General features: G+C 40.9%; 4 protein-coding genes, 1 long non-coding RNA gene and 1 pseudogene across 10 annotated transcripts; 4 read left to right on the top strand and 2 right to left on the bottom strand.

Annotated features, from left to right (window-relative positions):
* Positions 1-12,214: 12,214 nt before the first annotated feature.
* On the bottom strand, positions 12,215-15,188 carry LOC116916148. The gene is given in 7 exon segments (XM_032921352.2): positions 12,215-12,762; positions 12,836-13,218; positions 13,296-13,686; positions 13,688-13,874; positions 13,938-14,204; positions 14,292-14,583; positions 14,782-15,188. Coding segments are annotated over 6 exon segments (1,416 nt in total). The 5' UTR covers positions 14,785-15,188; the 3' UTR covers positions 12,215-12,762; positions 12,836-12,942.
* An 11,859-nt stretch (positions 15,189-27,047) lies between these two features.
* Positions 27,048-29,655, top strand: LOC116915836 (cyclin-dependent kinase 5 activator 1). The gene is made up of 3 exons (XM_032920971.2): positions 27,048-27,208; positions 27,311-28,240; positions 28,308-29,655. The coding sequence occupies exons 2-3, from the start codon at positions 27,467-27,469 to the stop codon at positions 28,632-28,634; spliced, it is 1,101 nt and encodes a 366-aa protein (XP_032776862.1). The 5' UTR covers positions 27,048-27,208; positions 27,311-27,466; the 3' UTR covers positions 28,635-29,655.
* Positions 29,656-30,658: 1,003 nt separating this feature from the next.
* LOC116917895 (leucine-rich repeat flightless-interacting protein 2) lies at positions 30,659-34,810 on the bottom strand. 5 transcript variants are annotated; one of them, XM_032923499.2, is made up of 12 exons: positions 34,650-34,764; positions 34,527-34,551; positions 34,211-34,380; positions 34,022-34,154; positions 33,789-33,955; positions 33,570-33,716; positions 33,388-33,504; positions 33,192-33,330; positions 32,754-32,927; positions 32,602-32,684; positions 32,425-32,529; positions 30,659-31,178 (listed from the first exon to the last, which is right to left on the bottom strand). In XM_032923499.2, the coding sequence occupies exons 3-12, from the start codon at positions 34,301-34,303 to the stop codon at positions 31,068-31,070; spliced, it is 1,269 nt and encodes a 422-aa protein (XP_032779390.2). In that variant the 5' UTR covers positions 34,304-34,380; positions 34,527-34,551; positions 34,650-34,764; the 3' UTR covers positions 30,659-31,067. The 5 variants fall into 5 exon arrangements, 4 of the variants coding, with proteins under 4 accessions (XP_032779390.2, XP_032779389.2, XP_032779392.2 ...); XR_006642878.1 differs by lacking the exon at positions 34,527-34,551 and adding an exon at positions 32,161-32,353 and having other exon boundaries at positions 30,975-31,178; positions 34,650-34,810; XM_032923498.2 differs by lacking the exon at positions 34,527-34,551 and having other exon boundaries at positions 34,650-34,810.
* Positions 34,811-35,059: 249 nt separating this feature from the next.
* On the top strand, positions 35,060-37,566 carry LOC116935705. 2 transcript variants are annotated; one of them, XM_045168714.1, is made up of 8 exons: positions 35,060-35,174; positions 35,397-35,580; positions 35,649-35,758; positions 35,817-35,940; positions 36,017-36,156; positions 36,244-36,443; positions 36,504-36,612; positions 36,689-37,566. In XM_045168714.1, the coding sequence occupies exons 3-8, from the start codon at positions 35,750-35,752 to the stop codon at positions 36,773-36,775; spliced, it is 669 nt and encodes a 222-aa protein (XP_045024649.1). In that variant the 5' UTR covers positions 35,060-35,174; positions 35,397-35,580; positions 35,649-35,749; the 3' UTR covers positions 36,776-37,566. The 2 variants fall into 2 exon arrangements, with proteins under 2 accessions (XP_045024649.1, XP_045024650.1); XM_045168715.1 differs by lacking the exon at positions 35,060-35,174 and having other exon boundaries at positions 35,354-35,580; positions 36,521-36,612; positions 36,689-36,739.
* On the top strand, positions 37,054-39,453 carry LOC123469610 (annotated as a pseudogene).
* Positions 39,454-44,725: 5,272 nt separating this feature from the next.
* On the top strand, positions 44,726-51,212 carry LOC123469780. Its single transcript, XR_006643134.1, has 6 exons — positions 44,726-44,816; positions 44,882-45,039; positions 45,110-45,242; positions 46,971-47,092; positions 47,201-47,375; positions 51,100-51,212. It is a non-coding gene; the product is annotated as an uncharacterized LOC123469780 (long non-coding RNA).
* Positions 51,213-60,502: the final 9,290 nt, after the last annotated feature.

Raw genomic sequence — 60,502 nt, 5'->3', positions numbered from 1 at the left:
ATATTGATATACATTTTGAACTACTCGGCCTTAGCAAGAAAATGAATATACCTTCCACATCGCTTTCACCCACATAACAATTTAATGCAGGAACTCATCCTATATCTGCCTTACTAGGACGTACAGTACTGGACCGCCAAAGGACATTATAAGGACGCGCTTAAGCCCCGGCCCCTTTAAAAAATAAATCACGTCCCTCTGAAGACGTCTTATTATGATCCATTTCTTTAAAAGTCACGTTTCCACAATTAACAGCGTAGCGTTGGAATTCAATTTTGTAAGAATTACGTACACCACATCAAAAAATAATCCAGAATTTCTTTTTCAATACGTAGTGATTGGTTAATAAGAAGAAGCTCAGTCTATGATGCGGGAGTCCAATGATCGAAACTCATAATAGTTATGTTTGTCTTCTGGTATTTTGGTTAAAGAGCGCGAAGTGTCGATTTATTAAATGCTAAATTTTATTCCAAAATTCATTTCTTAATCATGGAAGCCAAAATTATTTCACTGTATAATTTGTCAGTCTAAAAGTATCTTTAACATAAATGAATGTTGCATATATGGTTAGTTTTTAGGGGTGTTTTCAAGGGGGAAAAACTTGTATGAGAGGGGTGCTTATAAAATATATTAAAATAAGGCTACATGAACTAAAAGATGTTTAAAAAAGAAACTAGATTAAAATAAAATAAAAATCATCTATCCGTGTGGGTGGTGGGCACACACTATTTCAATTGATCCCTTGATTGCCGCTATTCGGGCCTTGAATCGAAATGCACCCCAGGACCGTCCATCGATACCAAGTATCGAACGAATATCATCGTTCCTGGGGTCCCATGATCCAAGATAACCAGGGGAAGAATCCTACCAATCGAAGAACATTATTCAATCTTTCGCTGGTAGGCAATGTCCATGCTCCCTGGTTGGTCATAGCAGACCACGACGTCAACCATCACCCGGGCACCAAATAAAAGAAATTCCAACATCTGGTCTTAAACGTTGCTCCGGGATGGCTTTGTTGACAGTGACGTTGTGGCCTTGCTTGACTAGCAGCGTTTCCAGGAGATCTTGGGCGGTGACTCTTGGTGGCTAACTGGAGACCTTCTTCACAGTGGTTAAGAACGTGATACCCAGTCTCATTTTCCTTCCCACATCGTCGGCAACTCGTATCCTGCTGCTGAGAGCAAAACCATGAGTGCCCCCGAAGAGGAAGGATGTCGAGCCGGGCTCTGTGAAGGTATCTTCAGTCGTGGAAGGAGAGGGGTGCTCGGCAGGATACCAGGCGAGCCATGTCTTTTGATGTTCCTTCCAGGGAGAGGCAATTGGTAACGACTCCCTGGTGGCTCTTGTCAGTGAGCAGGTTCCTGGTATGGCGCTGGCGTGCTACTTTCCGAAGTCCGCGGACTGCCTTAAATGGGCTTACGGAGACCTCATCGGCGACAATTCTTAAATTTTCGTCACCGGATACATCAATCCGTACTCCCAGCCGTTTGGAAGCTTGATATGCAAGAATCCAAAGGTTAGAACCTGTCTCCGCGTACAGTATCCTGCACAAAAAGGTGACGCCGATTTATTTTGAAAAAGCTATCTGTAGGTAGAAAATATTAATAGTTTACCTTTAAAAAGGTATAAAACCGCCATAGGTATAAAACATTTAAAAATTCTAAAACCGCCTCTCCTTAAAAGGAGAGGTAGGGCGGTTTTAGCGCAAAATCATCATATTGGGGGTTGGGTAATGTAAGTCCAGACACTTTTTTTGCCCTAGGTATTAAATGTCTGGAAAAAAGTGTAGACTGTATTATCGGTGGACTCCCCAACCCTAACTAGAACAATTTTTAAAATACAAAATAGAGTCTTTCCCCTACTCGTTATTGTCATTATCGGGTCGGGTAATCGGGTAGCATACGGAAACACCAAATTATTTTTATCAGTATACTAGCTGTCTATTAGTAAATTGTTAGTGGCTTATTGGATACATTTCCGTCGGCGACGCGGGAGATCGCTCGCTTGGGAGATCGCATCGCTCTGGCGTTGGTCCAGATGTCAGCATCATCAGTGAGGTAGGTAAGAAGAAGGAGTATAAAATAGGGACAGTTTGTGATATCTTCCAACAATTAGGAATCCCTAGCTTCCAAACCATTTTACAAACTGTTTGCAGCAGAATGCAAATGGGGTCGATGGCTCTAAGATGACGGTATTCTAGGCCATCAACCCCTGCTGATGTGTTAGCAGCCCGGCGAAGCTTAGCGTCAAGCTCTTGTTGGGTTGGCGCACGATTATAGAAGTTCATCTGGTCCTCTGATGGCTGGGACAAGCCGCAGGTGTCGTAGAGTTCCCTTGCACTTTGGCACTGCTGCGGAGATGATCTCAATCGGTTATAAGTCCTCTTGAAATATTCATCGGCAGCTTGTACAGTACCATTGTAGGAGGGTGAACGGTCTTCGAGCACCTCTCGAACGGCTCTTCTTGGGTATATGTTGAAGAGCCGCTGAATCATCCTCGCCTCGTACGCCTTTTGCTTGATCTGTCAACGGGCTATCTGCATCTGCCGGTTTTGGTTTCTTTTTCTTTTTTCAGGGTATCCTTGGGGTTGTTCAAGGCTGGGATCTTGTAAAATATGTGCTTTAGGGAGCCAGTCAGCTGTGCAACGTTCGAGGACGTCGTCTAGGTCATGTAGAGTCTCACAGATCAAGAAGGTAGGAACCCAGAGACTAGCAAAATCGTCGTCTTTTTGGCTCTGCTCTTCTGAGCTGTTGTGACTACGTCCTCGATTGCTTTGCTGACTGGGGACAAAGGTTAAGGTTTCAGGGCTAGTGAAGGGTCTAAAATCTCTTGTGATAAAATTTTGGGGTCAGTATTTTCTTGTGGAGGGAGTTCGTAAAGCCAACTAAAATTGTTTGAATTAAAAGAGGTGGTGAACTCCCATCTAAGATCTAAAATAGGGCTAGCGGTAAAATTTGCTGGAGATGGGACATTACCAGAGGATTCCTCGATTGCTGGAATTTCCAACACGGATAGCTCACCACGCTCGTCTTTTAATGCTGCGACCTCCTCTAGAGAGATCACTGCCGCAGAAGAGGCTCGGTTGGAGCTATCCATATTGGACATCCTCGAAAATTGGATTGTGGGTGATGAATGGGGATTGGAATGTATCTTTTGGTAATGTCCTTCTAGTGTAGGGCAATTTCCAGCTAATCCACACACTGCGCATTCCCTATATTTAACTAGTCGGAGTGTGTGGGCTGTCTCTAGGTGTCTTTGAATACTACCCATGGCTCTGGTGTTAGTTTCCAAGGTAATCCATTCACACCTAGGACATTTCGTAGTTTTCCCAGTGTATTTAAAAATTATATTGTCTATTCTGGAAGGGGAAAATGTAGAGAGAGAAGAGTGAGCGAAATCGACTACTAAACTGTCGAGCGGGAGACCCGTGTTCGAATCCAATGGCAGAATCATGTTTTTAGCGTTTTTTTTATAAAGCAAAAAGTCGTCCCAGTGAACGCCAGAATGAAAGCTTTGGTGACCATCAAAACCCGTGTATTAGAGCAGCTTTTGCCGGTCATCAAAGCCTGCTAAAATCATATTTAAGTCGTCATTGAAGAATTTCAGGACAGAATAAAGAAATCCTAGTAGTGCCGTTAGGATGAATAAATATCCTTTAAAAGACGTCAGTGTGCTGTGTGGGTTAGCTGTATCACCAAAACATCTCCTGTTAATGAGAGAACTCAAAAAGATTGCGGAAACGTTGAAATTGATCGATTAGAGACTAACTAACATCCAGGGTAAATTGGTCCGCAATGAATTGCAGCCACTAGACTCGGAAATTCCAATTTCGTTGGAGTGTTTCCCGTTTAAAAATTTTTATGAGTTTCTTGCTTTTCATGCCGAAATGAAGTCAAACAAAACAAGGCACTTTTCATTGGTAAGATTTTATGATTTTGTCAAGTACTCCAGAAGGAGTATGAAAACATGGTTCCTATCTGATTATCCTTTTTTTCTGATATCACTATGTTAGAAACTGATTTTGATTCTGATTCTTGCATTAGACCCACTAAATCGTTTAGGATATTCAACTGCTCCATTTCCATTGTTTCATGCGCTGGATGGCTCTTCAAACTGTAATCGAAATCGTTCAAGTGTAGCTCTTGAAACTCCGTGATAAGGTCCAAGTTTGACATGTGGATGTTTGCTTTTTGTTTTACCCAATACCCGTCTGTTGAATTATGTTCCCAGGTGTGATGGAATCCGTTTAAATTTACCAAATGAGTTTTTCAAAAACAATCTGAATAGGTATAGATAGACCGCCCGTCTACTCCGATTGTACAGTTTTTATCTTCATATGTAAAGAATGGTTGAAATCCACATTTGGATTTTTTTGCGGAGATTAAAATTCATTTTGCTTTGCATTTTTGGAGTGTCATCGTTTGTCCGAAGCATTGCAGTCTCGTACAAATGGGTAACCCAAGCGCTGAAGCAGCAAGAATGCCGTTACTTTGAGCCAAAATCTAGGCTTGAGTTCTCTAAATCATCAAAAGTTGGCAATATGCATCGCGTATTTCTTTAGCAAGTTTGTTTTCGTGTTCCGTTTCTATACTTATTTGATATTGCTCGTGCATTTTTTAAATTTCGAATTTGATCTTGTCATTGAATTCATCTATATTTTCGGGTTGGCCGCTTTCTGATGTTTCTCCTTTTATTGGTACCTCCGGTAACTGTTCTAGTGTTAAAGATGCTGCCTCGGGTATTTCTTACTGAGCTGTTTGTTCAGTGTCATCAATAATTTCCATTACTGCGTCTTCCGTGTTGGTGTGATCTTTCATGGCTGGGAGACCTTTAGTTGTTATATTTGCGGTTGTTGTATGATGTGTTGTTGATTGATTTATTGATTCAGTTGTTGTTTTTGCCTTAGTTGTCGTTGATGATATTGTAGTGGACGTTGTTTTAGTTGTAGTCGAGGGCACTGTAGGTTCAGTATTTGTAGTTGTAGGCTTAGTAGTAGTAGTTGTAGGCTTAGTAGTTATAGGCTTAGTTGTTGTAGTCGTAGGTTTTGTAGTTGTGGTTGTAGGCTTAGTAGTTGTAGTCGTAGGCTTTCTAGTTATAGTTGTAGGCTTAGTGGTTGTAGTTGTAGGCTTAGTTGTTGTAGTTGTAGGTTTAGTTGTTGTAGTTGCAGGATTAGTTGTTTTAGTCGTAGGCTTTGTAGTTGTTGTAAGCCTAGCGGTCGGTGGTGTGCTTTTAACGGTTGTTTTTATGGTCGTTGTTGCTATTGTTGTTTGAATTATTGTTGTGCTTAATTTTGTAGTCGGTTTTGTTGTCGTCGTGGTGCTTGAAGTAGACAAAATAGATTTTTGTGTGATGGGCGTGGTCAAGTTTTCGTTGTTTACTTTCCTTTCTCTTTTCAGAAGAGGTGGTATAGGTGGGAGTTGTTTTCCGTCCAATGGTTGTTGAGTGTGAATCGCTATAATGGCTGCTGCTAAAAGCGTCCGTATTTGGTGCGGGTTCCGATATTCGAAGCTGAAATGCGGTTTTCTACTTGAGCCATGACCAATGGCCTAAACTCAGACGTTCTACTTTCAGTGTGAGACACTTTCTGTCTGACGCCGGTGAATGTAGGTCCGTTCTGTCTGTTGCCATGAGCTGTCCTGTGTGTTCGAAAGTGCCTCAAATTGAACTGGTGTTGGCGCATTCCTGTAGAATAAGCATCGTTGTGTTTGCTTTGATGCAAGTGTTAGTGTTGAACCGTCTTATGGTGAAATCAGACGTATATTCGAAGGCTTGACCCTTATTGGTTACTTTGCTGCAGTTTCCTGACGGATACTTGTGATTACACAAGCACTAGGGAATCGTTGCTTGTGATAAATGTTTTCAGTTCATCTTGACATTTTGTCCAATCTACGTCACAATCCTCCATGTTTAGTTGTTCGTTAATTCCGTGATGTATGACACATTTTTCATTTGGATATTGTCCATTTTTCAACAATCCCCAGGCGATGTCCCTGATGATATTTCCACTGTCATGATTTGTTTTAAGGATAACTCCAAATATGGGTGAGTTGATTGTGGTTGTAACTGCTTTTCGTTGTTCTAATCGAAGCTCTTGTATGTTTTCCAGTGTTGCGTCAGGGAAATTTTCTACTATATCCGGGTTAGTGTTAATTGTTTGAAAAATCCATTGCTGATTTTCTGTCTCCGTGATGCAGATGTTGCTATTCTGTATACGTACCGTCTGGTCGAGGATGTATTCGAATTCTGACCTTGATGGCAGAAGATCATCTTTTAAAAGTTGGTTGTGGGTTATTATTGAGTTGCTGTTTGCAGGTTCGTAAGCAATATAGATGATTAAATTCTTTTATATAGTTCCCCAGGCATAGGAGATGATGTATAGTCGGGTCCCAAGTTGTTCATCTTCTAATAGACTGTTGAATAGAAATTAAACATCTTGAAGAATCCCACGTCTTGTCCTAGACTGATACAATTCTCTGTAATATTTGCATACTGAAGTATCCATGTTGGTATTTTGAAGGTATGTGGCTAGCTTGGTTTTGAACATCTCATATAAAATTTTTGTTGTTTTTGCAGGAAACGCCAAGTATGTCAGGGGGTTTCCAACCACTTTGTGTCCTCTTGGTACGATGTCCTTATCTGTTTTATTAAGAAACGATATTTCCATCTGTCGGCGAGACGGCTGGAGTTATCTTACTCCGGTATTCGGGGAATTTCCAGGTATCCTTTTCCTATTGGTAATGTTTGGGTGTACTGTAGACTTTTTCATCGAATTTTCACCCACCCTTCCCATTAAAATAAAATTCTGGAAAAAATTAGGGACGTTTTCACTATTTATGAGAACGTACACACAAAAAATAGTACCATTTGGGTGAAAATTGTAGCACTGAGAGAACCGCAAAAACGGCGTTTTTGCATAAGGTTGTTTCAGGCTTCCAAAGACTTCTGGTAGGTACTGTATGTTGTATTTAGTTATTTTCGTAGTTACGTCGTAATCTTTTTTCTGTCTTGTTTGGGATTGGAAGAGATGTTCTCTTGCCAGTTTTTGAGATTTTTCCCACTCTTGTGAATAAATCCTACTGGTATCCTCGTAGGTCTCGTATCTTCTGTCAATCTTCCGTCAATCTGATATCGTTGGACATTATTGGTTATCGCCCGAAAAATTGAAAGAATGGTGTTTCTTAAGTTGAGGCTGGTTTTGCTGTGTTGTAGGCAAAAGTAAAGAATGGAAGGTATTTGTTCCAGTTAGCAGGTTGGTCTGAGACATAACAAGCTAGCATGTCACAGAAAGTTCGATTGAACTTCTCCACCAATCCATCGATTTGTTGATGATAGGCCGTAGTCCTTATTTCTTTGATTTTGAACAGTTTACACACCTCTTGTATCAGGCTGGATAGGAAGTTAGTACCTTGATGTGTTAGAACTACTTCCGTAGATCCATATTTAGTAAATATGTTATTAACTAAAACTTTTGCAATTGTTTGGGTAGTTTGATTTCTCATTGGAACTGTAAAAACAAACCGACTGGCATAATCTGAAGAAACTAATATATACCTGTACCCCTTAGCGCTTTCTTCAACTGGGCCCACTACATTCATTGCAATCCTTTCCCATACTCCTTCACCTAAAGGCAAAGGGTGCCATGGTGCTTTACTACACCCTGCCACTTTTCTTTTATTACACATCAAACAACTTTTAACTCATTCTATTACGGCGGCACGAATGCATGGCCATGTATACTGTCTTTGAAGTCTAGCTAACGTTTTTCCTACTCCTAAATGTCCTGCCAATATATGATCGTGATTTTCTTTTAAAATTTTTAGCACCAGTCTCACTAACGTTACGGTTCGTCCAATTAAATTCGTTAAATTAATTTCTTACGTCCTCACTTGGATTGGTCTTTGCCATTTCTTGAGATATTGTTCGGTAATATTTGTCTTTTTGTTGGAGTTCGATCCACTTTTCCGTGTCCTTAAATTTATCGTTTTCTTCTTCGAAAATTACTTGTTTCGTTCTAGTTTCTCTGGTTTCTAATTTCTCGTTTTTAACTTCTGATTTCTCTTTTGTACCTGTTGACTTTGTTTCTACTTTCGCTAATGGCATTATTGGTGTGCGACTAAGAGTGTCAGCACTTTCGTGTGATTTTCCTGTCCGGTACCCAATAATGGTATCAAATTCTTGGATTTTAAGAGGCCATCGAGGTAATCTTCCTGCTGGTTCTGTCTTACTCATTAGCAATTCTAAAGGTCTATGATCTGTAAATACGGTAAACTTACGCCCGTAAAGGTACGTCCTAAACACGTCGATGGCGAGGATTATTGCGTAGGCCTCTTTCTCTGTGGTTGACCACTTGGCCTCGTGGTCGTTCAGATGTTTAGAGGTATAGGCTATGATGACTTCTACGCCGTCTGATTCACGGAGGTCCTGTCCGTCGGACTCCGCTGAAACCGCTGATTGAGGTGCAGTTTGTATTTGTGCCAAGACTGCTGCTATTCCATATCCTGAAGCATCCGTGTAGATGATCAATTCTCGAGAAAAATCTGGACTACCTAGGACAGGTCTAGTGATGAGACAGTTCTTAATACAATCAAAGGCATCCCTTTGTTCTTTCCCCTATTTCTATTCCACTGTTTTTCTAGTGAGCTCAGTTAGTGGGTGAGCTTTATCAGCAAAAGCCCGTATAAATTTTCTGTAGTAGCTAGCTAGACCTAAAAATGAGCTCAATTCTTTTACGTTTTTGGGAGCGGGATATCTGATAATCACGTCTAACTTCTTCGTACTTGGTTTTATTCCTTTCCAGGATACTATGTACCCCAAATAATCTAGTTCTTCTTTTAAAAATTCACATTTCTTCCTTTTCAACTTTAAATTCTGCTTCTTTAAGAAGTTTAAAAATTGCTTCCAAGTGTGTCACATGGTCAGTAATTGAATTACTTAACACTAAGATGTCAGCTAGGTAGACCAATGCGAATTTGTACAATTCCGTTTTCAAGATGTTATTCATTGCTCTTTGAAAAGATCTGGGCGCATTTGTTAATACAAATGGCATCCGATTAAATTCGCCTTGGCCAAATTCACAAATGAATGCTGTTTTGTGTTTGTCACTTTCCTCGATTTCTATCTGCCAGTAGCCGGTTAGTAAGTCCAATGTCGAAAAATAAACAGATCCGCACAACGCGTTGATTGTGTCATCTATCCTAGGTAGAGGGTACTTATCTTTAACAGTTATTTTATTCAAAGCTCTGTAATCGATGCACATACGCATCTCTCCATCTTTTTTAGGTACCATTACTATGGCTGCAGCAAAAGGACTGTGACTTTTTCTTATTATTTTGTTACTTAGCATTACCTCTATCTTAGTCTTAACAACAAGTTTTAGGGCTTCGGGTGTTCTTCGTAGTCTTTGATTAATGGGAGCGTGATCGTGGTTTGTATAACATTAGGGATTTTTTTTATTGCCATACGTTATATAGTTTACGAGTTATTGAATTACGAAAAATAGGGGTAAAATTTTTGTTGAGGGAAAATGTAGGGGTAAAACTGGACAGAAGGTGTCCCATACTGGACACGGTTAATTGCACTAAAAGTTTCTAGTTATTAATGTTAAAAAAAATTATAGAACATCTATTTTAGCGTACAATAAATTTCAGAAAAATAAATTAACATGAAGAAAATTAACGAATGAAGTTGGGGGGGGGGAGGACTGGACAATTTTGATACCAGATGGAGAAGTGGGAGGGGCATCTTAGATATTGCGTGATCGATTCTTGATCAATTGTTAGTGAAACAAATTTTTTGAAGCAGACAACACTTTTGGACCATGACTGGACCAACTTAGGCTCTGCCCATAATAAATCGATTTCATCCGATTGTACCCCCAAAACCGTGTCCAGTATCACCTCCAATGAGGGTCTATTTTTAATTCATTAACAACTCTTAAACCGTAATCCACAAAAAAAATTTTATACCGGCTATGTGTAAGTAAATGAATTAACTAGCTTCTTTAACTATTATATTAATTTTTGACGAGTCATAGCGTGGGCAATACCAAAAAATGTGCTGTAAATAAAAATAAAAAGGCAGCGTTCTTTTTTTGTTTCCTCTATAACTCGAGTATTTTTAAGAATTTCACCATGATTTTTTGTCACATATAGAAATTGACATTGACAACATCCCAGTATTTTTTCCCTCCCAGTTCATCATCACCAAGACCCGTAACTGCTACTGTCCTGTTTGGTACGTGTCCTTTATGAACCCGCCCACCCGCTCTCCCCTATCTAATATTTTACTGGATACTAAACTAGTGGCGGCAGCAGTGTCCACTAAGGCTATAATTTCCTTATTAAAAATTTTAATGGAACTTCGTGTCAGTTTAGGGATTTCTACTTCTACATCTGATCCTAAATTAAATGTCAATGGGGAATTACGTATTGGTTTTATGGTGTTTATCGGGGACCAGGATTGTTGGTATGTGCCATATTTGTCCAACATTCTCTTGCTATATGTCCTCTTCGGTTACACTTGTAGCAGGTTACTTCTCGATTTTCAGTGGTTCGAGGATTGTTGCCAGGGTTATGTTGTTGCTGTAGATATTGGTTGTTGATATAACGCACTTAATGTCTGTAGTTGTTATTTGATGGGAAATTGGGTCCGTTATAATTTCCTTGTCTACCGTTGAATCCGTTCCTGTATGGTGGGCGTTGATAAGTTGGATGTCTGGATGGCCTACATCCTGAAGAATTATGGTTTCTCTGCCTGACTGTTGAAGTAGGGAATCGGGATCAGCAACTCCTTCTGCTAGTTGGGAAAACCCACTTACACCCAAGAGGAGTGGAGACACTACTGTCAAAGTGCTGGGTGTAATCGGGCTCGCCTGCTCTCTGTGTTCTGATATCTTTTCATGGTAACATTGTAATTTTCCCTGCTCCCTTAAATATAACTACTGAAAACCTATTGCAATACTTGTCAATGTCTGTATATAAATATATAGATATAGTATCATACTTCATCAGGTTATGGGCCCAGTATGCTTATATAAGTTTAAGATTGACAGAACTAACTAATCAAACTTTCTTCATGTCTATATTTCATTACTATAGAATTTAGAAATCATGGCAGTTACACTACAAAACGCATTCAGAGACTTCAACCACGTGGTAAAATTTAATGGAGAAAACTATAATGAGTATAAGTACGAACTACTTAGCATGTTGGAACAACTTGGACTCAAGAACATGCATGAACCAGTTAACGGGATACTCAACACATGCCCATTCCCTGTAAGTATACAAGTGTGTCAATTTTCCCTATTACTAAGAAAATTAACACAACCTTAGCAGTGCATTCAAACTGTACCACAATCGTGCATTTTTTCTTTCTTCTTTGTATTCTCAAATACAACAGCCATAGGCCTATGTGTGACAAGCCTATGAAGACCAAAGTGAACCAACACTAAAGCTTTATTTTTTCTATATCTTTTCAAAGATACCAGCTCCAATTGTCATCCAACCAATTGATGAACAAGCCGAGAATAACCCAATTATTCCCCAAATACTGGGACCAGCGAACCAACGGAAAATCGATGCCTGGCAATTACCAGATGATTCAATTGACTGAATTGATGAATTAAAAAATTCAGACACAACAAAATGGACCCTAGAAATGGGTATACGACACGAAACCAGCTGTGTGTATACACCGGAACAAAATGGCACGGCAGAAAGGGCTAATCGGACTATTATGGAGGTGGCCAGATGTATGCTGTATTCCAGCAAAGCGCCACTCTGGCTCTGGGCAGAAGCTGCTTCTTATGCAGTTTATATCCGAAACAGGATTCTACCAAACCAGAGTAAAATGTCGCCCTTCGAGATCATGTACAAGCAGAAACCCGATTTGACGCCTATCCAGATTTTTGGATCAAAATCATCCGCCTTAGTACCCGACGCCAAAAGAAAGAAATTAGAAAGCAAATGTGAGGAAGGTTTTCTCGTCAGTTATGACGACTGCTCAAAAGTATACCGTGAATTTATTCCTCTCACGGGGAAGGTGATTGTAACTCGTGACATAATTATCGATGAGACAAGAGTTGGATTTCAACCAGACCTGATCCACAAAACAGCGACGACTTCTTTCCTAGAGTCTACATGTGACCCGTTCACAACCCTAGAGCCCCCGGATGACAAAGCCGCACAAAGAGAAGATAATAGGATTGAGATGAATCTACAAGTCCATGATTTATTGAATGAGGAGATTGAAGCTCATCACAATGAGATTGCACAAGCACCCATAATAGAACCAATACTTATGGAACAGAACAACAATGCCCGAGATGAAGTATTTGATTTCTTAATGGAGAATGCAATTGAGCAAGAAGCCCAGGCTATTATTCCCCAGAATTGATGGGCGGACATCGATAACCGAGAAGGAGAAGTGATTAGGGCAGTCAATCCGGAGCCAAATGCGGAACAACATATCAATGCTGAGATTGATATGGAACAGGCACCAGTAATTAATGACATGCCGATCATACCTCAACCTTTAGAAGAACAGCCCACTAGAAGATCAAAACGTCAACTACCCTACGTAAACTACAAGGAAGACACATCAGATGGATCCGAAATAGAAGAAGGTGCGAGGGCAGTCCTTGAGACAATGGTGTTAGAACATGATCCATCAACACCGTATAGCCCAGTTAGTGCTCTTCTCCTGGAACCATACATCCCAATCAGCTTTAATGATGCAATGTCCTGCCCAGAATCTAAACTTTGGAAAGAGGCCATTCAAGAGGAGTATAAATCACTCATGGAAAACAAAACCTGTGATATTGTTCCATTACCACAAGGTAGAAAAGCAATAAAAAGTCGTGTGGTCCGGTTCCCAAGTTTAAGCATTCGACGAGTCTCATAGTAAACATTCTTTGGATGTTGCGATGATCTCCATGTCCTAGTCTTTGGTGCCATGTTGTAAGAGATATCGATTTTTGAGCTGCGTTGGCAAAATCTTCCACATTTTGGATCTTATATTCAGGTAATACATGGTTTTGGCAGCTCTTTCTCCCGTTAGTATCCGTTGTTTGTTGTCGTAAAAATTGCATTTGTTTCCAAAGAAAATGCATTCAATTCCTGCTTCAGTAGCGGCTCCGATGGAGAAGAGATAATTTCCGATACCAGGGACATGTAGGACATTTTTAAAAATGTAATCACTTTTTTTCCCTTTTATCTGTACAAAGAAAAGGAAAGGAGAGAAATTCTTTACTTTTGAATCCATTGATTATTTGTTTATATACGTGTTTTTACCTCTGTAATAATTGGAACGTTTCCTCTGCCATGGACGGACAAGTTCGTTCCTCCGATGCGAGATACTGACCAACTTCCTGGTTTGATAGTTTCATAATCCATTAGGAGTTGACGTTGATCGGTCATACTTGCTGTCGCGCCCGAATCAGCGAACCAGTCAAAAACACTTCTGACGGCAAAGCATTGGGAGGCAGCAAAACCTTCGTCCATCTTATCTTCTTGATACTCATCCTGTTCCTCCCTGTCTTTTGCATTAGAGGCAGCATACGCCGACGAGGATTTCTTTCTCCTAAAGTGTTGATTGGCTAATTCTCTGGCTTCGACGAGTCTCATTGTAAACATTCTTTGGATGTTGCGATGATCTACATGTCTACAGTCTTTCGTTTCGTGTGTCAACTTCACAATAGATGCATTTCCATATTTTCGTGTTGTTATTAGTATTTGCGCCGGAGTAGGAACGTGAGGATTGGTGTCCTCTTTGGTCACTGACTCTTCCATTCTTCACACCTCTTAAGCCCTGATCCCCTGCACCACTGTGCCCAGGTTTTTTTTGGTCGTTGTGAAATTGATTTTTGTGGTCTGGAGGAGTAAAGAGAGTTGCAGGTAATTTTGTTTATACATAATGGATTATCTTTGTCTGACCTGAAGCATTGAATACATTGTTGTTACTGGTTGTAGGTTGATAACATGAAATTATTTCTTCATCTCCAATTAACCGCATAGTCATGTTGTCTATAGTTTTCTCCATTATCGGGACGTCCCTCCATCTCGCTCGAAATTCCTTGTAAGATTCTGGTAAAGAGCATATGATCTTGTTGATAAGTAGATTAGAAGGCAGGGGACTTCCCATTTCTCGTAACTTATTTGCAACATTACAGAATCTGTTAATGTGGTATCTTATGTCCTTTCCTGATGTGTAGGAAAAATAGAATAGAATATGTGTGTCAGCTTTTGTAAACTTGTTTAGTTTATAATATTCAGTTTAACAAGGTTTACCAGAATCATGCTTGATGTCGCAGAGTTGTTGGTGATAGGTATGTTCCAAATCGTCAGCTCTTTCAACGTATTGTGTCTGCATTTTCCTCCACATCTCTTTTGCAGTTAGGCATCCATACAAAGATTGTTTTTGCATTGGTTTATTTGTGGCTAAGATATAGTTGCGGCATGTTACATCCTTTAGGTGCCAGGCATCGATTTCCAGTTGGTTCGCTGGTGCCAGTATTTGGGGAATAATTGGGTTATTCTCGGCTTGTTCATCAATTGGTTGGATGACAATTGGAGCTGGTATCTTTGAAAAGATATAGAAAAAATAAAGCTTTAGTGTTGGTTCACTTTGGTCTTCATAGGCTTGTCACTCATAGGACTTTGGCTGTGGTATTTGAGAATACAAGGAAGAAAGAAAAAATGCATGATTGTGGTACAGTTTGAATGCACTGCTGGGGTTGTGCATTAATTTTCTTAGTAATAGGGAATATTACAATGTTACCATGAAAAGATATCAGAACACAGAGAGCAGGCGAGCCTGATTACACCCAGCACTTTGACAGTAGTGTCTCCACTCCTCTTAGGCGTAAGTGGGTTTTCCCAATTAGCAGAAGGAGTTGCTGAACCCGATTCCTACTTCAACACCTGGTCTAACTCCATATGTTTGCGGGAAAACTAAACAAATAATAATGGTTTTAACATTTTTTTTTGGGAAGCCAGGTCTTGAAAAACAGTTACTATTTACTACGGGTACTATTTACTTGCCAGTTATGTGTGAGAATGATACCAGAGTAATTGAATACTGGTGTAGCCACGGCCATGTTAACTCCCCCTCTCGGATTTTTTCCCAAAAGTTGTTGCCAATTTCACGTATCGATTGTGAGAAAATGAGGCAAGATATCGATTTAAGTGTCCCATAACCGTAACTGCCACCTATGAATTGAGTTTTAAGGGTTGTTATTGTTATAACAACCCATATGTTTATACATACATTTTTTCACACTAATTAATTAAGCCACTTTTTGTTTACTTTCTGAAGTACAGACGACGAAAATGAGCGAAAACATAGCGAAAACGTAATACATCACAAGTTCACAACACAGCCGCTGTGGCGCTTTCGTTATGGGACAGAAAAACTTTCAGGCCAAAAAGGCAATGGGAGGGCCCGCCATAAGCGTGGCTACATCAGTATTCTATTACTCTGATGATACCTACCTATTCTTTAATATCTCGAATTTCCATCATCCGTTGTAGACGTTGAAACCTTTTCTTTGCAATGGGCTTGGTGAAAATATCCGCGACCTGATCTTTAGTGGGAGCTTTTACCATTTTAAGTGTTCCGATTTCTTGATGATCTCGGATTAAGAAATATTTGATGTTAATATGTTTGACTCGTTGGTGTTCTTCGGGATCCATTATTATGCTTATCGCACAATTGCTGTCACAGTACATGGGAATGGTTCCCGTGTTGATACCTAATTACGCCAAAATTGACTTGAACCAGATGGCATCTCTTGCTCCCTCCGAAGCAGCATAGAATTCTGCGTCGGTAGTGGAAATGGCGGTTGCTCTTTGACGCTTGCTCCCCCAAGAGACTGCACCTCCATAAAATTGGAATATGAAGCCCGTCGTCGACTTACGCTTTTCCATGTCTGATGCAAAGTCAGCATCTGTAAAATCCGCGAGGGGTGTCTCAGAATTTTAAATTTCACCTCCAAAGCAGATTCCATGATTTTTGATGCCAGCTAGAAACGCAAGAACTCTTTTGATCGCCTCCCAGTGTCCACTTCCAGGGTTTGATACGAAAGCCGATATTTGGTTAACCGCGTATGAAATATCTGGTTTTGCCATCTTTGCAAGGTACATTAGGGATCCAATCGCTTCTCTAACGGAACGTTTTTCCATATCTCGTTTGTCTTCTTCTGTTGTTGGGGACATTTTGTGGTTCACTTTGTTGCTGGAAGCGGCTGGGATCGACTTATAATTAAAATCTTCCATATTGTACCTCTTCAATATTCTTCGGACAAAATCCGGTTGGTTGATGGAGAGAGATATTTCTTCTCTATTTCTAGAAATGTCCAAACCAACAAATCGATTCGGGGGCAATGTCCTAACTTGGTATTTGCTGCGCAAGTGTTGGAGAATGGCTTCAAAGACTTTGGGTCGGTTGCTACAAGCTAAACCGTCGTCCACGTATATAATGAGGATGGTATATTCCCCATCCGGACGAATTCTTAGATATAAACACCGGTCATGCTGTGAGCGTTTAAAGCCGAATCTGATAAAGTCACTATCAAATTCCTTGTTCCAACAATTAGATGATTGTTTAAGGCCATAAGTTGGTATCTTCAGATCACACACTTCTTTTTCCCTTCCAGGTATTACATACCCCTCAGGTTGGCGCATGTAGATTGTCTCTTCTAATTTCTCTTATAGGAACGCAGTTTTAATTTTAATGGCAACATTTCCAGATTGAACACTGGGACGATCGCCAGGACCAGTCGAGTAGAATAGTGTTTGACAAAGGGGGAGTAAGTCACTAGGTAGTGGAAGCCATATAACTGATCATATCCGCAGGCTACAAGCCATTCCTTGTATCTCGCGTTGACTCCTTTATGGCCAGGTTTATAATCAAGTATCCATTTGCTTTTAATATCTTTTCTACCTTGTGGTAATGGAACAATATCCCAGGTTTTGTTTTCCATGAGTGATTTATACTCCTCTTGAATGGCCTCTTTCCAAAGTTTAGATTCTGGGCAGGACATTGCATCATTAAAGCTGATTGGGATGTATGGTTCCAGGAGAAGAGCACTAACTGGGCTATACGGTGTTGATGGATCATGTTCTAACACCATTGTCTCAAGGACTGCCCTCGCACCTTCTTCTATTTCGGATCCATCTGATGTGTCTTCCTTGTAGTTTACGTAGGGTAGTTGACGTTTTGATCTTCTAGTGGGCTGTTCTTCTAAAGGTTGAGGTATGATCGGCATGTCATTAATTACTGGTGCCTGTTCCATATCAATCTCAGCATTGATATGTTGTTCCGCATTTGGCTCCGGATTTACTGCCCTAATCACTTCTCCTTCTCGGTTATCGATGTCCGCCCATCTATTCTGGGGAATAATAGCCTGGGCTTCTTGCTTAATTGCATTCTCCATTAAGAAATCAAATACTTCATCTCGGGCATTGTTGTTCTGTTCCATAAGCATTGGTTCTATTATGGGTGCTTGTGCAATCTCATTGTGATGAGCTTCAATCTCCTCATTCAATAAATCATGGACTTGTAGATTCATCTCAATCCTATTATCTTCTCTTTGTGCGGCTTTGTCATCCGGGGGCTCTAGGGTTGTGAACGGGTCACATGTAGACTCTAGGAAAGAAGTCGTCGCTGTTTTGTGGATCAGGTCTGGTTGAAATCCAACTCTTGTCTCATCGATAATTATGTCACGAGTTACAATCACCTTCCCCGTGAGAGGAATAAATACACGGTATACTTTTGAGCAGTCGTCATAACCGACGAGAAAACCTTCCTCACATTTGCTTTCTAATTTCTTTCTTTTGGCGTCGGGTACTAAGGCGGATGATTTTGATCCAAAAATCTGGATAGGCGTCAAATCGGGTTTCTGCTTGTACATGATCTCGAAGGGTGACATTTTACTCGGGTTTGGTAGAATCCTGTTTCGGATATAAACTGCATAATAAGCAGCTTCTGCCCAGAGCCAGAGTGGCGCTTTGCTGGAATACAGCATACATCTGGCCATCTCCATAATAGTCCGATTAGCCCTTTCTGCCGTGCTATTTTGTTCCGGTGTATACACACAGCTGGGTTCGTGTCGTATACCCATTTCTAGGGTCAATTTTGTTGTGTCTGAATTTTTGAATTCAGTCCCATTGTCAGTTTTTAAATCTGAATGGAATAGCCAGTTTGGTTCTTGATGAATTTGATGAATGATAATCACCTACGTGATAAGGACAGTTGTCTCTGCTCCGACTGAGACTTCTATCCCTATTCTATTCTCCGCTGGTATGTCTATCTGTGAATCGTACCCTTGAATCTCGTGATCTTGAATAACGTTCACCTGATACTGGTTTTCTTTTTTCGTACTGGCCAGCGGCCGCCATGGTTACGTCGTTCTCCGGTGAGGATGCACGCTTTTTAATAGTACATTCTAGTTCTGACAGGGCTTCTGACAGTTTCTGGTCTAGTAATAGGATTTTATCGTCTTGCTGTTTTTCATGATGCGTTATCCCTGCAATGACAGCTGACATCTGTAGCTTCTTTTGTGGGTATATTTTTTTCCAGAAATGAATAGTTGTCTGCATAAAACGTCAGAGTCTTCAGTGTTTTCTGGCATTCGTAGGTAAAGTTCTGCTTTATATTTCGGTAGTAATCTTTGTAGTGTGCTTTTTCTGTGGTCCCTCATCTTTTTCACTTTGTTTAGTAATTGGCCTTGGATAATAGTTTGGTTATGATCGGCCCTTTCTTTTTTACCAGCGATGGTATCGTAGAGATTGTTTTTCCTTGATACGAAATCTCTTAAGTTTTCTTCCGGTTTTTGAGTTAGTTTTAAAATTTTATTCTCCAGCGTGGCTTAGTCATAAGTGTCTTGAAATCTTGTTACGATGGCTTTTTTCCAATCCTGGTAATTAAGATCATCGCCTTCCTCCTCAGCGTAGTTTCCATGCCATTCAAAGGCTTCGCCTTTCAACCGATCAGAGAAGAAACGTATTTTTTTATTGTTATCCCTTCGTTGTTTCGTGCCATATTCTCGGCACCTCGTAGCCACTCTCATATTAATTTGTCAGTGCTTTTTTCTTTGAAGATTAGGATTGCCTTTTTGTCTTCTCTGGATTATAGTTCTCCTAGGGCCTTCACTATTGGTTGAGTTAAGTACCTGTTCACTTTCTTTGCGTTTTCATCGTCCTCCTCAGTTGCTGGAATATCGTAATCCTTGGAATTTTTATTGGAGGTCTTCGCGAATGTCTTCTCCGTTTTGTTTTTAGAAGTGTCCTCGTTCCCGTGTATTACGCCCACGTCGACCTTCCTTTTTTTTTTTTTTTTCTTGCTCCAAATAGATGATAGTCTTGTTTAGGTGTTCTATTTGGGTTTTAAGGTTTTCTATTGTTTGTTCGAAGTCGTTCGTTGGTTCTATTTCCAGCTCGTAGTGGAGTGACTTGTCTCCATTGTCTGTCGGCAAGGTCAGCTCGTTTATATCACCCAATACTTTGGTTATTTCTCCTGGTTCGTCCTCGTCTAACCTTGAGTCGTTGGAGTCTTCAGTCTCGATGAATTTAACTTGAAGTTTTTTGTATTCTTTCACGCGCCATTCTAGAAATGTTATTTGATTTTCTTGTGCTCGTACCCGAGTTTGGAGTTCTTGAATTTCTTCTTCAAGGTTCTTGTTCTTTGAAGTTAAATCTTTCAAGCTTTTCTTTAAATTAATTTTTATTCTGCTGTAGCCTTATCGAGTCTGCCTGCTAAAACATTTGTTTCTTTTTGGAGCTGTTCCTCATATAACAATTTAATGCAGGAACTCATCCTCATCCTCATCCTCAGCCTCTTGTGTAATGAATACATAACCTTCCTGCGGAGAACTCTCTTTCAGATTGAGTACTCCTGGCAGGAATGGAAAGGTAATTAAGTGCCATTGCTGACGAGCTAGGGAATATCTCTTTTTTCATTTGCCAATAGAGAAGTGGGCCTTTTTTTTCTCCAATCACATCCTCTTGAAAATAGCGTTTTGTTTCCGCAACAATACTTGGCATCTATTTTTTAATTTTCGTAAATTCAATGTTAACTAGGAAAATATCAGTTTAAAGACGGACCTTTTTTTCTTATAAATAGGTGATGTCCAGCAATCTTCCTCGTCCTTCTCAACAGTCGCTTCTTCAAATGATTTCTATAAAATCATCAAAATTTTTCTTAATCAATTTATAACCTAGTTTGTCATTCTTGGCAAATGAGTTTTAAATTCTGGGATCAAGAAAATTGGCGTAATGATACACCAATGTCTCTTTAGCCTTCGTTAAATAAGAATTCAATTTCCCTAAAATTTTTTTTATGGGCGCCTCCAAATCCACGACATATGAAGTAGATTTTTTTACAAACTACAAATTTTTAATTTACATCACTGCAAATAACCCACATAACAATTTAATGCAGGAACTCATCCTATATCTGTCTTTCTTCGACGTGCAGTACTGGACCGCCAAAGGACGTTATAAGGACGCGCTTAAGCCACGGTCCTTATAAAAAATAAATCACATCCCTCTGAAGACGTCTTATTTTGATCCCTTTCCTTTAAAGCCATGTTTCCACAATTAACAGTGTAGCATTGGGCTTCAATTTTGTAAGAATTACGTACACTACATGAAATAAAAATCCAGAATTTATTTTTCAATACGTAGTGATTGGTTAACAAGAAGAAGCTCAGTCTACGATGCGGGAGTCCAATGATCGAAACTCATAATAGTTATGTTTCTCTTCTGGTATTTTGGTCAAAGAGCGCAAGGTGTAGATTTATTAAATGCTTAAGTTTATTCAAAAATTCATTTCTTTATGATGGAAGCCAAAACTATTTCACTGTAAGATGTGTCAGTCTAAAAATATCAAAATATCAATGAATGTTGCGTATATGGTAGACTACTCGACTGTCATGCGGAAAACCCTTGTTAGAATCCTACGGTAGAAAACTTTTTGAATTTTTTTTTATAGAGCAAAAAGTTGTCCCAGTGAACGCCAAAATGAGAGCTTTGTCGACTATAAAAATACGTGTATTAGAGCAGTTTTTGCTGGTCATCAACACCTGCTAAAATCGTCTTTAAGTCGTCATTCTAGGATTTCAGGACAGAATAAAGAAATCCTAGTAGTGCCGTTAGGATGAATAAATATCTTTTAAAAGACTTCAGTGTGCTGTTTGGGTCTGCTGTTTTTTCAGACTTCTTTTATCTGGTTTCCTACAGGTTGAGTTTCTGGATCACTTTGGTCTTCCCACCTTCAAGTTTGTTGATTATTTCTTGCCCTTCCGTCTCGACAGTTGCGTTGTTTTCCTCTTTTCTTTTGAGAAGGTTCTGCAATTGGTTCTCAGTTGCTAAGGTGGTTTCAAGGCTTTGTTCTAGGTCAGTGATTCAGGAGTTGGCTTTCTCGAGGTAGTTCTTCAGAGCATCGTTGTTTTCTTGAAGTTGCTGTTATGAACTGCTTTTAGCGTATTCGGAACTTTTTGCCTTCTTTTTGTTACTCTCCAATTGTTTTTGCACGTTAGAAAGTTCAAATTTTAGGGTAGATATTTGCTTTTTATCTTCAAATAGTGCAAGTACTGACTCTTTCTGCAATACACTAATGGTACCGAACAAAATTTCTTTTTCTTTTCCATGCAATGTGTGTGGTTGTTGGAATAAACTAAGGAGTGTTCTGGTGTTTCCACCTTGTGAGATTATGTCGTCTTTGAGTGTTTTAGTAGCATTTGCAATGGTTTCAGCTGTTACACCATCTGTTACTTTTAAACTTTGTTCTAGAAGGTAGTAAGTATAAAAATGCAGTGAATTTTGCGTCGCTTGACTTGCTTCTTGTTTCTGTGTTTGTAACTGTTGGATATTTTAAGTTGTTGAGATTGTCCGGTATGATTTACTTCTTTCTAAGTCTTGATTAAATTCTAAGTCTATTAAGGTCTTCCAATGGTCCAAAAATTGTTCTCGGCGATGACTTAGGTTTGGGTCTTGGTCGGTTAAATCAGATTATTGTAGTACGGGGTATAAAGGTAGTAGTGTGTTCTCGTTGAGAGCAGTCTTTTGTACGGGAGAATCAAACGGCATTTGCTTACCTCTGTGGTGCTCCGATATTAGTTGCTTGAAGACTCGTTCTTGTAGAGCACTTGCGGCTGGCACTTGCACGGGTCAGACACTTTTCTTCCAATAACGAATGTTAGTCTCGTTGGGACCTCCAAATGTAAAGTTTCACTGGCCGTGTATTTATGCCAGATTGAGTCTTCTCAGTACTCTGAGACGACTAGACAACTCCGATTATGATGTTACAATCATGCGATTTTATATGAAAAATTGAAGGTTAAGAAGGGAGCGGTTTAAAATAACTTTTAGTTCTTTGATTAACAGTTAGCCTAAGGGAAGGTTGCATACGTGACGACCTTCTTGTGATTGGAGTTGCTGTTGCTGGGAGGTGTTGCTGCTGCCTATTACACTAGCTTGGAATTTACGCCCTTTCCCTGAGGTTATCCAATTTTACTGTACTTTCTAAGGCTATTCTGGAATTTCTACTTAATAAGGAGTAATGCCCGATGACATCACAGAAAGTTTAACATTCGTAACTACAGCATCGACTGTAGCGTCTGTAGGAAGAGATAAGCACATCTGCTGCTGCCACACTGGACTTAACAAAGCTGATTGAAGCAGGGCAAGTAGCACTTGTAACACACTGGATCCAGAAAAGATTAAATTAAGAAGACCAACAAAGAATGGCAGACCTGAGACATCCTTCTCAGGGGGGTTGCCCTTCACCAAGTAAAAGTGATTGTAACTCCTCCTCTTTTACCTTCAAACTCTTGCTTTGTTTTAGTATAAATACCACATGTTTGTAATGGTGTAATTAGAGTTGTTTTAGTGTTTTGAGAGCTAGTTCAACTCTACACATATTGTAATACACACGGTGATAAGAATTTTTTACATCACACATTACGATCACTCAAAAAGAATCAAATGGAAACCGGTAGAGTAGCAAAACTCTACCCAGGATCTGATAAAAAAATTAGGAAAGTAGGGGTATTAATTGCATACCAGGTCAAAGGAATAGGGACAAACCAGATCTACAGAGATAAAAAATGTCTTTATCCGTTAGAGTTACATGTGGGTCAAATCGACGACGACCCGAGTAATATAGCACCGATTCCCGACGACCCGAGTCATGATTCGGACTCAGAGTTAGACGACGGTCCAACATGAAAAGTGGTCGAAAATTCTGACGCCTGAACCCGATCACACGAGAGAAATGGTAACGGATACCGAACAAGACATAGGTGGAACCTGAGAAGTTGAAAAATAACAACAACAGAACAAATAAATGGAAAAATGAAGTTTTTTCAGAGTGATTTTGAAATTTATTTATTTGAAAAGCTGAACCGGGTAGTAGAAACGCAGATTCTCAAGATTCAACATCTTAAACCGGGTTAAGGACAACCCGGGTTGAAATTCTTAATACACCAATTAACCTGAACGAGAAATTCAATTAAAACAAACCATCAATTAACTCTGATCAATAACTCTGTCAATTAAAGGACCCCCGCGAATTGATGAAAGACCCATTGGAAGCAACATCTGTGCCAACGTTTAAATGATTGGTTAGCTCTATTTTATTAATTGTCAATGGTGTTTTTGTAACTTGTATATAAAGGCCTGTTTAGGCCGAGAAATACAAGCACATTTTCACCGAATTTTTCGGTGTCCAAGTCTCTTCATTTGCATCCGGTAATCCGCTTTTTCGCTTTTCCCCCTTGTTACCTGCTTCTGCCGATGTATCCAGTCGATCGTCCTCCGTCCTGCCCAGCTTTTCAGCTTCGCCATACAGCCCGGTCATCCTACTTACCGTTCCATCAGCGCAACTTTGTTGTCTCCAGCTTATATCACCGGGATTGAATCCAGCTGCTACCATAGCTAGTATAAAAAAGTCTTGTCTCTTTCGTTATTTTCCCGTTTTGTGTCAGCGGTGATAACCGCAATTGCATGCATTCTTTGTGCTGGACTCTTGGACCGATTCCAGCCGTAAAACTTGTCCGTTATTTATGTCCCCTTCCAGTCTTAAAAGATGGTAGCTCACAACTTTAACACTTTAGATGGGTGTTAGGCCAGCAATTCTTTCAATTTCTGAGTTGGCAGTTCTGACATTTCAAATTTCCAGCCCAAATCGATAGAAGCGGGTAAAAAACCATTGAGAAACTCAACGGCAATGGGAAAAAAAAATTTCGTCGGCGAAAAAGTTTGTTTGTCACAAACTAAAAAAAAATCCCATTAATACACTAGGTTAATTTAATTGAAATTTATTTAAAAGAAAAATTTTTAAAGGTTGTTACATCGAAATGTTTCGAAATAAGGCTTCAAAAAAGTTCGTAACATGAGAAAATAATTTTTTAAATAACGTGGTAACGCCAAAAACCACCGTTGCCGAACGCGGTGTCAGGATGTTTGTTGACTAGCATACTATTCAACAACCATTGATGATAATTTTTTTTAATAGTTCAAAATACCATTTTCTTTTCTTAACGATAAATGAAACTGTCATTAGCATGCACCGTTTTTGTCCCTCCCGACTACCCGCCCGCGCAAGACACCTTCGACGTAAGAGCCCATGTTAAAAAGCTCTGAAAACGGTTGGTGTTCGGACACTAAGAGCAGGTGCTATATTTTTATGTTATATATTTATATTTTAATATTCTGAGCTACCAGTAGGGCTTAGAAACGTATAAATAGGGTAGTTTTTTTTTCGATCGGTGGGATCGTTGTGGATTTTCGTGCGGTTCTTTCGTGTTTTTCCGGGGGGTTGTCGACTCGTTATTTGGGTGTACAAATTTAAAAATAAAAAATCATTTTTTTTTTATAAATATATATTTTAAATTTATTTTGTGTTTTTTCATATTTTTTTTACTTTTTCATATTTTTGCATTTTTTCATATTTTTGTAATTTTTGTTTTTTTGTTTTTCATGCTTTCTTACAAAAAAAATTATTAGGCCTTAAATACTTAAAAATGCAAAATATAACAAAAAGAACAAAAAAAAAAAGAATAACGAATTGAAATTTCGAACATTAAAATTTTGGGCTCCTCAACCGTCATTGACGGTTCGTCAATAATTAATGATTGTGAGGAACCCTGCTTTACCCAAAGAAACCGACCTGACCCACCCGAACCGAAAAAATATTCGAAATTCGATTCTAGAATACGAATAGAGCAGTAAAACATTCTACGTTGCACGTTCTCCACAAATACAAAAATATCATTTGTGTCGAAGTTGGTCTGGTGTGGCAGCGTTTTATGGAGAAACCAACTTCTACACGTTAAAAAATTAGTTTTCATAACTATAATTAAGATTTTCTCCCTTTTCTTCCTTGCAGTTCCCAATTTTTTTTTCTAGCCCCGGTTCTATCTGGTTAAATTTTATTTAATTATTGTTTGTGAATGGTTTGTTGCTCATCCCCTTGTATCAGACGAATTTCTGGCAGCAAACGAAATTCTTCGGCTAGAAGAGACAAGCCACTTAAAAACAATAATAAAATAAGAATAAACCTTCTACAGTGTAAACCTTCTACAGTGTTACAAGGCATAAGTCCATATCAAAATGTTTTCAAAATCTTCATTTTTCGGTGTAAATCTTGTTTTACGGTAGGGTTCTTCTATTTTAACTATTTCCGTTAGGATCATAACTTCTCCCGTATGAGAATTTCAATATATTAAGTATAACTTTTACAGATTTTTAATTTTTTAATATATTAAAAAAAAATCGATTTTTTACATTTTTTTTTCATATTATTTTATTTTATTTTTTTTTTTTTTTTTATTTTTCGTATATTTCGCTTAAAACTTTTGGGGTGTACGAATATTTTTTCGAGTTGATAACCCCACCCCCTAATTAACCAAACAAAAACAAACCATCCATTCACAAAATATCGTGTTTATTGATATTTTGTTACATGTTCTGCAGAAATATGTAGCCCTCATAAAGCGCTATTGAATATAGTTAAATTTGTGGCTTTTCGAATTATTGTTTTTCCAACAATTATTATTTTAAGCAGTGATCGGCCAAATCGATTTTGATTTAATGTCCATATCGATAAAAATCATTTGAATTAATCGTCATAAAAAATCATGGTAACAGACAATTCTTTTGCGACAAAAAGGGTATTTTTATGATGCAATGAGGAAAATTTTAATTATCGCGAAAAAACAACGACCACATTAGCCCATTATGTTAAAAGCTAAATGCATGCTAAAAATTCGGAATACCGTCCGCGTTTCTAAATTTTGTTTGGCCACTGTATGTGTGCAACGTGCATTAAAACATGTATAGGACCCTCCTGAAGATGGAACACTTCAACGGATTTCTTCCCTTTTTACATGGCGTCTTGGCGCTACGTCATTAGACCATCTGCTAGCTACCACCATCTCCTAGCTCTATTGTGAATTTGCTCTATAGAACTCTTTTTTCCTTGATTTCTTTGAGGAAATCGTTGGCAGGCATTTTGCTGCATCCCAGTTGTTACTTTATTATCTATCTGGATATTTACTGTATATACTTAATAGCCACGAATTTGCTACTTTATTGCTCCGATCGGCGGATCGTCACCCGGTAACACTTAGTCAACGCCATCTAGTCATGTGCAAACTTTTCCCCTGTAATTACACGAAAATGAATTGATTTTTGCCACCGTAAGGAAAATATACCACTGTCTTTCTTTCTCATAGAACACCAGCCTAAATGTACGAAATAGCCGCTAAGCTAAAAGTTAACCTATATATACAACAACGAAGCTAATTTACACATTCTTTCAAGCGTCCTACAAGATCAATTTGTGAATATGGCATAAACGACAAGTAGAATAAATCGATCAGTGACAGGGGATATGCACATTTTCTAAGCAACTTGCTCTAAAAATAATTCAGGGACCGGCGCATGCTTCGACTGCATCTATTACCAAGTGCTGCGACGATATCGATTTGCTCAGGCGTTGGGGTACCGTGTGCTCAAGACATCAGGGCTCTTCTGTTGGCCGACGGAGACTGAACGCATGCGTTAAAAAATGTTGCCTAGCGTCTACCGCCCGATCACCCCCCGCTAAGACAGCGTTTGCGCTTCACCCATACTCAAGTTCAATGGTTGTTGTTGTTCGCCGTTGAAGTTGAGAAACGCTTCTAGTTTTTCAAGTCAAAACCGTAAGTTTATTTATATCCTCTTTGTCTGTGTGTACCTGCAAAAATCAGTTCACCTTTGGCATTAGAGGTGAGTCACAAAATAAACAGTTCATTTGTTATTAGGTCCAAAATACGTGGTTTCAAAACAAAAAAAGAGGCGCGATCGATAGGCACCTTCTCTGGTAGCTTGAACGCCCATGATGGTCTGTTAGTTGCATTTGCCAAACTCTTAGGATCGGTAAAAACAGTGAAAACTCTGAAGCGTTCTAGTTAAAGATCATGGGAATGGTCATGAGCTTAAATGCTCGCGACGTTCGATCGAACATCACGTCAGACACTCAAAATCATCGTCATTGCTGCAAAGACGCCATTTTGCATTCGACCACCAGCCAAACGGATGAGCCAAACAACAAATCTCACGTTGGAATTTTTCGGAACGAAAACGATGTAAGAGACAGTCAGCTGGAGCGTAATTTCCGTAAGTCATCAACGTTTATAAATTCGCTAAGTTGGAAACGACTTTCTAACCCTGCTACCCAGAAAAAAAAAATGGAAATTCACAATGCTACTATCTCCAACCGCGTTTCTGTCTTGCGAACACCGTTGGATAACGTACATCCCGTGCTCGATAATAACAAGAATATTCAGAAAGCACGTTACACTTTAAGAGCGAATGACTACTTTGAACCGACATTTCAAACAAAAACTACTGTTCGTCCACCATTGATGTTGTCGGTAACACCGTTCGATTCGAAGAGCGTCTCCACTGGGAGTCGTAAAATAGAAAAACATTTTCTGATGGAAGACAAGCGGGAACCGAAAATTCAACAAGTTGCTGATACCAACAAAAACAATAATAACAGAACGGTTGTTCTTAATAAACCCGTTAATAAAGCAAAAAAGACAGTTGTCCAAGCATCGACGTCCGAACTTCTCCGCTGTTTTGGCGTTTTCCTATACCGCAGGTGTCGTCGACTGAAAGATTTTCAAGCAGCAGATGCAGTAATGTGGCTTCGGATGGTCGACCGCAGCCTATTGTTACAAGGTTGGCAGGTAAAAATTCGTTTAGAAAAAAATATGTACCACGTGTACCAAACTTATTTGACTTCATTAATTTTAGGATATTGGTTTCATTAACCCTTCAAACGTCGTGTTTGTCTACCTGATCGTTAGAACAATAGTAACTGAGAACGTCGAGTCTGAACAAGAACTGCAGTCCATCGTTCTTACATGTTTGTACTTGTCGTATTCATACATGGGTAATGAGATTTCTTATCCCCTGAAACCGTTTCTTGTCGATTCCGACCGAAGTCGTTTCTGGAACCGCTGCCTCTCTATTATAGATCGACTTTCAAATGACATGCTGCGCTTGAACTCCGAACCCGCTTTTTTTACCGAAATCTTCAGTGAATTGAAATCTTATGGCACTTCATCATTCCATTCTTGAATGCTAGATATTCAAACTCATGATCTCAAGGAATTACATTTTTGTTTTAATTTTAATTGTTTTGCACGAGTGTTGTGATCCACAGGGCTCCGTTTCATATTCATGTCATCTGATTGGTTTATCTTTTAACAGCTACGAAAAGGAGGCTTGTCTCGGAATGTGTTACTGCCGATGAATATCTTGTCACTTAGGTTAAATATTCACTTAAAGCCCTTGCTCTTTTCTGTAAACTACAAGTAGAAAACATAGACAGGTATTCCATGACGATGAATTGATAAACCTGAATTAGGACGGCATAAGTACGTTTTGCATTATTTCTCTTTTGGAACAAGTAAGAAGTTTCAGAAATCAACAAAAACAGTGCGTAACCAAACGTGTTGTAATGGGGGACAGGCGAACAATGTTGCGATGATATACAGAAATGATCATTTATGTAATTTCAAATCATCTCTTTGATCTCAACCTTTAACATTTTAATCTAACCAAAATCTGTATTTCTATACATATTGCAACTGTTAATTGTTTGTAATATCATAAACTGCAGCATGTAATAGTGTATTGCCAGATTATAAAATGAATATGTGACGTTAACGAGTCTGACAAATCGCTCTTTCCCTTTTGATCTCCTTTATGCAAAACTATTCCTGATTTATATTACACATGGTACACATATTATAAATGCTGTTTTACTGTCTTTTTAGGGATTCAACCATGCTATGCTGCGTGAAAAGTTTAAATTCAATTTCACTTCAAAGGCTCAGTACCTTTAACTAGCAGACGGAAAATTAACTGTGGATTTTTCAGTCCCTTCGCTAAAAACACAATGAAAGCGAAGAATTCAAAAAGGTCAATGCGGACATATTCTCAATGGGCCTGACTTATAAAAAAAATCAGTACCTTCACTTACTTGAATATACCCAAGTATATACTTTGTGATGGTTTTTCTTGTCAAATGTTTTTTTGCATAATGTAAAAGCAATGCAAAAGGAAAAGGATGGAATAAATAAAGGAATGCATTATGTTTTTGTCTCTTGAATAACTGTCCTTCCTTTCATTCTTGTTTTTTTTTTGTTTTTTTGCTTTCCTATCTTTTATACCCATTATTGCGCAACATGTTTGACAGCATGTGGTAAGATCTTCATGCATTCCAAGTTTGTATGCAGATCAGCAGATCATACCTTCTTTGGATCTATTTTTGATTTGGATGTTGTCGGGGGTGTAAAATTTTTTGGCGACGAACACGAGATTCTAGAATTCACAGATTCCCGAATCAAAAAGTGATTGCTTTACGATTCTTGAACTAAAGAATCATGATTTTCTCGGATTTTCTTGCCAGAACTATGTAATTCTTCCTACAAATTGTGATTTTTTCTTAAATTTGTGATTTCTTCAGAAAAAAGATATTTATATGTATATATTCTTTTTACAAGTGTTCGAAATTTTTTTGAGCTGTTCACCTCCCCCCCCCCCCCGGATGTTGCAGTTGCTCAATACTGGGTTACAGGAATAAATCACGCCCGCTCCTGCAAAATGATATTTTAATCGATTTTAATCACCTCTACCGAGCCCGTAGCGAAGTTTTTTTTTTTTTGTTTCGATCGCTGAACTTTCAGGCGAACGTATGGTGGTTTCCCATCTTGCGGGTGGGATATACTATACCGAACAACGGCAGTGCACCAGGAGCGAAATTACCATTAATTCCGGGGATTGGCACCCGGAAGGTGAGAAATTTGATAAACAAAAACAAAACTGCATTGTAAAACGTGCTTACTTTAAATCGTTAAAAGTCCATAAAAGAAATTTAGAGTAGCCTTTTTGTATACTGATAGAAGTATTCACAAAATGGTTATGAATGAAGCAGATACAGTATTTTTGCTTAGATTTTAAATTCTCGTTTTCGCCTTGAATTAAGGCACAATAGGATCCACAAGTTGTGCTTAATATTCCAATTGATTCTTGGCCAGGTGTACGATTTTTGAATCGGCTTCCAGCCCCCCGATTAATTAAAATATACTAGATCTATGTATAATTCGATTCAATGTATCACAATCATTTCACTTTTCACATTACAGAATCTGCTTTTTTTAATGCCACAAACACATTGAAAACACCATTTATAGTTATTTGGTTATTCAGTTAAAGACGCCAGCGGGTTTTCCGCACAGAAAAAAAAAAAAAAGAAAAAGAATACGGTATCCTTCTCAAACATATGGCGACTAAGATCAACTGCTTTAATTGATTAAATTAAGCAAAACATTCACTAGCACACAATAAACTGACATAAAGAGCACTGGCTTATTAAATGCGTCTCTCGCACAAAAAGAAATCATCAAAGGGAAGTACGGCGACCAAAGGTATTGTCTTTTAATTCATCGTACAACGAAAATAAATAACGAGTATAAGGCTAGGTAGTAAAGTTTGGAAAGTCTGAATTCAGATTTCTTTTAAAAGAGCCGATTTTGCGGTTTTCAACTTATCCAACCGCCGCTGCAGATGATTATGCGAGGTCTCAAGTTCTTCCATTTTTGTTTGGCTCTCTCTTAGCTGTAGAGAAAAAACAAATGTATCAATACCTAGTTAGCAGGAAGAAAATATTAAATTAAAAAAATAAATTGCTATAACAAAGTTAAATATTAGTGGTCCTAGTGAGAACATTCAAACTTCATTAAGCAAAAAACATTTCTCAGCAACCTCACACTTCCTAAGCAAACTGCTGCATCACACTTTAAAAATCCCGTACCTTTTGTCAAGATTGGAAATGCATAGCAAAATTATTTATACAGTTAGATATTATTCACATAAGATAACTCATTGAGAAGTTAATAACTAATCCTTCAAGTTGCCCTAACCTAATTGCATCACATACAGTCGTCTGGAAAGGAATTCCGCAACAACTACGAAAGTTATTGGTGGGGCACCATGCACTACACACAGCTGATGCAAAAGATTAACCCTTCATGTTTTATGATGCAGCTTAGCTTGCACAAAGAGACATTAGACAATTGAAGCATAAGAATGTGGGTAATGTAATGCAACCCTTTTTCTCCTACCGCTGACTTCATTTGGTTTTCTGTAATCCTGCACTTAATTTCTAAAACACCTAAAATGAATTTTAGAATATTGCAAATTAAAAGGCAAAGCCTCATACCCCCCCCTCTTTTTTTTTTAGTAATACTAGACTGAAACTTGCAATGTCAGTGTTAATGGTACAAGGTAAAATACTCTACTTTTTACACCACACGCGGAGTTCCTTTATAATTTTAACTACCCCCTCACCCATCAAACGATGTCAACATAAATTTTATGAAGTTCGAGCGGAATCAAGAAATCGCTTATGAGTTGTGGTATACAAAGAATTTAAAGGAAGAATACGAAGGCATGATGTAGATCGTAGCAGAAAAGAAGTGTTACTGGCACGAAAGGTACTGCGTATCAAACGCCTAGGCAGGTAACGTATACCACATCGATAAGTTAGGTCAGCCTACACATTCATTCCCATGCAAGTAGGCTCGCTATAACATCCCACCTTGTTGTGTTCGATTCAGTAATCCCATATCGTTAAAGTTATGGTTACTTTTGCTGGGGAAAGAAAACTAAACTCTGAAGACGATCTGTGCGAAATGAAAGCTCTAACGCCCATGTTTCAGCTTGTCATACTGGCGCTGTAGTGTACGACGGGCCGTGTCCGTTTCATCGAGGAGCTGTTTTAGTTCTCGTAGCTAGGATCAGCGTTGGAGGCTCAGGTAATCGATTTCAAATGATTAAGTTCGTAAGCCAACACTAATTTTACCTCTCTTTGAAGTTTACGCTTTTCAGCTTTTAGTTCGTCTTCAGACTTTTCCAGCGTTTCTGCAGCCACCCTGAAGCGAGTCACTTGCGTCTCTAGACGAGCAACCTTTAGGGATGACAAAGGTAATAAATAAAATTTTTTTTTTTATTATTATTATTTTTTTTTTCAAGAACACACCGTTGCTTGAAGAGTTGCAATTTCTTGGTCAGCTTTCTGAAGTTTGATCTTGTAGTCATTAACCTGTTTGGTAACTGCTTCCTCTAAGATACATTGATATGCTTACAATTACGGTATTCTTAAATAAACGAAGTATGTTAACAAGTCCTCACTCTGCCATTCCGTAAGATCACCAGCGGGACCATTAGTCAAGCCAATCGCAGAGCCAGAAAGAAGCCGTTCTCTGTATAAAGATTTTGTGCGCTCTTCTTCTAAGTCCAGTTTCAGTCGTCGTAGCTGGTCACATAACTCGTTTTTCTCTTCAGTCAGTCGACGAATCCGTACGTCTAGGTAAAATTTATTCAATGAAAGAAGAATTTACGATAGACATACCATACCGGGTAAATGTTAGGTAAAAAAAAAATTGTTTTTCTATGTGGTGACTATTGGACAGCGCAGAAGTTTCTACTCATCTAGTTCAACTATTATAACTGCCAATTCTCGATACGTCTGAAAGGATGCCACGTAAATATCCTCACATTTTGTACGGAAAGCTTTTAACCTATTTCTCCAAATACCATAACTATTATCATACAAAGTTAGCGCCTTACCGAGAGATCCATCACCGGCCTTTCCCAACAACGCAGCTACATCCGCTGAAACTAAGACTTTCTTTACAGTATTGGCTACGGCAGTAGGTCCGCTGTCATCACCCTCCTCGTCATCGCCGATCATAACTAATCCATGTTCCTAATAATTCATAAGCTTCAGCACAAAATACATAAATAAAACCAAATAATGACCAACCTGAATCATTTTATCACGTTCCTCAAGAAGATACCTGTTATAATTAAGCTCTTGCTGGATTCTCGCCATATCTCTCTTAGAGTCTTCGCACTCGCGATGCTTATCTTTGTGTTCTTTCTACGAATGCATAAAGGCAAGCGGTAGAAGGATTTATGATTTGAGAGTTACAAAAAGATTTTTACTTGAAGTAGAGCATATGCTTCATCCATATCTTCAATCTTATCTTTCAGTAATTCCACCTGATACATCAAGGAAGCTTTTTCATTATCTGATTGGGCATTTTGAACCATTGCTTTTCGGAATTTCTCTTCCAGTTCCTTAAGTTCTTGCTACATATCACAGAAATTGTCTATAGTAAGTGGTGATAATACATTTAATGAATAGCACTAGTAAAATCATACCCGAAGATCTCTTAATGTCATTGATTGTCCAGGGATATCATCTATAGAGTCTTCTGAACCTCTGCGACTGGACTGGAAACTGGCTGATGTTCCAAGCATTGGTCTATTTCCTGCTGAAGTTACACCAGCGCTAACAGTTCTATTTACTTGTAATTTTGAGTTTGTTTCTGGAATCACATTAACACAAATGAAGAATTCTAAATGCAAGACTCATTTTCAGATTGAAAATATACCCATGCCACTTTCAGCAGTAAACTGACGATCAGCATTTTCCTCCAATTCTTTCTGCTGTTTTTCAAGTTCTCTCATTCGAATTTCACGTGCTTCAGCCCTAGCAAGCCTTCTTGCTACAAGCCTAGACTCTGCCTATAGAGATGTATACATTGTACCAAGAATTTTCCAGTAAAGTTCACACCACACACCTCTTTTGCTATCTGATCCAAAGCCTGTTCTTCTGCCGAATAATGGTTCCCTGCCACACGTTTACGGCAACCAATATTACCAACATTCTCCATTTTGACCTTGCAGATGGTAACTTTCAAAAGAAAATTATTATTCCTTATGCAGCTGCATAAGCGTTGGTATCCAATGCCTGCATAAAAAATGAAATTGATGTTAAGACCAACAAAACTTTAAACAAATCTTACAAACAAAAGGAAACTAGCTGTTAGCTGTCTGAAGAAATCTAAACAAAATAATCTAGTGGAAGTTATTTCTTTTTAGATGATAATGATTTACTTGTTTGTTCGAGTTTCTTCAGCGACTGCAAAAAAAAATATTATTACGAATCCACTGATTTCCGCGCAAAGCGGCTGAATTGCACAGGGAGCTGACTAAACTTAAGTTTTAAATAATAATTACCTCAATTCCCTAAAAAATATTTTCAATATTTTACGTTTAGTAAATGACAAAGACGGAACAGGGCGTTGATGGTACCATCAAGAAGGAAAAGAGGAGGAGCAACTCTGAACTCTGAAATGGTTTGGTATGGATGTATGGTCCTGTAGAAAACGAATTATCTTATGCTGCAATTAGCCAAAGCAAGATATAGTTCGTCCTTTGCCGCTAGATGCGGATGTGTTTACCGCCTGGAATCCCAGCCAGTCAGGCGCGCCAGTATGTTACGTTATTTCGAACGGCGTGCTGGGGGATAGGGACTTTTGGGCTAGTTGCCCAAAGGACTCCAGGTTTTCCGACACCTGGACTTCTGGCACTCGACACTAGGACGACCGGTTCGCGACAGGAGGACATCTGTCTAGCGACGTTAGGACTACTGGTTCCCGACGTTTGGGCGCGACAATCAATGTTGCTGAACCCAGCAAGTCCTTTACGAGATTACGACAAGTGAACTCCCTGGCCAGCGACGTTTGGACTCTTTTTCTTTCGGTAAGTATTTTAAATTCGATTGGTCTTCATATTTCATTGTAATTATTGTCTAGCTTATATTTATCTTATATTTATAGCTTGGATTTATCGGCTAGATTATAGATTCTCTTATTACTGTAATGTACAAAAATTGAATACAATTGCGTGAGTTTAGAGCCACTTGCAATAATTGTGTCATTGTTTTATTTACTTTTTGGACATGTCCTTTAACGAAAACCAAAGTGTTGTTTACGAATTAGTCCAGAATTTTGTGAAATCGCAAGAATGTCTGGCCCACTTAAGTACCTACGTAAAACAGGACAGTTTGGTAATGCAAGCTGCAATTGGACACGATTGGGGTAGGTTAAAAGTAAATGCCACGTATGGTATTATTGCATCTCCTGACAACCCGAAAAGGATAAATGACGTAAGTATTTTGTTTACACAGTATGCTTTCTTTTCACTCGTCACAAGTCTAATTGTCTTTAATATTAGCTGTTTGGTGAGATTGAAACATATCTTACCAATAATATAGATACTATTTTCCCATCAAGTGATCTTTCTCGAGCTGGAGCTTGTAACTAAATTATGTGCTGATGCCAGAGGTAAATCTTACTAAGTTTCTTATATACTGAAGTTTCTAATGTAACGATACTTTTATAGGCAATAAGATATGGTGTTGCAATGGAAACATCCAATTATGATCTTGCTCCTAATGTCATCCGAGACATTGTGTGGTACGGATATGACCACCTAGTACGTGTAATTGCAAAATGTAAAAATGGAGGTAAGAGTAATATCATGGAAGAATTCCATTCATTTGTATAAACAAATTAATGCATGTATTTTATTGTTATTTACAGAACAAAGTGTAACCCCAGCCACTGATCCTGAGGCAACAGCCCATGTTAACGATGATTTAGTTGTAGTTGTAAGTGGCACAGATGCAGTACCAGTACCGGTAGTTTTATCCGCAAAGACGGACATCTCAGAAAAACCTGTGGTAATTAAAAAATTCAATGTGTTTAATAATTAAGATTCGACAAATATTAAATAACCTGATTGCGTATATTTTTCATATTTTTCTAAGCATAATGTGATAGCTGGGGAAAAAGGTAGAAAAAATAGGAGAACAATAAAACGCAAATTCTGTTGCCTTCCATGCCAAAACACGGAGAAAATTCCAACTGGCGAGGACTACGTTCAGTTAAGCAATCTTGGAGTAGGTCTCAAAGAAGTTTCAGTCTTCACCGATGCTACTGCAAAGGAATTGCAGGATGTAATTTTCAGGTAAGATTCATTTGCTTGCATACATCACCCGTTACACTAACAGATTTGCATAAACTAAAGGACTTACCCACCTTTAGCTGGACACCAATATGTTTATGGAAAATCGTTCCGCAAGACTCTGCCAGCTACTTTTTTACTGGATATGTCCTCGGACATGGCATATGTTCAGGTAAGTCGTGTTATTTATTCCGTTTGGTCTTTTTGCTTTGTCTTCTAACCTGTTGAACATTTATCCATTGTTACAGCGAACTAATAATGGTGCTGGAAGCATAATTTACATAATGCCCATTGGCCGGAATTTGGAATTCGATGTCGTTGACATGAACACCTAGTTCATTGAAGAAGAAATACTTTATAACGACATCTTATTTTGAAACTGTTTAACCAATGAATTTTCTTAAAGCCAATTTCAACGTGAATGCCTGATATAAGTTTATACTTGTAATTGTTCCAGTGATCGACTGAGAAGGCCATCTGCCTCGGTTTGCCATCTTTCGGACAGGTGTAGGGATTGCCATCGTGTTCCGGCAGCATGTCAACGTCGTGTAAGATGATACATTGGTACTCCTCTTGCGATAGCTGAGCTTCTTTGAAGCCGATGTTCATCAACATGCCACGGTTGAACGGAGAACGTTGGAACTTTCTCGGGGCCGTGACCGCAATGTTTCAACGTACCAAGTCGCAAAATCTGACGGTAGTCAGAGCTTTCGACGGCGACGTGTCGCAGGTGGTTCATTACAAAACCATGTCGCATCCGAGAGCCACTCCAAATACGGACCGGATGTCGGTGAGCAACGAAGGCTGGTAAAAATTTAAAAAGGACGGGCTCGTCGATTTGAGATACACGAGGCTCAGTTTGAAGCTGGGACCTCTTTGCACTCGCATCGTTGTCGATATTCAGCCATACAACATATCCACTTAGATGTTTTGCATTCTCGATCCACACCCATCCACACCTTCAATGACGTTGACGTGGTGGATCGCTAATCCATCGCTTTGTTTTGATTGCATTCTTACGCATCATACGTTAACGAGTAGCATCGTTTTGTTAATTTATTCATGTAATTAATAGCTAGGGAGTATTTTGATATACACGTCAATAAACCAAAATATTGTGAATTGATATGAGACCATTTCTGAATCTGACTCATTCACGTTTGCTAGCCAGCAAAGACACAGTTCGTATCTCCGCAGAGAAGGGGGGACTTTGAAAGCTGAAAGAATGATGCACCTCTTTTCGATGCAGGATATCTTCCAGCAGTCGTGACTATCGAAAGCATTCCCGTCTTTGGAACAACAGAGCCGGAAATAAAAATGAGAGTTTCGGTTTCAGTAAACACGAGAAACAAGCACATTTTTGTTGTTTTTTTCAACTGTATACCACCTGTTTATGGCTCACTCCTCCCCCCTACCGCAAAAATGAAAATTCAAAGAGTTGACATGAAAAAATTCCTCATTTTGTGTGTGTGTGTGGCTTAGTACCAACTTAACTGACGACGATGGGACATCGTTTTGACATGACGCTAGTCAAACGGTTGAATTCATGGATGAATCGAAGGTGGTGCTCGTCCAAAACGTTGTTATGTTCCAGTAGCAGCTTCCTCGGAGCTGTCCTCGCTGTTTATTACTTATGTTGCCAGGCCGTTGTGGCCACCAGTTCTCACCACATCATCAACAGGTATAAAATATATGCCATCGATTTATCATACACACCGTGTTCCAGCTTGTTGATTCTGAAACGCTTTATGTCCTCGTCAGAATGTTTAATTGCTATCATTATGCAGATTCCAGCGGCAATCGAACGGCCTGCATATCCATGCGATCGCAAGATTATCATTCTCTACTGGACAAAGTGATTCGGGATGACGGACTTTGGTTTCGGCACGGGACGGGCACCGTTCGTCTAATGTCCGGCCAGTAATCAAGCCAGTGACAGAGGGATATGTTTAACGACGACAGATCAGAGTTTCGTGAACGATAGCGACGCCATCATTTTTCATGCTCGTGATATCAACGTGAACGATTTGCCTCCGGACGGATGGAGGCGGCCGCATCATCAGCATTACGTCTTCCTCCTTTACGAATCGCCATTGCACACGGACCTGAAGATGTTGCGGCAACCTTTACTCCGAAATTATTTCAATAGGACGATGACTTATCGTCGTGATTCGGACATCGTTGATTTGCATACGCACGGACGGATGCAGTGTATTGACGCTGCTTCTCCGTCCTGCATCGAATTCCCACGAAATACACAGAACCAAATCGTTCAAGAAAATCACAATTCAACATCAGTTCCCGTCAAAATTGACTTGTCGTTTAAAAACCGAACGGTCGCCTGGTTCGTTTCACATTGTAACAAGCACAGTCGGCATGAAGCGCTGGCCCGTAATTTATCGCAATTTATTCCAGTGGACATGTACGGTACTTGCGCGGACGGCTAGCATCAATGCCCCAACGAGACGGCCTGCAACCTGGCCATCAGTCATCATTAACGTTTCTACCTGAGTTTCGAAAACTTCAAAAACTCTTTGGGCTTAGATTACGTCACTGAGAAACTCTACCGACCCTTGCAATACAACGCAGTTCCAGTGGTGTATGGAGGAGCTGATTATTCCATGTACCTTCCAACTGGATCGTACGTGAACGCCATGGACTTCGACAGTCCCGAGCGTTTGGCCAATTATTTGAATAAACTGATGGTCGACGATAAGCTGTACTTGTCTTACTATCGCTGGAAGGCGAAATACGTAGTAAAAAACAAGCCCGAAGATAGGATGTGTCAATTATGTCAATTACTTGGCGATCCCGAAACAAAAGACAAGAGTTATGCCGATATTGTTGAGTGGTGGGCAGGTGGTGTCAAACGAACCCAAAATGCCAGTCTCCACCACCAACAAACCTCGTTCGATTAACTCGCACATCGAGTTCAAACAAGATGTACTACACTCCGTTGAATCTACTGAAAATGTTTTGCCACGATTCCAAAACCAAAAACACGATGGCACGATCAAACGTCACTTTGCCTATATATCTGTTTGGTGTCGTTGAGTCTAATACACCAATTATCCACCGTAACCTTTTCTGTACACAGTTTTCAGTGGTTTAATTCCCTTGGGTATTGTTAATGAAGTGGATGATAACAGGGGGTCTCTGGGGTCGATGGCCTGAGTTCGAGAGAGGCGGATAAGTATTATTTTGTTTTTTTTTTCTGTTAAATCCCAAAGGATTTTCAAGTTTGAAGTACAGGCCCAGCTGGGCAATGGTTAGGCATTGGTCTCGTAGACAGCAGCAAGGTAGGTCGATCTGAAATGGAATACAACTTACGTTTAGTGCCAGGAAAAAAATCGAATTCTACCATTCTTTGTGACCAATATTTCTTCACATACCACAAAGATGGCGTAAATACCCAAGGACTCAAGTAAGTACCTAAATGTTATAGTTCGTGTGATAATTGTAATACATAACAACCTTTATTAAAAAGGAAACTTAGATGTTCAAAATCAAGGGGAGAGTATAAATGTAAGTTTCGACTTATTGCTCAACCCAACATGAACTACCGACATGCCGGATTTGAACACAATCATGGCAACGATGAAGCGGAACTGAAAAATTTTGCTGTATTGGCGGAGGCTTTTCGACGTGCCCAATTGGAAGGAAGGTTAGCAAGGCATGTTTTTGAGGACGTCCGTGCCGAGTAAGTTTATATTCTAGTTAGCAATTTAAAAGTTCCCTTAGCATAATCTTATTGCTTATAGAACTCCAGGCGCTAATGTTGGTTATAACCAAAACGTGCAACGGGCGATGCAGAGGGCTCAAAGAAGAGCGGAGCCCGCAAACCCAGTATCAGTAGCTGAAGCCGCGGCAATGTTGGCGGCCAACAATCGCTACAGGTATAAATAAATATATTTTTTTGCATGGCTTATCTGAATTACTAAATTGTATTTCAGGAAAGCGCTAGGTACTGATGTCGATTTTTGGGATGGGTTGGTGTCAACCGAGACATCAAGCGCACTTGTTTTTATCAGTTGCCCTGATATTCTGTCTCTCCTAAGAACATCTTCGGAAATATATTGTGATGCGACTTTCGCCACCCTTCCCGCGGGTTTTTCTCAGCTGTTTACAATTCATATATCAGCTCACGGACACGTAAGTGCATTTGTCTAAGCTTATAGTAACTATTTCAATTAATGCTTGATGTTCCCTCCGGTAGATATTCCCTATTGCATATGCAATGATGACGGGAAAATCTGAGTCACTTTATGACTTGATTTTTGCTCAAGTTCTCCGCAAATTGGACACCCTTTTTCCAGGAGATGCCACTAGCGTGCGTCTTATGATAAGCGATTATGAATTCGCTATTCTGAATTCAAGCAAAAGAGCTTTCCCACAAGGAAGAGCCAGAGGTTGCTGGTTCCATTTTGGCCAGGTATTTTATGTTGCTATACAAATTTCATTGTATGCCATTATGCTTTTAACAATTTCATTCCTAATTCTAGGCAATTTATCGTCGGGTGTGCAGTGAGGGTCTACAAGTTGCCTACGGTCGTCCAAATGTACAAAAACTAGTAAAACTATTAATTGCGATTGCTCTTTTACCATCCGAAAGCGCATTGGAGGGATTCGAGGTACGATTTTATATTCATCCGCGTATTTATTTTTGGTTTGTTTTTATTTACTGCTTTTATATTATGGTTTCTTTAAGCTCTTGAATAGCACCTTTATGCACTAAAATTCTGCCCAAAATTATTTCGTTCCCTATGTCAAGCTGTATATATATATATATGTAGTACATTGGAGTAAAATTTAAAGTTGTCTAATGAACTCTTTCCGCCCCCTTTTCATTATTCTTTTGACAGCTAATTCAAAATAATTCTGTGGCTTTACTGGAAGCTGAACCTGAAGATGTAAAAGATGCATTCCGAAGAATTTTTGCATATTTTCATAACTACTGGATGTTAATCGTAACACCAAGGAAATTCTGTGTAAGCGGGGATGGAAGGCGAACAAATAACGAAGTCGAAAGTTTCCATCGTTGGTTTAATAGACGGTGCGACGGACAACATCAAAATTTTTGGAAATTTATTCGTAAGTAGAGCTCAACTAATTTACATTACATTTTCTCCCTATTTAATTGTTTTCCTTTGGAAAAGGTCATTTACAAAAAGTTGAACGGGACGTTCGGATAGACAGTGATCTTGTCGCAAAAAACAAACCAATAAGAAGACCTCAAGTGCCAAATCAGCGCTTTATTGACCGAACCATCATTGGAAATCAAGAGTTGCTGACAAGTGGCCGCGTCAACGTGTACCATTTCCTCGAAATGTGTTCAAATTTTTTTGAACCGGAACGTGAGCCGGTGGACAATCCGCCAATGGTACGTTAATAATACTTAGGCTACCTTTGTTATGCTTCTAATTTAAAGTTATTCTATTTAGCGTGCAAGAAGACAGCGAAGGCCTGGAGTTCGTGGACGGCAAGCAGTTGTTTAAGGGGCTTCCTTGCCTGTGTTATTTTTTAAGCCTTGTGTTATTTTTTAAGTTATTATTATTATAATTTTTTTCCTTATGTCCTGCCGAAGTGTAACCAAGCACTGTTTAAATTTACGTTTGATCGTGATTGCCATATGTGAATATACCCAGAAAAATAAAATTGTACAACCATGAACGAAGAATTTTGTATTTATGTTGTTTAATACATTAACATTTGAACTACAATCTGTTTGTGTTCTGAAGTCTGACTGGAACAAACATGGTTACCCATGTTCGTTCCATTTCAGAATACAATAAGGGTCAAAAGTCTGACTGGAACAAACATGGTTACCCATGTTCGTTCCATTTCAGAATGCAAGAAGGGAAAGAAGTCTGACTGGAACAAACATGGTTACCCATGTTCGTTCCATTTCAGAGTACAATATTTACATAATTGTAATTAATCTTTTCTTCTATAATAAAAATAAATAAGTTATCCAGCCGATAAATGTAACCACAAATATCTATACAATAATCATAGTCAATTAAAAATACCTATGTTCTTAACGATCCTTCAGCTGCAACAAATAAGCAAATCCATGCGTCACTGGATTGGGAGTCCTTTTGTCGCTGGACGAGGAGTCCTTATGTCGTAAAGAACACTCGATAAAAAGAAAACAAAAACAAAAAGATTCCAAACGTCTATTACCCGGGAGTTCGAACGTCGATTGCCTGGGAGTCCACTCGTCGTTTAACTGGAAGTTTTGAGTTTGATAAGTTAGGTGCCGCTGGCCATGGCTTGTTGCCACTGGTTACAGCTTACGGGTCGTCTGCCGTCCCTTACACACCTTTGCTTCTTTTTATTTTATTTTATTTTATTTTTTTTGTTTCAGATTGCAATTACATTAATAGCAGGAAAAAGGGGGGGGACGTATACATAGCACACAAAAAAAAACACGTTAATTTATTTAAATTCTTTCAATTAGTTTAGTAGATATGAGGAAAGAGATGAGGTGGGCTGCAATTTGGTTTTGTGTGTGTTTAGGGATTGAGCTATTGAGTCCTAGTAGTGTCGGTAGTCCTGGGGGGATGTTGAGGGGGGAGAGATTGCGTTCCATTTCGGACCTCGCTTCAGTGTAGTGCTGGCAGTGGAGGAGTACGTGTGTGGCGTCCTCTCGTTCCGGGCATCCGTTCGGGCAATCTGCGAGTGTTTCCGGTTCCAATCTGCTGATGAAGTGATTTAGTTTGTTGTGGCCGCTGCGTAGTCGGAACAAGGCTGATTGGATAGTTCTTTTCTTATTGGTGTGCCAATGGTAAGTATCCAAAACATTCTCTGCTTGTCACTGCCATGTTTGTTGATTGAGTTTTTAGTTTCTGGAACGTGATGTTTTTGTGGTTAGCTTTAGCTGTTGCTATGTTTTGCCTAACATCAATTTTGTTTGTTATTGTTTTCTGTAGTGGCATTGCGTCGGTCCTTCCGGATGTTTGTCGCCAGTTGGTCTGCGATTTCGTTTCCAACGATTCCGGCGTGTGAGGGTATCCATGTTAATGTTATTCTGGTCCCTGAAGCATTTAAGTTGAAAATCTGTTTGATTATTTCAGGTATTGCTGGGCTTGACTCCCATTTGAAGTTGGATATTGCTTGAATGGAAGATTTTGAATCAGTGAAGATGGTGGCTGAGTCCATCTCGTACTTGTTGAGGTGGTATAGGGCTTGTCTGATTGCATACAGCTCTGCGTTGAAACTATTTGTGGAATTTTTCAGTAACCATGCTTCGTTCTCTTTCTTCTTAGGTATGTGGAATGCACAGCTGGCAGTTTTTGTTGTCTCGCACACTGATCCATCAGTGTATACTTCAAGGTGGTTGGTGTTTGGATTACGAGTGAGTGAGTTGAATAGTTGGTTTGTTTGGTTTGATTCTGTGGCTTGTTTCTTTGTGAGGGGGAAGTAGTTCGTTGGGATTGAGAAGTGTTTCCATGGTGGGAGGGGTTCCACTTCAGGTGTCTGCGAGGAAGGTCTTTTGAAAAAATTTTTGCCAGTTGGGTCCAGTTTCCTTAAGTGGGTGATTGCTGCTGGGGTGCTGTTGGTTTTCCACGTTGTTTGTCTTCTAGTTAGTTCTTGGATGGTGCCATATGCCGGGTTCCACGGCTTTTCGTTTAGTCTGAGGAAGTAGTTGTATGCAAGTTGGTCCCATCTATCCTTCACTGGGTATATGCCAGTCTCGATGTTCAGTAGTGCTTTGGGGGTAGATTTAAAGCAGCCGATGATTGTGCGGAGGATTTGGTTTTGAGCTTGCTCCAGCTTTTCCAGTCTTGTCTTTGGGATGGTTGTGAGGATGGTAGAACCGTAGTCGTATGCGCTCCTAATCATGGCTTTGAATATGCGGATGAGTAGGGGAATTTTCAGTGTGTTTTTTCCGTAGGTCATCATACGAATCAGGTTGGCTCTTCTGAGTATTTTGTTCGTGGTTGCTTGGATCTGTGGTTCCCATGATAGTTTGTGGTCCATGGTGATGCCAAGGAATTTGTACTGCAATACTTCGCTGATCACGGCTCCATTGAGTTTGAACTGTTGTGGGGGGTCTTTGTTTCGTTTTCTGGTGAATGTCAGCGATGCACATTTACTAACCGAGAATTTGAAGTTCCATTTTGTAGCCCATTCTTCTATTTTGTTTAGTTGCAATTGGAGTGGGATCGTTGTGGCTGCTTTGGTTTTCGCCGTGGAATATATTGCGATGTCATCGGCGAAAAGGGAAGTTTCGCATCCTTCTTCTGGGATTGGGAAGTCCGCAAGCATTACGTTGAATAGGAGGGGCTGAGCACACTTCCTTGAGGGACTCCTTTGGAAATTTTTCTTTCTTCGGATAGGTTGTTGTTTACTCTTGTCCTTATGCCTCTTCCGGTAAGGAAATTTTGTAACCATTTGAGAGTTCGGCCTTTAACGTTTGCTTTTGTGAGTTTGAATAGGAGTCCTTCTATCCATGTGTTGTCGTACGCCTTCGAGATGTCCAGGAATATTGCTGTGGTTGGGTGGCTGCTGTTGAAGCCGGATTTGATGGCTGATTCTATTCGGATTAGATTGTCGGTGGTGGTACATCCTCTTCGGAATCCGGTTTGGACTTTCGGTAGTATATTCAGCTGGTCTAGGTGCCACTTGAGTCGATTATTGATCATTTTTTCCATTACTTTCCCCAGGCATGATGTCAATGAGACTGGTCTGTACGATTCCGCTTCTCCGGGTGGATTGCCTGGTTTGAGGATGGGTGTGACGATGGCACATTTCCAATCTTTTGGGATGTATCCTTCCCTGAACATCAAGTTGATTGTTGTGAGTAGACTCTTACGATTTCCACCGTTTAAGTTTTTCAGCATTCTGTTGTGGATTCTGTCAAGGCCCATCGCTTTGTCTGGTAGTTGGGAGAGGCTCCTTGTCAATTCTTGAATGGTGAAGTTAGAGTTGAGGGGTTCGGCATCCGGGTTCTTGATTTGTTTTTCAATTTCCTTTACTTGCTCTGGCCTTGTTGGTGGGATGTCATCGTCGATAGGGGAGAACTGCTCCAAGAAAATGTTGGCTTTCTCCACTGGGTCTCTTGTTTGTTCACCTTTCTGGTTGTTGAGGGGGGCATTGATGGTTTCTCTCCATCCGTTCATCATTGTTTTTGCGAATTTCCAAAACTTTGATGTGTTTTTTCCGTCTAGTGAGTCGATGTGTCTTTCCCACGAGCTATTTTTTGATTCTAGGATTGTCCTCTTCTTAATTGCTTCCATTTTGTTGAGGTGTGTTTTGTCGGTTTGGAGTAGGGTAGAGCGCCACACCTGGTACGCTTTCCTTGCTTGTTTGGCTGCTGCTTTGCATTCTTTGGTCCACCACGGCTTTTGGGACTCACGTGTGTGTGTTTTTCTATTGGGGGCGAAGAATATGTTGTTGGCGTTCATCATTGCCGCGTAGAGGGTGTTGTAGCTGGTCTCGGCGTTTTGGTTTTTTTGGGTTGCTTTTAGTTGGGTCTCGATTTCTTCGTTCCATTCCTGCCAGGATTCTTTAAATTTCCAGGTTGGGTTGTGTGGGGCGTTTGGGGCGTTTGGTGTAGAGTTGATGCTTAGGTCGATGATTACGGGCAGATGGTCACTTCCCCAGTACGGTCCGGTTACTGCAGTTGATAGATGGGCCAGGTTTGGTGTGCACAATGTGAGGTCTATTGTTGCACTTCGGTTGTCGTTCTGGGAGGGTCTTGTCCCGAGATTCTTTGGGGTTATTAGGATGAGCTTGTCGTCGTCTTGAAGGAATTGCTTGAGGTTTCTTCCGGAGGTGTTAGTGTGGTAGCCATCTTCCCATAAGTCTGCGTGGGCGTTTAAGTCGCCTCCTACTATGGCACTATTTCCGGGTTTTTTTAACAGTTTTTCTAGTTCTTCGTATGCACACCGATTTCCATTTGGGCAATACGCCGAGATCAATTCGATTTCTTCGTTGTCTTTTAGCTTGATAATGGCTCCGACTGCTTCTAGGTTTTCGTTGGATGGGACATCTAGTGTGGTAGATTGAAATTTTTTTTTATTAGTATCGCTACTCCTCCTCCTTGGCTACCGCGATTTTTTGTAAACGAGTTGTATGCTGAGAATTTAACTTTGTATTCATCTTTCCAATGGGTTTCACTAAGGAGGACAATATGGGGGTTGTGAATTCGTAAGTGATTCTTGAATTCTTCCAGTCTGGATCTGTAGAGTCCTCTTGCGTTCCGAAGGATGATTTTGATTGGTTGGGTCATTGTCTGGTTGTTTTTTTTGGTGCTTCAGTTTCGCTTCTCCTTTGTGGTTGTGTTGGTTGGGTTCCGCTTCCCTGATTTCTGGTTTTCGTACTAGGTGATATGTCTGCTGTCTTTCTTTTGTCTTTTTCTTTTTGTCGGGTGAGCCTATCTTGTCTGTCTTGTTCGAACATGGCACACATCATTGTCAATCGGTTGTCCAGGCTGGAGAATCCGGTGGCCATTTGGGCCTCTAGTTCCATTATCGGTTCCAGTTGTGTCTTGATCGTGGTGATTTCTTGTTCAACTTTTCCTAGTCTCGTATCGATGTCGCTCGGGATGCCTTGGCTTGTTGCTGCTCGTCGGAGTTCTTCAATTTGGGCTTTGAGGTCATCGATTTCTTGTCTGGTCGGAGCGTCTTCATTGGTGTGGTGTCTCGGTACTTGCTGTTGTGCTGTTGGTTTGGGTGAACTACTGTGGAGTTTACCGGCTTCGGTCACCGACATATTGTTCACGTATGCAAATTTTATTATTTCTTGTCTTCTAGCGAAGATGGGGCATGCTGCTGTTCCTGCTTCGTGGTCGTTTCCTTCGCACGTCGGGCACTTTGGTGGGCTGGTGCACTGTTGGTCTTCTTCATGGGCACAGGCACAGGTTCTACACACTTGAACAACGGGGCATGATTCTTCCGGATGTCCGAATACCCAACACTTTCGGCACAGGTACGGCCTTGGGATGAATTTTTTCACTAAGAACACTTCGTGGGCGATGATGACTTCGCGCGGGAGGTGTGTTGTGTCGAAGTAGAGAGTGACCATTGTAGAGCTGGTCGTAGTGTTGTTGGGTCCTCGTTTGGCGAATCTTTTCACTTTTTTACCCCTTGGTTTGCTAGGAAGGCTGAGGAGTTCTTCTTCTGTGTTGTTTGGTGGCACGTTGTAGATGGCGCCTCTCACCTCTTGTTCCGATTTGCATAGTGAACATGAGATTTGGAATTGTTTCACTGCTTTCTGTTGGAGAAGTAGGTTCTTTTGCTTGTTGGTTGTCGGGTAGATGTAGAGTTCACCTCTTTGTGTCCACTTTGTTCCGGGCCTCACTTGGCCGATTATGTCGATGATTCCGGCGATGAGGCTTTTCTTTTCGGTGAGGTTCATTAGTCTGAACGAGCATGGTTCACTTACTAGTTGAATGATTATCGGGGCACCGCTGGCTGGGCTGCTGAATCGGTCTGATAATCTGGGGTTCACTCTAATGGTGTGGTTGTCGGTTCCTTTTCTTTTTAGTTGCGTAGTATTTTCTGTTGGGTCTTCGATGTTCATGGATTCACGAGTTGAGAATTCGTAATCGGGATCTTCACCGTTGACTTCCATGTTTGCGCGGGGAGGGGGAAGGGGTTTACCCCTTGTTTTGTCACTTTGCGCGCTATTGAGAGTGAATATGATGCTGACTGTACTGTTTCAGATCTCGAACGCGACTCTTAACTGGAAGTCTTTTCGTCGCTGAGTACTGGTCGAGTATTCTGCTAATTGGGTTCAGCAACATTTTGTTGTGTGTCCAAATGTCGGGAACCACTAGTCCTAAAGTCGATGGGCAGATGTCCTGGCGTCGTGTGCCAGATGTCCAAGTGTCGGAAACCTGCAACCAAAAGTCGTTTCCCCTTGCATGGAGTGAACTCTAAGGCGTTGCCTTTCATTGTATATTTCAGCAAAAGTGATAATTTTGTTTTTTTCACTTTTACCTACGCAATTAGGGTTCGGCCCCGCGTTGATTGGATCGACTTTTTGCTAATCGGGCGGGTTATTTTGACTTTCGGGGAGGGTCGGCCGGGTTAAAAGCTATCTTTTATTTAACCCGTGCCCCGTCAGGTTTTGATCGGGTTGTTTCTCCCCGTAAGAATCAATCGATTGTCAGCACGGACATAATCAATCACATTTTTGATTTTTAACATGAAACTCGATTGTCATTAAGCCAACCAGTACTCGATTTACTTTTAAGTAGTTACCTTTTAAGTCACTATTTTACAAGATAGTACCGGGTCATCGGAGTTTGTTCTCTAGCGGTGCGGTGTCGTCCGATGAAGTAGTGTGCACCGCTTTCATGTATTATGCGTGGTAATCACTTCGTCAATCTCCATTCATTTGTTAGATAGTGAGGGGGGCCGCCTTCATTTGTTGTTGTATATTTGATTGTATTTTATTTTCTTATTTTGAAATGATTGGCGGTGAAATAGGACCAAAACCAAATAGGACTGGAGAAACAGGACTGGGAATTTTCAGCCCTATTTCTCCTGTAAGAATAGAACTGGGAGAATCTAAAAGTTGTTTAACTTTTTCTATGTAAATTCTTCGTACATTTTGCAACACAGAGGGGGTTGCCGGGGGATCATTCGGATCTTGGAATCATAGCCCCTTTGGTGAACATCCCCTTTCCTAGAAGGGTGAAGACCACACCCATCGTAGCCCCTCTATGATGCAAGTCATAAGAAGAATAAATAATAAAAAAAGTAAAATCACACTCACGTTTATGAAATGATTAATTTTTTGATAAATGAACTATATATTGCAAAAAATTTTGGTTAAAATACAAAAAAAAATTTAATTATAAGGAGTTCTTAATAAGCTGCAAGTGAATTAAGCGCTGAAATTTTGTCAACGGTAATTTTCAAGGACTTAAGGATATAAGCCAACCCGCTTATTCCTATCATTTCCCTCCCATCTTGCCTACCGGTTTGGAAGCTCTTTGTCCAGAAATATGTAAGAGCAGAAAGAAGAAAATAGGCCTAACTTTAAGGAGAAATAGGACTGGTCAAAAGAGGAATAGGGCTATTCTAAATGTGTTTTAAAAGCAGTCCTATTTCTACAGGAGAACTAGGACTGGAAATTTTCAGTCCTATTTCTCCGGTTCCATTTTGTTTCGGTCCTATTTCACCGGCTACCTACAAAACATACGCATTTTAAAAGATTTTTGTATTGCTCTCCTGATGTGGCTTCATTTCTTTATTTTTTACGAAAAGAAAAATGTAGGCTGCGATTCTTCAAAAGGACGCCAACGCCATATAAGAAACCAATAAGAAATGATATTGTTAAAATCAATTCAGGCTAAAAACTAATTATTTTCATGTGTACGTTATTGAATTGGATTGGTTATGAAATTGGTCCGACGTGACCTACATACATTTGCTTCAAAAATTTCGGAATCTTTACATTCCCTAATACGTAAAAGTCCGTTTCCCTAACCAATAAATCTAAATTTTTAACCGCCCTAATAACTTGGCAAACAATGTTCGTTTACTACCCCCTAGCTGCTGCTTCCTGACACCTAAAACCCTTCGCCTTCCTCTAACCATCCTATTGTTTCTTACAACTAAACAATAATTAACAAAACTGTACCTTTCTTTTAATGATTAGATTGTTGGTGGACAATGTTGTTTGAAGTCCAAAGTAGCACCATTCGCTGCTATACATATAGTACAATTTCAAATATGATTTCACTTATCCATTTTATATAAGTGAATATACTGAATAACTAACCTGTAGTTGAGCTTCACCAACTACGAAGAAGAAGTGATTAGCCCAGTAGACAATGTTGTTCGAAGTCCAAAGCAGCTTAGTGGCTGTATGCAACACCTACAGCTCAATTGAAACTGTAAGCTCTGTTATTTAATCTTATTAATTATCAATTTACCTGCTGGTAGCTGCAGTTTACCAATTGCAAAGAAGACCTCCTTGTAAACCTAGCAGAGTAAATCGATTTTCAGGGGAAAAAAGATCTTACTGAATCAGAAATGGCACATAAAAAGACAAAGACAAAGAAGAATGTGCCGTTTTTTGAAATAAAGGGACGCTTGTTGCTTGTTGATTAAAAAATACGTCGTTGCAATTTCTTTATGTTAGTCTAGGGGAAAAATTCAGACTAATTACTACGACAGACAGTGCATTATTATGTGGCCTACCTTTAAGGCTCCAAACTCCAAGAGTACTCCAAAGAGCTCCAAAAACCATCGTTAATCTTCATGGAAAGCTGGATGCTATTGAGAGGTCATGGCCTCATGGGGAAGAATTGTTCCCATTTAAGCTCCCGTTTAACCTTCCCATGGATGTACTAAAACAATCTCTCACTTTTTTGTACGATAAGAAGGCTACTGGAAGACAAAGGGAACTTGTGTGCTGTCTGGGGACAACGTCTGGGACCATAACTGTTACACGAAACTAAACGTAAATCTCTATAAGGACATAAACAACGAAACAGCTGTCAATATTCCATACTAAAGCGGCTGGAAGATGCCCATTCAAAATCTAATACGGCTTCGCTCAGACTCGCTATTGAAACAAATCAAGACAATAATAGAAGTAGAGGCGAATACCTCCTTATAGACCTAACTAATTTTTTTAAAATTCAAAATATATGATTCCAATACAAAGAAATGCCTAATAACAGACTTCTCTACAGGAATAGAGCCACTAACAATGACATACAGACAGATTTCCGGGTAAAAAAATAACAACGAGAACGCCCCACGATGGACCCCTCCACAAAAATGTAAGTATATTTTATAACGCTTCCAAAAAAAACTGGCTCCCCAACCGTATGCAATACGCCCATGCCCAGGTAGTTGTTGGAAACAACACGTGGCTTCCAGTATGCACACGTACTAAGGCTCGTTCAGACGTACAGTATCCTGCACAAAAATCCGAACACCGATTTAATTTTTTAAAGCCACCTATTGGCGGGGTAGCGTGTTTTTTTTTTTTTCTAAAGGGGGAGGGTAGACGGGGTGATGGACACGACAGGGCAGGGTTGGGTAAGTCTAGACATAAAAAAATGCCTTAAGGTATTACGCTTTAAGGCAAGCAACAGGTTGGGACATTTTTACAAACCCCAGGGTGGTGTGTTTTTTTTAAACGATAGTTGGAAATGTTGGACTGAGGCTGTGTAATATTCCTTACCCAAATAAATTAGATAGCTGCCTGTGCACAATTATGTCGGTACCGATGGCATATGTGTAGAGCCTCTGATTGCGACTCCTTAGATCAGTGTTCGATTCCCGATAAGAAATTGTGAAATATGTAGTATCGTTATAATATTCTTCATTCGAATGAGCTGGGATTGTTAATTTCTTTAGAACGAAGTGGATTATTATTTTTAAAATTATTTAATAAAAAAAAAGCACATATTGCTCGATAAAGATGTGTTTTATATATGAACGAGAATTTCTCAGAAGTTAATCATAATAACTCATCGCCTCATCTGGAATCGAACATCGATCTCCAGCATCACATTAAGAAAGGCTACACCCACGCCATTGACAACGACGTAAACATTTACAGGCAGCTGGAACATAAGCTAAATTGTTTCGGTAAGCAACATTGTCAATAATTAGAAATGCTCCGATCTAACTGTGTTGACCTTGTATTTTCAGCTAATTACCAAGCAAAAAACAAAAGAAAACAAAGGAACATCGGTCTCTTCCCTTCCTTGGGTAGCGCCTGGGCCTCAGACTTTTTTAAGCTCTTACCAAGCGCAGTCATGGCTAGTCCAAGCTCTTCAAGCAGTGTAAGTGATAGTTCCTTAGGCGTTTCAGGATCGCGGGTTTCTCGCAGCCCGTCATTGTCAGCCTTGGATCTGCCCCTCCGGGTACCACGCTCGTCTTCACCAGCCCCACGTGGAGATCGAGCCCATCTATTGCGTAGAAGCCGCTCACGCTCGGCGCGTAGGAGCCGCTCACGCTCGGCGCGTAGAAGCCGCTCACGCTCGGCGCGTAGAAGCCGCTCACGCTCGGCGCGTAGAAGCCGCTCTCGCTCAGTACGAAGGGGCCACTCACGCCCTTCCCGTAGAAGCCGGTCACATTCGGCGCGTCGAGATCGCTCCAGTTCGCCCATCACCCGTGGTAGCCGCTCCTTTTCCCGCGATTTTCGGTCACCCAGCCGGGTGCGGCATGGGCAGCCTGACGATTCTTTTCACATCGTATTTTCAGTCGACAAGAAGTCAACGAAACGGCTGCGGAAGCTTTTAGCGTGTGGTGTCAGTTCATCAGACTCAAGAACCCTGAGAGAGCGCTACGAGCCAAAATTTGGGGGTAGCTCCTTCCAGCTGAAAGCCCCATCGCTAGACTCTTCGATGAAGAGGCGACTGATCGCGGTTTGAAATGGGAATAACGCGCGTTCTCAGACCACCAGGCTAAACGACCCAATGGAGAAATCGCTGACTGAAATTCAGCTAAAGATAATGGATGGCATACGTCCCCTCCTTTATTTAAAGAATGAGCTGGATCGCCTAGGCGCCAGTCGCAGCCTGAAACGGGCAGCTAGCACTGCCTTAAGTCTGGTGGGAAACGCCTTCTCGGAGGTAACAAAGAGACGAAGGCTCAATGTTTTGAGACAAACGGACGGCCGGTTTGTCTCCCTCTTGGAGGAGAAAGACCGGTTCTTAGTGAGGGAAGGCGGGGACCTATTTGGCCGTCATTTTCTCCGTTCGATGGTGAGAACGGCGCGCGAAGAAGAGAATTTGAGAAGTATGAGCCGTTCCGGTGGTCATATTATTCGGGCCCCAAGTAACTTCAATCGTGGCCGGACGGCTTTTGGCGGGCGCGTCAACGGCAGATTCCATTCGAGTGGCAAAAGTGGAATCTACCCGGGTAGTGGACCCATCGACAACCAGCGCGGCAGGTACAGCCCAATTAATCTACTTCCTTGTTCCCACTTGCGGGAAAACGTTTATTTTGCCGGACGAGTGAAATTTTTCCTGCCTATGTGGCAGTCCTTAACTAAGGACCCGTGGGTCTTAGACACAGTGAAGTATGGCCTTTCCTTGGACTTTAAGGAGGAGCCAAGGGCTCCGGGAATACCTTTTTCGCCTTTAATGGATCCCAGCCAACTCGAAGTTTGTAGGAAAGAGTTATTGGAAATGTTGGGGAAGGGGGCCATAGTTAAGGTGGACAAAGCGAATCGCGGCTTCGTAAGTTGGTTTTTTGTGATCTCGAAATCAAGTGGCGGCTTGCGTCCCATTGCAAACCTAAAGCATTTAAACCAGTTTTTGGTCAACAGAAAATTTAGAATGGAAGGCATCTCTAACTTGAAGGAACTTATCTTTGGGGGGGAATGGTTCACCAAAATAGATTTGAAGGATGCCTATTTTTCTATCCCCGTGAACGCCCACCATCAACCTTTTTTGCAAATTTTGTTTGAAGGCCAAATTTTTCAGTTCACCTGCTTACCTTTTGGTCTAGCATCGGCCCCGTGGGCGTTTACGAAATTGCTTAAGCCTGTAGTCTCTTTTTTGTGGGGAAAGGGAATTAAGCTGATCGTCTACTTGGACGATTTTCTGATCATTAGTTCAGGCAAAACTCAAGCTGAAAAAGATTTTCTTTTCACGGTGGAGCTCCTTGAAGCAGTGGGCTTCGTGATTAACAGGGCCAAGTCGTCGGGTGTACCGTCGCAGTCCAGAGAGTTTTTGGGCTTGGTGGTAGACTCTCGGTCCCTGACCCTTTCCCTCACGAAGGACAAGGTAAAAAAATGGTTGGTTCTTGTCGGAAGATGTTGTCCCTAGACAAAGCCTCGTTGTGGGACCTAAGCTCCTTGATTGGGAACTTTTCATGGGCAATTTCAGCCGTCCCGTTCGCTCAAGCGCATTATAGGAGTCTTCAGCATCGTTTCTTAGTCGAGTCGCGCCTTTCCGACCCCAGCGCTAAGATACCTTTAGACATCGAGTCTAAATCAGATTTGGCCTGGTGGCGAGACAACCTTTTAAAGGTTAATGGGAAACCAATTAGGCTGAGCTCGGGGGAATTCGCGGACATTACGATATTTGCGGATGCGTCCTTAATAGGTTGGGGAGCGGTTTGCGACAAATCTACGGCTCAGGGCCCTTGGACTTTGGAGGAAAAAACCCTCCACATTAATCATCTCGAGCTAATTGCCGCGCTCTATGCCCTGCAATGCTTTACGGCTCGCGCATCTGGAGTATCTGTTTTAATCTATTCGGACAATAGTACAGCGGTAGCTTATATTAACAGGTGTGGAGGTACATGGTCTAGAAGCCTTTCGGCAACGGCGAAATCCATTGTAGAATGGTGTGAGCCAAGGCACCTTTCGTTGATAGCGGTTCACTTAGCCGGCAGCCGTAACATGGTGGCAGATTATCAGTCCAGGGTTTTTCTAGACCAGAGTGATTGGAAGCTTTCGGCAATAAGCTTCCACCAAATCAATTTACGCTGGAAGATGGAGGTCGACTTATTTGCTGCCGCATGGAGTTCACAGTTGGTTAAATTCGCTAGTTGGCAGCCGCAGCCTGGTGCATGGGCGGTGAACGCTTTCACATTCAGCTGGAAGTACCTGTGGGCTTACGCCTTTCCTCCATTTAGCCTAATTCTTCGTTGTATTTCCAAAGTCAGAAGGGAGCTAACGGATCTGGTGCTAGTGACGCCCTACTGGCCGAGCCAAGTATGGTTCCCGCTTGCCCTGGAGCTCACAAGCGACATCCCGGTAATTCTGCCTCCAACCGATCGCCAGTTGACATCGGCCACAGGCGAGACACATTCGCAGATCAAGTCGAGATCCCTCATCTTAGTCGCCTTGAGACTCTCGGGAAACGCTTCCGAGAGCAAGGCCTTTCGGAAGAAGTGGCGCAACTTCTGCTGGATGGAAATCGTCAGTCCACATCAGCTGCTTACGAAGCCGGATGGGCACTATGGGGTGATTGGTGCCGTCAAAAACATTCGGATCCCTTGTCGAATGATTTGAATTCGATTCTGCAATTCTTGTCGGAGGCCTTCCTGAAGGGTAAATCTTACAGTTCAGTGAATATCTTAAGGTCAATGCTTTCAGTCACTTTGGAGCAAATTAATGGGAAAGGAGTCGGTAGCCACCCCCTCATAATTCGTCTAATGAAAGGTATTTTTTTAAATAAGCCTCCTAAGCCGCGCTACGTAGCCATCTGGAACGTCGATGGTGCGCTGAAATTTGTCAGTGATCTTGGGAATAATGCAAACCTGTCCTTGCTGGACCTCTCTAAGAAACTCGTATTCCTTTTATCGTTGTCAACCTTCGCCCGGGTCTCCGAGCTAGCCTCAATTTCTAGGAGTTCGGTCCAGTTTAGCGAGTGGGGATCCACCTTCTCTCTATCGAAGCTGCGTAAATCGCAGCGCAGTGGAGCCTTGCCAGTGGTAAGAGTCGAGAAATTTACAGGTGACCCCCGTTTATGCCCGGTGACGTGCATGAAAGACTATATCCAGGCAACAGACGGCCTGGTAGACGGCCGTTTCGGTGACGGACTCCTTATCGCTTCGCGAAAGCCATTTAAACCAATTGGAGCCTCAACAGTGGCAAGATGGATTAAATCTCTCCTAAAGGAGGCTGGAGTCGACGTATCTACATTTTCAGCACACTCAACTCGTGGAGCGGCGTCATCTAAGGCCTTTAATAAGGGTCTTTCGGTTGAAACCCTTCTTAAAACGGGCAATTGGTCTACTGAATCCGTTTTTTCCCGCTTCTATAAGCGTGACTCTAACTCAGAATCGGTCGTAGACGTGGTCTTATCAGTGACCAATGACTGAAGTTGTGCGTCTAAGTCACAGTTAGAACGGAGCATTTCTAATTATTGACAATTAGAAATTGCTCGAGGCCGCTTGCGGCCGTGGAGCAATTGGAATTGTTGATAATTTAAGAATGCGACGTTTTAACTGGTTAAAACCCCACCCTATCCCGCAACCTACTAACACAATTTTTCCTCACCACAGGAGTCATTTTCGAGGGGGCTCCAGGAGAGGATGGAACAGCTTCGGCTAAAAGTCTGAGGCCCAGGCGCTACCCAAGGAAGGGAAGAGACCGATGTTCCTTTGTTTTCTTTTGTTTTTTGCTTGGTAATTAGCTGAAAATACAAGGTCAACACAGTTAAAACGTCGCATTCTTAAATTATCGACCATTCCAATTGCTCCACGGCCGCAAGCGGCCTCGAGCAATTTCTAATTACCAAGCCCAAGCCTTAAATTTCCAACTGTCGTTTAAAAAAACACACCACCCTGGGGGTTGCAAAAATGTCGCGACCTGTAACTTGCCTTAAAGCGTAATACCTTAAGGCACTTTTTAAAAATGTTTAAACTTACACAACCCTACCCTGTCGTGTCCATCACCCCATCTACCCTCCCCCTTAAAGAAAAACAAATAAAAAACCCACTACCCCGCCAATAGGTGGCTTTAAAAAATTAAATCGGTGAGATTTTACGGCCGCACGCCCACATACCAGGCTTTCCAAGGTAGGTCCTCAGAAAGCAGAGGATGGATGGGGTATGCTGGGGCGCGACGAACCGCGGGGCGTCCGGTTGGGAAACGGGTTTGGAAGCTGCCTTCTTGCTTTCCTTACGTAAGAGTGAACCAACGTAACTGCTAAGCAGGGTTTCGCGCTCAGAAAGGAAGTGAACGTGCACGTTTTTCAGATCCTCTGCGTTTTCCTCCAGCTCCTCGTCGAGTTTGACAACGTTCTTTTGGTGGGTTAGAACCACGTCGATGGCCGCCGTTCGGGCCTTCAAAAGATCCTTCTGAAGTAGCTGAAGGTTACTCGCACACTCAACTTCACGTTCACGGGACTTCTTCAGTTTTTCTTTCACCGATGCAGCAGATGGAGGTGGATTCTCGGCCATGATGCACGTTGAGAAAGGGAGGTCTCTTTAACGTGTTGTTAGCACAAGAGTCAAAGGGTAACTGTCGTCTACTGTTCGTAAGGTACTAAACAGCTTCCCTAAGCGGTCAAAGGCTAAACAGTAGGCGACCTGATTTTTGCCTTTGCCCTTTGAACTGGATACAGATGGCGTTGCTGTCGGAAAATTTTACACCGTTCTTGCAGTGACCTCTACGATGTTTACATTGGGGATTACATTTTTTTACAGTTTTACATATGACTTTATACAAATTTTACATTTTACGATTCCGACATTTGACAGTTTTTGACAACTTATACCTCAATTCACATTTTATACAGAGAATTTTACCCTTCATACAAAAATTTACTATTTACACTACATTTTTTGATTTCACGACACCGATTTTGACTCTGACGACGGAATATCTTCATTTTTTACGTAAACGTCCTGCTCTTTGGCCGTAGCCATAACACAGAGCTTAGTCACTGGACGAATACAGGGGTTTTTGTGGTTTCTGATCTGGACTTTTACCACTCTAATAACGTTATCCGATTCACTGGGAAGAACTTCAATCACTTTTGCTAATGGCCACTGTCCACGTAGAGTATTCGGTTCGATGACGAGTACCAGGTCCCCGACGGAAACGTTAGGCCGATTTTCAGTCCATTTTCTTCTTTCCGCCAGGTGTGGAACGTATTCACGTAACCTACCTGTTCCAAAAATGTTGGAGGATGGCCTGACTTTGAAGGAATGCTTTGCTGTGACGTCTAAGTACTCTGCATCTCCCAGTTTTAACGGAACTTACGGCCGGGCTCCTCCATGTAGAAAATTATTCGGTGTTAACGGATCGGGATCTTCAGGATCCATGCTGAGGTGCGTTAGTGGCCTAGAGTTTAAGAGGGCTGCTACTTCTGCGATTACCGTTCGTAGGACCCGATCGGTAACTAAGCGATTTCCCACGCTGACTTTCATGGCCCGTTTGCACGTTTGCACGATTCTCTCCCAAACTCTTCCAAAATGTGGTCCGTTAGAGGGAGAGAAATGCCACTCGATTTGTTGACACGCTATCTTTGACTGCAGCTCTTGGTGTTGATTCGCCAGTTCCGTTAGAGCCTGGCGAAGTTCCTGATCTCCAGCGACGAAATTGGTACCGTTATCACTGTAAACGACTTTCGGCTTTCCACGTAGACTTAAAAATCGGGTAAAACAAAGAAGAAATTCCTCGAGACTGAGAACATCGGACACTTCTAAGTGGACGGCTTTTGTTTTTAGCCACGTGAACAGACAGACCCAACGTTTTTCATGTCTACGTCCTCTTCCACCAACTTGTACTGTTAGGGGGCCGTAGTAATTTACTCCCGTGTAGGTGAAAGGTGGAAGATACCAGCCGGTGAACTGGTAACGATACCATGAGTGGTGGAATGGGTTTTGATGATCTCCGCTTGCAGGGCCAGCAGATGTTGACAACCGATTGGATGACGTTACGTCCAGAGATTATCCAGTAACGTGTACGGAAATCCACCAGCAATCTTTCAGATTTAATGTAGAGATTCCGCGTGTGATGATCCCATACAATCCGCTGCGTCATGAGTTGATCGGCTGGAAGCAGGGTGGGATGCTTTGTGGAATAATCAACTGGAGCCTGAAGTATTCGTCCGCCTACACGTAGCTGTCCTGTTTCATCCAGGAAAGGGCTGAATGTGCGTAGTTTCGACTTCAGAGGCAACTCCAAGCTCTTTCTCAAAGCGTAGATTTCTTCCGCAAATGCCAGTTTTTGAGTACGTGTTACGGAGGAAAATCTGACACCTCAGCGCCCTAATGGCACCGAATTTATGTCCCGGGACAAAGCGGACCAGACGACAGCTCAGTGGCAAAATCGACACCGTAGAGAGTTCTCCCGATCCTAGCCTTCTTTTTAGACAATTCAATCTCGACTTTTTGTATCGAACTTTTCTGTTCATGTGAATTTCGTGTCAATACAAAGTGCTAGTTTTTCTCCACACTCTGATCAGCCGATTTATCGAACAGTAATTTACCCGTAACAATTTGGTGCATCGACCGATGCGAGACGAATCTGACGCCGTCAAACGTGATCAGTGTGCGCCGTATCCGACTTTTTTTCCGACATCGAACATCATTTGGTTATTTTTGTGTGTTTGTAGTGTTCCCTGTCAGTTTCTGAGCTCCGACAGCTCAAAAGTTTTTGTGTCACGCAATCCGACAATTTTTTGTGTCAGTCACGTGGAAAAATTTCCCGTCCCACTTTTTTTTTCTCATCTTCATAACGTGGCCACTTGGCTCAAAACCACCATGCTGCCGCGCCGTAGCAACAGTACACCCAGCAGGGCCCGACAAGCTGCTCGGCACTTACAACGCCGAATTTCAGAAAGGGAGCGTGAACGGCAGATTGCAAGAGCGCTGTTGATTGAAGAGCGAAGAGAAGAGGAAAGAAGGCGGCTAATTGAAGAACGAACGCGAGAGGCTCAGCGAATTTATCAAGAATTGAGAAGTAGAACTAGCCAACAACAACCACACCGTGCTGAAAATCGAAATCCCATCGAAGAGCAAGAAGAGCAGGAAGAATTCATCCTGCAACTTGCAATCGAACCATCCGATAATCCCGTCGATACCAATTAGTCCTAAGCTTCGGCTGGTTGGGCCGTTGATATCCGTCCGGTGGCATCTAGTCCTAGGCTTCGGCCGGTTGGTCTATTGCTAATTTCTCCAAAAGCATCTAGTCCTAGGTTTCGACCAGTTGGGCTAGTGCTAACTACGAAAAATCCGAACATCCGACTACGAAAAATTCCGAACTCCGAACATACGACTCTGAAAAATTCCGAATCCGAAATCCGAACATCCGACGCCGAAAATTCCGAATCCGAACATCCGACCCCGAAAATTCCGAATCCGAACATCCGACTCCGAAAACTCCGCAAAAAATCCGAACATCTGACTCCGAAAATTCCGACTCCGAACAACCGACTTCGCATCCGACTCCGATTAATCCGCCTCTAAATTTCACATTCCGAATTCTGCATTTGATTGCGCCTTCCGCAACTGATTTGATCAAATTCCGCAATCCGTCCCAATCTTTACTGGATCCCGCACCACGCAAGGCCAGTTAACTGTCATACGAGTGGGGGCGCTAAATCTAATCGTCGTCTCATCATTCGTTAATCATAGTTTCATTTCAGCTTCAGTCACCATTAAAAAAAATGG

Source organism: Daphnia magna, linkage group LG2, assembly GCF_020631705.1.
Source record: "Daphnia magna isolate NIES linkage group LG2, ASM2063170v1.1, whole genome shotgun sequence".
In the NCBI taxonomy this organism is placed as follows: domain Eukaryota; kingdom Metazoa; phylum Arthropoda; class Branchiopoda; order Diplostraca; family Daphniidae; genus Daphnia; species Daphnia magna.
The sequence above is the reverse complement of the archived record's forward strand: the minus strand, read 5'-3'. Positions and strand labels throughout refer to the sequence as shown.

Bases quoted from the DNA above. Each gene is read 5' to 3' on its own strand.
- LOC116935705 (XM_045168714.1), top strand. The intron at 35,941-36,016 runs GTAAGAGTAATA...TGTTATTTACAG, and splicing joins TGCAAAATGTAAAAATGGAG to AACAAAGTGTAACCCCAGCC. The intron at 36,613-36,688 runs GTAAGTCGTGTT...CCATTGTTACAG, and splicing joins CGGACATGGCATATGTTCAG to CGAACTAATAATGGTGCTGG.
- LOC116917895 (XM_032923498.2), bottom strand. From the start codon at position 34,303: ATGGAGAATGTTGGTAATATTGGTTGCCGTAAACGTGTGGCAGGGAAC. The intron at 33,505-33,569 runs GTAAAAATCTTT...ATGCATTCGTAG, and splicing joins AAGCATATGCTCTACTTCAA to AAAGAACACAAAGATAAGCA. The intron at 32,928-33,191 runs GTAAGGCGCTAA...AATTTTACCTAG, and splicing joins GGCCGGTGATGGATCTCTCG to ACGTACGGATTCGTCGACTG.
- LOC116915836 (XM_032920971.2), top strand. From the start codon at position 27,467: ATGGGAATGGTCATGAGCTTAAATGCTCGCGACGTTCGATCGAACATC. The intron at 28,241-28,307 runs GTAAAAATTCGT...CATTAATTTTAG, and splicing joins TATTGTTACAAGGTTGGCAG to GATATTGGTTTCATTAACCC.